The sequence below is a fragment of the Myotis yumanensis genome, unplaced genomic scaffold, assembly GCF_028538775.1.
Source record: "Myotis yumanensis isolate MYYU_CA2020_CCGP unplaced genomic scaffold, mMyoYum1.0.hap1 SCAF_1, whole genome shotgun sequence".
NCBI lineage: Eukaryota > Metazoa > Chordata > Mammalia > Chiroptera > Vespertilionidae > Myotis > Myotis yumanensis.
The window spans coordinates 110,362,336-110,434,424 of NW_027223752.1; the positions used below are offsets into that span (position 1 = coordinate 110,362,336).

At 43.1% G+C, this 72,089-nt stretch overlaps 1 protein-coding gene and 2 pseudogenes across 1 annotated transcript; all 3 read left to right on the forward strand.

Moving 5' to 3' along the window:
* The first annotated feature begins 5,442 nt into the window (after positions 1–5,442).
* Positions 5,443–7,346, forward strand: LOC139004899 (small ribosomal subunit protein eS8 pseudogene; annotated as a pseudogene).
* A 23,473-nt stretch (positions 7,347–30,819) lies between these two features.
* LOC139004909 (zinc finger MYND domain-containing protein 11 pseudogene) lies at positions 30,820–37,905 on the forward strand (annotated as a pseudogene).
* Positions 37,906–40,701: 2,796 nt separating this feature from the next.
* On the forward strand, positions 40,702–44,015 carry GJD4 (gap junction protein delta 4). The gene is made up of 2 exons (XM_070407417.1): positions 40,702–40,826; positions 42,664–44,015. Exons 1-2 carry the CDS (start codon positions 40,724–40,726, stop codon positions 43,698–43,700), a joined length of 1,140 nt encoding a protein of 379 aa, XP_070263518.1. The 5' UTR covers positions 40,702–40,723; the 3' UTR covers positions 43,701–44,015.
* The last annotated feature ends 28,074 nt before the right edge of the window (positions 44,016–72,089 follow it).

The window sequence follows — 72,089 nt, forward strand, 5'->3', positions numbered from 1 at the left end:
AATTTGAAAAAATCAAACACCTGGAGACTAAATAGCATGCTATTAAACAATGACTAGGTTACCAGAGAGATCAAAGTAGAAATAAAAAGCATCATGGCAACAAACAACAATGAAAATACAACAATCCAAAATCTATGGGACACAATGAAAGCAATCCTGAGAGGGAAGTTCATAGCTCTACAAGCCTACCACAAAAAAACAAGAAACAATGGTAATAAATTACCTAACCCTACAACCCAAAGAATTAGAAAGAGAGCAACAAGAAAAGCCCAGTGTAAGCAGAAGGAAGAAAATAATAAAGATCAGAGCAGAGATAAACGAGATAGAGACCAAAAAAAAAAAAAACCCAATACAAAAGATCGACAAAACTAAGAGCTGGTTCTTTGAAAGGATAAACAAGATTGATGAACCTCTAGCCAGGCTCACCAAGAAGCAAAGAGAGGACCCAAATAAACAAAATCAGAAATAAAAGAGGTGAAATAACAACTGATCCCACAGAAATACAAACTATGAAAAAATACCATGAACAACTCTGTTCCAACAAAAAGGACAACCTAGATGAAATGGACATATTCTTAGAAAAATACAAGCTCCCAAAACTCAACCAAGAAGAATCAAAAAACCTGAATAGGCCGATAACTACTGAAGAAATTGAAACAGCAATCAAAAATCTTCCAGCAAACAAAAGCCCTTGTCCGGATGGCTTTATAGGGGAGTTCTACCGAGCATTCAAAGAAGAACTAAAACCTATCCTACTCAGACTATTCCAAAAAAATTCAAGAGGAAGGCACACTTCCAAGCTCTTTCTATGAAGCCAGCATTACCCTAATTCCAAAACCAGAGAAAGACACCACCCACAAAAAAAGAGCTATAAGCCAATATCCTTGATGAACATAGATGCTAAAATCCTCAACAAAATTCTAGCAAATCAAATTCAGCATTGCATTAGAAAGATCATGCACCATGACCAAGTGGGATTTATTCCAGCAATGCAAGGATGGTACAATATCCACAAATCAATAAATGTGATACATCACATAAACAAACTGAGAGACAAAAATCATATAATCATATCAATTGATGCAGAAAAAGCATTTGACAAAATCCAACACCCTTGCCCTAACCGGTTTGGCTCAGTGGATAGAGCATTGGCCTGCGGACTCAAGGGTCCAGGGTTCGATTCCGGTCAAGGGCATGTACCTTGGTTGCGGACGCATCCCCAGTGGGGAGTGTGCAGGAGGCAGCTGATGGATGTTTCTCTCTCATCGATGTTTCTAACTCTGTGTCCCTCTCCTTTCCTCTCTGTAAAAAATCAATAAAATATATTTTAAAAAATCCAACACACTTTCTTCATAAAAACTCTCAGCAAAGTGGGAATAGAGGGATCATACCTCAACATAATAAAAGCCCTATATGACAAACCTACAGCCAACATCATACTCAATAGGCAAAAACTAAACCCATTTCCCCTAAGAACAGGAACAAGACAAGGATGCCCACTTTCACCACTCCTGTTTGACATAGTATTAGAAGTACTAGCCATAGCTATCAGACAAGAAGAAGAAATAAAAGTCATCCAAATTGGAAATGAAGAAGTAAATCTATCCTTATTTGCAGATGACATAATACTTACTATACATAGAAAACCCCAAGACTCCATCAAAAACTACTGGACCTAATAAATGAATGCAGCAATGTAGCAGGATACAAAATTAACACCCAGAAATCTATGGCCTTTTTATACACCAATAATTAACTCACAGAAAGAGAAATGAAAAAAGAAAACAATCCCATTTACCATTGCACCAAAAAAACTAAGATACCTAGGAATAAACTTAACCAAGGACGTAAAAGACCTGTACTTGGAAAACTACAGGACATTGAAAAAAGAGATAGAGGGAGATATAAACAGATTGAAGAACATCCCATGTTCATGGATTGGTAGAATCAACATCATTAAAATGTCCATACTAGCCCTAACCAGTTTGGCTTAGTGGATAGAGCGTCAGCCTGCAGACTCAAGGGGCCCAGGTTCGATTCCGGTCAAGGGCATGTACCTTGGTTGCGGGCACATCTCCAGTAGGGAGTGTGCAGGAGGCAGCTGATCGATGTTTCTCGTCGATGTTTCTAACTCCCTATCCCTCTCCCTTCCTCTCTGTAAAAAATCAATAAAATATATATTTTTTAAATGTCCATACTACCTAAAGCAATCTATAGATTCAATGCAATACCTATTAAAATACCAATGGCATATTTCAAAGATCTAGAACAAACTCTCCAAAAATTCATCTGGAATAAAAAAAGAACCTGAATAGCCACAGCGATCCTGAGAAAGAAAAAAAAGTTGGAGGGATCACAATACCAGACCTCAAACTTTATTACCAAGCCACGGTTCTCAAAACTGCCTGGTACTGGCACAAGAACAGACATATAGACCAATGGAACAGAATAGAGGATCCAGAAATCGACACAAGCCATTATGCTCAATTAATATTTGACAAAGGAGGCAAAAGCATACAATGGAGTCAAAACATTCTCTTTAATAAATGGTGCTGGGAAATTTGGTCAGATACATGCAAAAAAAAAAAAAAATGAAACTAGATCACCAACTTACACCATACACAAAAACAAACTCAAAATGGCTAAAGGACTTGAATGTAAGATGGGAAACCATAAAAACCCTACAAGACTCCATAGGCAGCAAAATTGCAGACATATGTTGTAGCAATATCTTTACAGACACAGATCCTAGGGCAAGAGAGACTAAGGAGAAAATAAACAAATGGGACTGCATCAAAATAAAACGCTCTGCACAACAAAAGAAACCATCAACAAAACAATAAGAAAGCCCACTGCATGAGGCTTCTCGAAAGAGGTGGAGGTGCGGAGGGTAGGAAGGTGAAGATGGGGTGCCTGCACCTGACAGAGTGAGATGGAAAGACAAATCAGAAACAGGGGTACCCTGCAGGCAATCTCAACTTGGATGGGAGGCTGGAATGCTTTCCAAGATCCTTTTTCTTCCGTGATTCCACATTTTGGAGAGGCAAAAAGGTGAAATGATTTGGTTATTCCTCTTGCTTACTTGGAGATTCCATAGTATCCAGTCAGTTGAAAAAAGGGAGAAAGACAACAGAGCCCAGGGAGTGGGTGAAATGTCTGGAAGAGAATTGGGGGCAAAGCCGTGGGAAGCCCTTTTCCTTCACAACACCTTTAGCCAAACAGGTAGAACTAAGAGAGCCCTGAAACCTGATCTTAGGGTTATGATTCTAGCCCCCAACTCACACTACTTTCCAGGGCAATCACTTGCCTTAGTATTTTTTATCCATACAATGGGCATGGTAATTCCTGCCTTAAGATTGTTAGGATCAAATGAAGTGGCGACCATGGGAGGGGCCCAAATTATAAAGCGTTCTTAAACTACAAGATCTTTTTATGTATTAAGAAGGTTTTGAAAAACTAACTTTTTGATTAAGAAAGCATTATGTAATTACAGAAAATATAGCGAGGTATCAATAAAAAATTAAAATGACACTTAATCCCACCCAGACATAGGTACCTTTGATGATTTGGATTTTGGTATATTTCCTTCCACTCTCTTTTCCTCCATATGGGCAAAAGTTGTACTTGTTTGGCCCACTGGTGTAGTCCCAGAATCTGTCACTGTTTCCAGCACATATTATATCTTTAATAAATATTTGTTGAAATAAAAAAAAAAGAAAGCCCACTGCATGGGAGAACATATTTGCCAATGTTATCACCAATAAGGGTTTAATCTCCAACATTTATAGGGAACTCATACAACTTAACAAAAGGAAGATAAACAACGCAATCAAAAGATGGGCAAAGGACCTAAATAGACACTTTTCCAAAGAGGACATTCAGAAAGGCAAGAGACACATGAAAACATGCTCAAAGTCACTAATCATCCGAGAGATGCAAATCAAAACAACAATGAGGTACCACCTCACACCTGTCAGAATGGCTATCATCAACAAATCAACAAACGACAAGTGCTGGAGAGGATGCGTAGAATAAGGAATCCTCCTTCACTGCTGGTGGGAATGCAGACTGGTGCAGCCACTGTGGAAGACAGTATGGAGTTTCCTCAAAAATTTAAAAATGGAACTGCCATTTGACCCAGTAATACCACTTCTAGGAATATATCCCAAGAAAACAGAAACACCAATAAGAAAGGATACATGCATCCCTATGTTCATAGCAGCACAATTTACCACAGCTAAGATTTGGAAACATCCTAAATGCCCATCAGTAGATAAGTGGATTAGAAAACTATGGTACATCTACACAATGGAATACTACACTGCTAAAAAAAAAAAGAAGGAATTCTTACCATTTGCAGCAGCATTGATGGAACTGGAGAGCATTATGCTAAGTGAAATAAGCCAGGCAGTGAAAGAAAAATACCACATGATTTCACTCATTTATTGATAAGAAAGACCATTATAACCTAATGAACAAAAAGATAGATACAGAAGCATTGAACAGACTGTCAAATTACAGCAGGAAGGCTGGGGAGTGTTGGGGGGCAGGGTAAGTGATCAATTGAAGGATTATATGCATGCATATAAGCATAACCAATGGACACAAGACTCTGGAGGGGGGGGGCAAGGGCATGTGCTGGGGGGTAGGGGAGGCCGGGGGAAGGTCAATGGGGAAAAAAGGGAGACATATGTACTACTATTTGTAATACTTTAAACAAGAAAATAAAATGTTAAAAAAAAATTAAAAAAAGGAAATAAACAAAAGATTGGAGCTGAAGACCTTAAATGTTTGTTTTTTGCCTGTTGACTAGATAACTAGGACTATATGCATTATGTATACAGCATTTTATTATTTTAACCTAAAGATGTCTGTTTTTGGTAATGACATGTTTTTTTTAAGCCTAGTTTTCCTCAATACAAACAATCTAAAAACCATTAAAAGTTTTAAAATTGTTTCATATTTGGTCAAGCTGAGATCATTGAGAACCTCATTTTTAATTGGTAATAAAAATTTACAACTTGATTTTTTTAAAAGTCAACAAAATGCAAGCACCTATTAATGAAGGTCTTTATTGTCTTTGTGTGTAGTGTGTGTGTGTGTGTGTGTGTGTGTGTGTGTGTGTGTGAGAGAGAGAGAGAGAGAGAGAGAGAGAGAGAGAGAGGTATTGCTGGCTAAAGAAAAGACAGTTGTCTGATCCAGTCTCCCAATAAAGAGGAGAGCTAATCTCAGATTGTTGGAGAGCACAGGTTCAGGGATTTTCAAGGAGAGAAACTTTTGATCCCTATATCCTTTAAGCTCTGTGAAATCAAGGATATTCTGTCTTGTCACCACTATATCCCTAGAACTTAGAAAAATGCCCATTCTAGGTACTCAGTAAATATTGTTGAATGAATGAATGGAAAAAAAACAAAAACAGCTCTTTCCAACCGGTGCCGAACCATGGGTATCTCTTAGGACAACTGGCACAAGCACTGCAAGACCGCGGCCAAGAGAAAGCCCTACGACAAGAGCGAAAATATGAGCTGGGATGCCCTGAAGCCAACACTAAGATTGGACCCCGCAGCATACACACAGTCCAAGTGCGGGGCAGCAACAAGAAGTACTGAGCCTTGAGGCTGGACGTGGGCAACTTTTCCTGGGGCTCAGAGTGTTGTATGTGTGAAACAAGGATTATTGACGTTGTCTACAATGCCTCCAACAACGAACTGGTCCACACCAAGACCCTAGTGAAGAACTGCATCGTGCTGGTTGACAGCACACTGTACCGACAGTGGTACGAGTCCCACTACGCACTGCCCCTGGGCTGCAAGAAGGGGGCCAAGCTGACTCCTGAGGAGGAAGAGATTTTTGAACAAAAAACAAAAAAATTCAGAAGAAATATGATGAAAGGAAAAGGAATGCCAAAATCAGCAGTCTTCTCGAGGAGCAGTTCCAGCACGGCAAGCTTCTTCCATGCATGGCTCCAGACCAGGCCAGTGTGGCCGAGCAGATGGCTATGTGCTTGAGGGCAAGGAGCTGGAGTTCTATCTGAGGAAAATCACGGCCCGGAAAGGCAAATAAATCCTCTTCCCTCCTATCTTAGCTCAGGTAATAAAGGTGTTTATTCTAAAAAAAAAAAAAGAAAGAAAGAAAGAAAGAAAGAAAGAAAGAAAGAAAGAAAGAAGAAAGAAAGAAAGAAAGAAAAACAAAAACAAAAACAGAATAATGGAGTCTATGCTGGGAGGAAGGGGCTGTGAGACCCTAAATTTGCAGGATTGACTTAGGGACGAAAGATGAAGCTGATATTCCTCTGTTGGAGGGCAGAATGGGCACCAGTGGTCAGTACAAGTGGTAGAGGCATGGATTTCTGTTCAGTGCAAGAAAGACCCTTTAAGAGAGGAAGCTGTCCAGAGGTGGAAATGGCAGCCTTGTCATGGTGTTGACAGGAGATTGAAGGAGTGAGTAGCTGGGCCAAGAAGAAACTGCAGGGGCCTGTACGACTCCTCACTAACCAAGAAAGAGGCCTGACTTTCTCAGAAGTCCTGGGGGTTAGAGATATGGTCAAAGAGAGTATGTGCCTTCTCTTCCAAAGAGGACACTGTTCCCATACTGCATCACTTTCTACTCTTATTATTAGAGTGGTAGAATCAAGATGTTTGGTACCAGCTCTTATTCATTGTTTGCAAAGATATTGGTCAGAAATGTCTTCCTTTCCTTCCAGCATTAAAAGGTCTAGCAAACAAGTGACCAAATGGATAGACTGAGCAATTTAGAAAGGCAGGGATTTGGAGGGACGCTGCTAAGCAGGTTCCCTGCCCTCCACTTATAAATGACCTATTTTCCCTCCTCCATGGATTCCCCCCTGGAATTTCAGAAAAGATCCCATCCTGAAGGCTTCTGTGGCTTAGTTCTCCCCAGAGCATGAGGCACCCATGTGCACACATGCTCTGTATTAGCGGGAGAAGCAGTGCTCTCCATGGATACAGGGAGAATTAGTGTATGGGCTCAGAGTGCACAGTTGATCTATATAAAGAGGCAAAGGACAAGTATTTAGGGCCAGTTCATGTTGATAGCCTCCCAGAGCTGATGGTGACACTGAATCTGTCACTGTCACTGTCACCCATAAGGTCAGAACTGGCCAAGAGAGGGTCTTGAAAAAGCCAGAGGTTTAAGTGAGTGATGCAGCATGGTCTCTCTCAGTCTTTCAGGCAAAGGCATTCTTGCCACTTTGGAGCACTTACCCGGTGACTGAGCTGGATCTTGGGTAGGCCAGATGGCAAAGATACACTGACACTGGTGGCACAGGGACCCACTGAATTCCTGACTAAGGAGAGAAGCCACATCTGACACTGTCCAGTTCTGAGCTTGACTTGACCTTTTTAAAAAAATTTTTACAATATACAAAATAAATCTATTACCAGATTGTAGATACAAAATACTTGGACATTTACATGCAATAAACATTAATATTTCAAGAAAAATGATTTTAAATATAATAATATTACATGCAATAAATATTAATATTTCAAAGAAGATATTTTAAATATAATAATATTACCAAAACTGTACTAACAGTATACATCATTAAAGTTGTAGGAAATATTAAAAATCTGCAAATAACAGGATTCTATTATATTCTAAAATATTTCCCCCCCACCCCCCGCAGCACTATTTTTGTTCATCAGTTTATGTTGTTCATTATATTCCACAAATGAGTGAGATTATGTGATATTTATCTTTCTCCAACTGGCTTATTTCACTTAGCATAATGCTCTCAACATCCATCCATGCTGTCGCAAATGGTAAAAGTTCCTTCTTTTTCACAGCAGCATAGTATTCCATTGTGTAAATGTACCACAGTTTTCTAATCTGCTGATGGGCACTTAGGCTGTTTCCAAATCTTAGCTATGGTGAATTGTGCTGCTATGAACATAGGGGTGCATATATCCTTCCTGATTGGTGTTTCTGATTTCCTGGGATATATTCCTAGAAGTGGGATTACTGGGTCAAATGGGAGTTCCATTTTTAATTTTTTGAGGAAACTCCATGCTGTTTTCCGCAGTGGCTGTACCAGTCTGCATTCCCACCAGCAGTGCACAAGTGTTCCTTTTTCTCTGCATCCCTGCCAGCACTTGTCATTTGTTGATTTGTTGATGATAGCCATTCTGACAGGTGTGAGATGGTACCTCATTGTTGTTTTGATTTGCATCTCTCGGATGATTAGTGACTTGGAGCATGTTTTCATATGTCTCTTGGCTTTCTGAATGTCCTCTTTGGAAAAGTGTCTATTTAGGTCCTTTGCCCATCTTTTGATTGCGTTGTTTATCTTCCTTTTGTTAAGTTGTATGAGTTCCCTATAAATTTTGGAGATTAAATCCTTATTGGAGATAACAATGGCAAATATTTTCTCTCATGCTGTGGGCTTTCTTGTTGTTTTGTTGATGGCTTCTTTTGCTGTGCAGAGCTTTTTTATTTTGATGTGGTCCCATTTGTTTATTTTCTTCTTAGTTTCCATAGGCCTAGGAGCTGTATCGGTAAAGATATTGCTATGGCATATGTCTGCTATTTCGCTGCCTGTGGATTCTTCTAAGATTTTTATGGTTTCCCGTCTTACATTTAAATCCTTTATCCATTTTGGAAGGCAGCTATGCTCACCACTATACCACCAACGCCAACCTTTATCCATTTTGAGTTTACTTTTGTGTATGGTGTAAGTTGGTTGTCTAGTTTCATTTTTTTTTTTTTTTGCACATATCTGTCTAATTTTCCCAATACCATTTATTGAAGAGACTGTCTTGACTCCATTGTATGCTCTTCCCTCCTTTGTCAAATATTAATTGAGCATAATGGCTTGGGTCAATTTCTGGGTTCTTTGTTCTGTTCTATTGGTCTATATGTCTGTTCATCTGCCAGTACGAGACAGTTTTTTTGTTTTTGTTTTTTTTTTTTTGGTGGTGCTGCTTGTTTCAGACACCGCGTGTAGTCACTTCAGTTGCCGTTTTCATATTCTTTTTTTTTCTTTTTTTTTTTTATTAAATCTTTATTGTTCAGATTACATTTGTTCCTCTTTTTTACCCCCCCCATAACTCCCCTCCTCCCAGTTCCCACCCCACCCTCCGCCCTCACTCCCCACCCACTGTCCTCATCCATAGGTGCACGATTTTTGTCCAGTCTCTTCCCACATCTCCCATTCCCCTTTCCCCCCCAAGAATAGTCAGTCCATTCCCTTTCTATGTCCCTGATTCATTATAATCACCAGTTCATTCTGTACATCAGATTATTTATTCACTTGATTCTTAGATTCACTTGTTAATAGATGCATGTTTGTTGTTCACAATTTGTATCTTTACCTTTTTCTTCTTCCTCTTCTTAAAGGATACCTTTCAGCATTTCGTATAATACTGGTTTAGTGGTGATGAACTCCTTTAGCTTTTCCTTATCTGTGAAGCTCTTTATCTGACCTTCAATTCTGAATGATAGCTTTTCTGGGTAAAGTAATCTTGGTTGTAGGTTCTTGGTACTCATCACTTTGAATATTTCTTGCCACTCCCTTCTGGCTGCATAGTTTCTGTTGAGAAATCAGCTGACAGTCGCATGGGTACTCCCTTGTAAGTAACTGACTTTCTTTCTCTTGCTGCTTTTAAGAGTCTCTCTTTGTCTTTTGCTCTTGGCATTTTAATGATGATGTGTCTTGGTGTGGTCCTCTTTGGATTCCTTTTGTTTGGGGTTCTCTGCGCTTCTTGGACCTGTAAGTCCATTTCTTTCACCAGGTGGGGGAAGTTTTCTGCCATTATTTCTTCCAATAGGTTTTCAATATCTTGTTCTCTCTCATCTTCTGGCACCCCTATAATTCTGATATTAGTGTGCTTGAAGCTGTCCCAGAGGCTCCTTACACTATCTTCGTATTTTCGTATTCTTTTTTCATTTTGCTTTTCCGGTTGGGTGTTTTTTGCTTCTTCGCATTTCAAATCTTTGGCTTGATTCTTGTGCTCCTCTGGTCCGCTATTGGGTATAATATCCTTTATTTCAGTCCGTGTATGCTTAATTTCTAGTTGTTTCTTTATCAAAGCATCAAGGGTCTCATTAGTTTTCGTGAGGCTCTCCTCAAGTTTATTGCAAGCCCTCAAAATTGCGTTTTTTAGCTCTATATCCTCCATTTCTGTCATGTTTTTTTGTCTCCGCATTTTTTATGCTTTCTTGGTGCACCCCCTTGTGGTCTTTGTGTGCAGTCTTGTTCTAGTTAAGCCTTGATTGTTGTAGTTAATACTAGAGGGATTTGACCACCAGGCTGACTGGCTGTGAGAATCAGCTGTGGGAAAACTTCTGTCCTCTGGGGAGGTGCTAATCTAGCCTTTGCCTGAGGCGATCTGGTAAATGGCTCTGCACAGGGCTTGGGCGGGGCGGGATCAACAGGGCGGGCGAAGGGAGCAGTTATGGCTTCTCTCAGTCCCATTCCCAGAGGCTCTGCTTCTCAGAACCCCTGCAACCGCTGCAAACCTGAGAGAGAGAGCTGCCCTCACGTTCCAACTGATGCCAGACAATCCCGCTTCTCCCGTTTGAGTCTGAGTCCCTAGAGACTCGCCCGGATCTGGAACTCAGCGTCTGAGACTCCCTCCTGATTGAAAATGACAACCGCACCCTCAGCCACCAGCCCGCTTTGCGCGCGCACCTCCGCACCTTTAAATTTTCCACACTCCGCCTCCTCTGAGCCTCGAAATGCTGTTCTCTTTCCTTCTAGTTGAAGAGTCTCTCCTCAGCCAGCCTTCCTGTGGTTCTGGGTGATGTCTGTTCCGTCTTTTAGTTGTATTTTTGAAGTGGTTGTTTGTGGCAGCAGTCTCCGGTGTTTACCTATGCCGCCATCTTGATGGTCTCCCCCAGTACCAGGCAGTTTTGAGAACAGTGGCTTTGTAATATAGCTTGATGTCTGGTATTGTGATACCTCCAACTTTGTTCTTCTTTCTTAGGACAGCTGTGGCTATTCGGGGTCTTTTTAAAATTTCATATGAATTTTTGGAGAGTTTGTGAAATATGCCATTGGTATCTTAATGGGAATTGCATTGAATCTATAGATTGCTTTGGATAGTATGGACATTTTACTGATATTGATTCTACCAATCCATGAACATGGTATATTCTTCCACTTGTTTATGTCTTCTTCTACCTCTTTAATATCTTGTAGTTTTCCGAGTACTGATCTTTTACCTCCTTACTTACTTTTATCCCTAGGTATCTTATTTTTTTTGGTGCAATGGTAAATGGTTTTTTGTTTGTTTGTTTTTAGTTTTTCTTTCTGTGAGTTCATTATTGGTGTATAAAAAAGCCATAGATTTCTGGGTGCTAATTTTGTATCCTGATATACTACCAAATTCATTTATGCAGTCTAGTAGTTTTTTGATGGAGTCTTTGGGGTTTTCTATGTACAATATTATGTCATCTACGAATAATGACAGTTTTACTTCTTCTTTTCCAATTTGGATTCCTTTTATTTCTTCTTCTTGTCTGATTGCTATGGCTAGCACTTCCAGTACTATGTCAAACAGGAGTGGTGAGAGTGGGCATCTGTCATGTTCCTGTTCTTAGTGGAAATGGTTTTAGTTTTTGCCTATTGAGTATGATATTCGCTGTAGGTTTGTAATATATGTGCTTCATCATTTTGAGATATGCTCCCTCTATTCACTTTACTGATAGTTTTTTATCAAAAATGGGTGTTGGATTTTGTCAAATGCTTTCTCTGTGTCTATTGATAGGATCATGTGATTTTTGTCTGTCAATTTGTTTATGTGATGTATCACGATTATTGGTTTGTGAATATTGTACCAGCTTTGCATCCTTGAAATAAATCCAACTTCATCATGGTGTATGACATTTTTAATATATTGCTGGATGTGACTTGTTACTCTTTTGTTGAAAATTTTAGCATCTATGTTCATCAGGGATATTGGCTTGTAATTCTCTTTCTTTGTAGTGTCTTATCTGATTTTGGAATAAGGATAATATTGGCCTCATAAAAAGAGTATGGAAGTGTTCTTGCCTCTTGGATTTTCTGAAATAATTAGAGGAGTGTTGGTGTTAGTTCTTCTTTGAATGTTTAGTAAAACTCCCCTGTGAAGTCACCCGAACATGGGTTTTTGTTTGGTGGGAGTTTATTACTGCTTCAATTTCATCAGTTGTTATTGGCCTATTCAGGTTTCCTGATTCGGTTTTGGGAGATTATATTTTTCTAGGAATTTTTCTATTTCATCCACATTGTCCAGCTTGTTGGCATATAGTTGTTCATAGTATTTTCTTACAATGCTTTGTATTTCTGTGTTGTCAGTGATTACTTCTTCACTTTCATTTCTGATTTTATTTATTTGGGTCCTCTCTCTTTGTTTCTTGATGAGTCTGGCTAACAGTTTATCAATTTTGTTTGTTCTTTCAAAGAACAAGTTCTTGGTATCATTGATTTTTTTTTTCTTTTAGTGTCTGTGTTATTTCTTTCTACTCTATTCTTTTATTTCCTTCCTTCTAGTTACTCTAGGCTTTTCTTGTTGTTCTCTTTTTAGTTCTTTAAGTTGTAGGGTTAGTTTATTGCTGATTTTTCTTGTTTTTTGAGGTATGCCTTTAGTGCTATGAATTTTCCTCTCAGGACTGCTTTTGCTGTGTCCCAGAGGTTTTGAGTTGTTGTGCGTTCATTTTTATTTGTTTCAAGAAAGTTTTTGATTTATTTCTTGATCTTGATGGTAACCCATTCATTGTTTAATAACATGCTATTTAGCCTCCACGTGTTTGAATATTTTGGGGTGTTTTTACTGTAGTTGATTTCTAATTTCATTCCACTGTGATCTGAGAAGATGCTTGATATGATTTCAATATTTTTGAACTTGTAAAGACTTGTTTTGTGTCCTAACATGTGGTCTATTTTTGTGAATGATCCATGTGCACTTGAGAAGAATGTATATTCTGCTGTACTGGGGTGTTATGTTCTATAAATGTCAATTAAATCTATCTGATCCAGTGTGTCCTTTAGTGTCTCTGTTTCCTTGTTAAGTTTTTGTCTGGAACATCTATCCAGTGAAGTCAGAGGGGTTTCAAATTCCCCTACTATGACTGTACTGTTGTTGATCTCTCTGTTAAAGTCCTCCAGAAGTTTTTTTTACATATTTAGGTGCTCCTATATTGGGTGCATATATGTTTACCAGGGTTATATCCTCTTGTTGGATTGATCCCTTTAGTATTATGTAGTGATCTTTGTTGTCTCTTGTGATGGCCTTCATTTTATTTTATTATTTTATTTTTAAAAAAATATATATTTTATTGATTTTTTTACAGAGAGGAAGGGAGAGGGACAGAGAGTTAGAAACATCAATGAGAGAGAAACATCCATCAGCTGCCTCCTGCACACCCCCTATTAGGGATGTGCCTACAACCAAGGTACATGCCCTTGACTGGAATCGAACCTGGGACCCTTCAGTCCGCAGGCCGATGCTCTATCCACTGAGCCAAACCAGTCAGGACAATGGCCTTCATTTTAAAGTCTATTTTGTCTGATATGAGTATTGCTACTGCAGCTTTTTTTTTTTTCCCTTTCCCTTTGCATGTAAAATTTTTTTCCATCCCTTCACTCTCATCCTGTGTGTGTCTTTTGTTTTGAGGTAGGTCTCTTGTAGACACCATATAGTTGGGTCATGTTTTTGTATCCATTCAGCTACCCTACACCTTTTGATTGGAGCATTTAGTCCATTTACATTTAGAGTTATTATTGATAGGTACTTATTTATTGCCATTTTAATTCTCTATGGCTAGGTTTCTCTCTCTGTTTCTTCTCATTACAGCAGTCCTTTTAGCATGTCTTATAATGCTGGCTTGGTAGTGATGTACTCCTTTTGCCTTTTTTTTTTTTTTTTTGTCTGGGAAGCTCTTTATTTGACTGTCTATTTTGAATGATAGCCAAGCTGGATATACTAATTTTGGTGTCAGATCCTTGCGTTCCATTACCTTGAGTGCTTCATGGCATTCTCTTCTGGTCTATAGAGTTTCTGATGAGAAATCAGGTGTCAGCCTTATGGGAACTCCTTTGTAGGTAACAGTTTTCTTTTCTCTTGTTGCTTTTAAGATTCTCTCTTTGTCTTTATTTTTTGGCATTTTAATTATGATGTGTCTGGGCATGGGTCTGTTTGGATTCTTCTTGTTTGGGGTTCTATGTGCCTCCTGAACTTGTGTGACTTTTTCCTTAACCAGGTTAGGGAAGTTTTCTGCCATTATTTCTTCAAACACTTTCTCTATCCCTTTCTCCCTTTCTGCCTCTTCTCTCACACCTGCTATTCTAATATTGTTATGTTTCACGTTGTCCTACAGCTCCCTTAAGTGGTCCTCCTGTTTTTTAATTGTTTTTTTCTTTTTGGTTCTCTGATTAAATGATATTTTCAACTCTCTCTTCTAATTCACTGACTCAATCCTTAGCTTCCTCTAATCTGCTGTGTATTCCTTCCAATGTGTTCTTTATTTCTGTTATGTCATTCTTTATCTCAGACTGATCTTTTTTCATTGTTACTGTATCTTTTTGCATGCTGTTGCACATTTTTACCATCATTACTCTGAACTCTGTTTACAATAAGTTTTTTTTTTTTTTAATCTCTGCTTCATTTATCTCTTCTTCTGGGGAATTCTCTAGTTCTTTCATTTGGGGGTTGTTTCTTTGTCTCCTCATTTTGGCTGTCTGTGGGTTTGTGACTATATAGTAAGTAGATCCTCTATACCTCTCAATCTCTAGTGTAGGAGAGTGTTAAAGGCTGGTTTCTGAATAATTAGATCAGGCAAAGACTCAAAGCCTCCCGAGACCACCTCTGCCTACAGACTGATAGGATTCTGACTTGAATTGGCCCCCATAAATTGTTCTCAAGTGTGGCAAGAGTTTTTTTCAACAGGGTGAGGCAGTTGCTTCTGCCTGGAGGCTAATTGTTATTTTTAATCTCTTAAGTGGCCTCAGGGCAAGGTGTTTTCTAATAGGGTGTGTCAACTTTCTTCCCCCCAGGCAAGGCAAATTGGGAAAGATGTCCTCTGCTGAGTGAGGGAATGACTCAGCCCAGGAAACTTGGGGTGTCTGCCTCTGAGCTCTATTCCCCGAGTCCCCTGTCCTGGCTTCTGCTCTCACAGCTCCAGTTCACTTGACACTCCCTCTGCCAGAGCACAAGGTGGGTGGCTCCACAGGGAATTTTGTGCATTGGCCCTTTAAGAGGGTGCCTGAATTTTCAACTGTCATTCCCTGGCAAACAGCATCCCACTGCTTTTCACAGCCATATGTTATGTGGGTACCCTTCTCAGTTTTGGTGCTGCCTGCAGGGGGGCCCTGTTTGGGTATTAGATCCCAGAATTCTCAGTGGCAACCACCCACAGCTGAGATATCTCTCTGGGACTTCAGTTGCTGTCTGTGGATGTCTAGCCAGCTCTTTTGCGCCTCCATCTCTTCTACGAGTCTCTATGTAGTCTCCACTTTCAGTCCTTGGATATCAGGGTTCTCTCTGATGAGTTTTCCATCGATTATTCAAGAAGTTTTTCTTTATTTTAGTAGTAATCCCATTTTGTTCCTAGTAGCATGTCCGTGCAGCATCCACTTACTCTGCCACCATTTTTAATCTCCAACCATTTTCTTCATTAGCTTTTTTCGATGTTTGTGATTATAAAATAGAAATCTTAGAAAGGACCGCAGAGATCACTTAGTTCAACCTACTCACCTGATAGATGAGAAAACCGATGTCACTCAACTATCTGGAAGATGAGGATTTGAATGGTTTTTGATGTCACTCCCACCCCACTATACCATAATCATTTGAATGGTTTTTGATGTCACTCCCACCCCACTATACCATAATCATATATATATATATATATATATATATATATATATATATATAGTTGATTTCAGAGGGAGAAAAAGAGAGATAGAAACATCAATGATGAGAGGAACTCATCAATTGGCTGCCTCCTGCATGCCCCCCCCCCCCGGGGGGTCGAACCCATAACCCATGCATGTGTCCTGACTGGGAATCAAGCCATGACCTGTGGTTCATAGGTTGACACTCAACCACTGAGCCGAATCTGCCAGCCATAATCATCTTTAATTTGTACACATGTTTGTAAGAAAGAAGAGGTGTGTACCTGGGATGTGAATAGTGCTGACAGCTCTAATGCCTGATGCCATGGAAAACTGGGTGAGGACCACCAGTATAATCCATATTTAAATAATAGAAGATACCATCTCACTGCATGCTTTACTGGATATGCACACATTAGAGGTTATTATCATTGCCTGCACCCAGTTCATGCAGTGAACTTCTCTTAGAGACACATGGACCTGTTTCAGTGGAAGAACTCATGGGGGCACCACTTTTAATTAACCTAACAATCCCTGAAAAACCATACACAGATTTGAAGATTCTAAGAAACAAGTTTGAGAATCATTTCTTGCATTTAAAAAAAATTCCCCAATTGTCCTATGGTGTGGTATTTCCCCCACTTGCCAGTTGATAAAACTTAAGTAAAGATAAATTAATTAACTTAAGGGTGGAAGAATAAGGATTCAAACGCACACCAGTTTGATTCCTAAATTCATGCTCACAATCTTTCTACCATACCACCTTCTAGTGGAGTGAAACGAACCAGTCCATTGTTAAAAAGCCCTCCAGGAAGAACAGCACCATGCAATTCTTGAATTTACAGATTCTATTTGTTAATTTTGCTTCCCTGGAAATACTAGTGACATAATTTATTAACGACAGGGAGGAATCAAGAAGATAATGCTTTCTATTTGTTCAATTCCTTTCAAGCAGTGAAAGGAATTGAACAAATAGAGAAGGATTTTTCCACCGAATGATCTATTTATTAAAGAGCCTAGTACTGATACCAATGAAAATATTTCCCATCTCTTGCCCTATTAGGTGTCCAGCTCATTAATCCACAACTTTGTTTCCCGTCACCACCTTCATGTTCTACTTAAATGGGCATGTTGAATGGCCCACTAGTTGGTACTAAAGTTATTTTGAACTTGAAATTATACATTTGTGGGTGCTTGAGGTTTTTAGCTCCAATTACATTTTATCTTTTCACTCACTGGTTAATAACAGAAATTACTCACAGCAAAGCATACTCAAATCCTATATTTTGTTGCCTCCACTAAAGGACCTTTCCTTTTGCAAATTGCTTGACTTTTCCCTTTCCTATGCTTTTTAAAAGTTATAATTGTTACAAACATAAGCTCTGGGGACACTACTACAATAGAAGAATTCAATACTAACAGGGAAAATAGTTTCTAAATCTTCCTCTGTGATGATTTCAAACCTGTTCTTTGGAGTTTACTGAGAATGCAGATTTGCCCTGCAGCAAATCTATTCCCATGCTGCCTGATTAGTCTAATTTGCTGCAACATCAAACTCATTCTACTACTTTCCTTGATCACAGACCATGGCCTTTTTGCAACTTTCTCTGAATCCCAGTTATCAAATCTCTTGGAACCAAATACTGGGGGAAACCTGAATGTTCCTAGCTGTTGAAATAGGTTTGATTTTGTGAGTAAATATTTTCATGTCCTTTGGCAGTCTGTTGTATATGTAACCTATTATGAAGGAGAATTTTGGTATTAAATTACATTAAGACATTTTCCCCATCCAGATTCTGCCTGCATATGATACTTGTTAGAGTAAACAAATTCTATTCTTAAGCCCTCAGATCGAACAGTTTGTCAGCTTTGAATGAACTGGGTTGACAACTTAATGCTCCCATGGAAATTTTGTGCCAAACAGAGACAACCTGTTAGCAGAAAAATATCCTGAAATAACTGTGCATAACAGGATTTGCCGGCATTGCAATTCACTTAGTTAGAGCTCCAGCTCAAGGCTGATGCTCAGGGCCTTGCGGGTAGCGGGAGATTCTAGAATGGCACATACCAGCGCTAGATTTAGAGGTGCAGCTTTATGAGAGCTGACATTTATTCAAATCAAGTCTCTATTGATTCAAGAGGTCTTAATGATCGCTTCCCTCCGGCTTCTCTTGGAAGAAGCCCTCCAAGGCAAGCCAGTTGCCAGCCACTAAGCATATTCCTCACCAACTGGCCTAACCAGCTGGCATCTGAAGAGAAAACAGCTCAGCTTCCCATGAATGATTCTAGCAGAAAAGAGTTTGTGAAAGTGCTGATGTGAGACATGTGACCTCATTCGCATTAGCAAAAGAGGCTTGAACAAGTAGTCTGGGTACAAAGGGGTAGCTACATTTGGAGGGGCAAGGATGAAAGAGGAATAAGGAGCAGGTGGCAGCAAAAAGTTAAAGTTAGAGAAAGGACATTTTCCAGTGGGTTGAATATCTTTGCTTCAGCAAGTCCTTCCACAGACAGGCTGATACCATATATATTAAAATAGAGGTCTCACTCTACATGTACAAAAAAGAAAGTTATGTTTGGTGGGGATCTCTGGTACAGGTGATAGGAATGGAACCTTTCGAGGAATTAAGGACATGCCTCCAAAGAGCAGGCCAAGCACCAATAGGTCTTCTACTCGAGAATTTCCAAATCTTTGACTCCAGCCCAGAACACTCTCATATCCAACTGTCAAAGACATCTCTGCTTGACTGAGGCTGCTTTTCCTCTCGCCCCAGCTCCACCCTGTCCTTCTCTGATGGCCCATCTCAATGAAAGGCAGCCCCACCTGCCCAGTCTCTGGACCAGGGAAACTTCCCCTCCTCAGGCACTCACTCTTCCACCCTAACACACACACATACACACACCCCTATCACTTGGGAGAGAAAAACACCTTGCAGATAGCAGAGTACCATGTTGCTATAAAGTACTGTGAATGATATTATAAAGTCAGAGAGTCATTTTATGAAGAATAGTTTCAGAGTGAAAACACACTAGGTAACCCAAGGCACAGAGAGAGGGAGAGGGAGGGGAGGAGAGAGAGAGAAAGCCCATAGACGGTCTACATTAGAAGAGCATCTAGGGAGCTGACCTTGAAGCAGCTTGCAGTTCAGTAGGAGTTATTTATTCATTCTTTGTGTGAAATTGTTCAAAAATAGTATTGATCCAAACTTTTAGGCAACATGGGAATGCATAGGTATTTCCCCTTCAGGTTGGCATGTTTGGTGGTGGCAGCCAAGGCACCTGCCACCTAGAGCAGGCTGGAGCCAGATGGAAGGGGAACAGAGAGCCTGCAGCTTAACTTAGCCCCCCAATGTCATGGGCTTCCCCTTTGCTGATACTCACACATCACCCTTTAGGTAGTGTCTGAGTCCCAAGATACCAGATTTAGTGTTCACTACTCATTCTGCTTCTAATTTGAGTCTCCAGAGCTAGGCTTCTTATGACCACCTTAAGTAGTGTTTAAATTGTACATATTTTCCCATTATAGGCTTCTTTGCCTTCATAGGTCTCTACAGAAAAGATCCTCTTAAAGTGTAAGTGAGTCCCCTATTACATATATACATGTGTACATGTGTGTAAGACAGCTCTGTGGTTAAATGAGAAGATCTCAGTCCTTAAAGATTGACCCCAAATTCTTAAGTCAATTTGGGCAAATTCCTTTACTTTTTGTATTAGTTTGACTACCATAACAAAATACCATAGACTAGGTGGTTTACACAACAGCAATGTATTTTCTCATTTGGAGGCTAGAAGGCCAAGATCAAGATGTAGGTTGAGTTGGTTTTGTCTGCAGCCTCTCTCCTTGGCTTGCAGATGACTGCTTTCTTGCTATGTCCTCATGCTGTCTTTCTACTGTGTGCACATATCTCCAAGGTGTTTCTGTGTGTCCTAACCTTCTTTCCTAAATGGACACCAATTCTGAGGTATCGAGGGTTGTGACTTCAACACATGAATTTGGGAGGAACAAAATTCAACACATAACACTTTTCTTAACTTCATTTTTGCTTTTTGATGTCTGAAGTAGTTGGGTCAATGACTTTTGAGGTCCTTTCTCAGTCTACCAGTGCTGCCTGAGAGTGTGTGCTTCTCTCTCTCTCATGAGGTTATATATACTTAAATGCACTAGCCATGTTGTTTTTTTCTTCATATGTTTCCCCATCTAAAGGTAACACCTCTTCCCTTCTATCCATTGTTAGTTGTTGGTGCTGTCATTGCCAAGGTTATCTGAGTTGGTTCCCTATCTCGCTTGGAATTCAGAATGGCTGTGGATAAACAGAGGAGCCTCTTGGGAGAACTGAGCCCAACTACAGTGGCTGCTGTGTGCTCTGTCTTCCCTAGGTCACTGACACCCTTCCTTGTTAGAGCCCCACTTGTTGAGAGGCATAGGCATACCCCTGTGATCCTTGTTTTGAGAATGTAGATCAATGCACTCCCACCCCACAGGTCCTGACTGGCTCCCACATCTGCTCATAGTTCCATCCTTAGTTTAGAATCAATGAGAGTACCCTCACTCACAGGAAGGAGAATGGTGCACTGAGCAGGAAAACCCAGCAAACACTCATGTTGGTGGCTAAAAGAAATTCTTGCTTGAAATGAACCTTTAGGGGAAGGCTTTTCTCTTCTCGGCTCCAATTAGAGGAAGAATCCACATAGCTACTTTCAGAAGTTCATGCACATCTAGTTCATCCTAGATCACTGACATTGCTCCCTATGGCCATGTTGCAAAAGCTGTACTTTCAGACATCTTTTCACATCTTCAGCTCCTAGTCTGCTTCAATGTTCCAATTTAACAAAAAAGAAGAAACAGGAAACAACCAGTTTTAGATTTTGGTTTATCCTGAGAAATAGTAGAAAAACGTACCCAGGAAATGTCCTGCGTTCCCAGCGTGTTTAGTCTATTGCTGAGGCTTTTTACTGAATGAGGACATTATTTCCCCACTGAGCCAAAAAACAAAACAACAAGAGCACATTATATTTCCAGCTATCTGTCTTGTCAGAAAAAAAAGGCCCTCAGTTTTGATAACCCTAGCAATGGTATGGATTTTGTTTCTAAAGAGCTAAGTTTGGAACAAAAGGAAGAAATGAGAAATACAAATAAAAAGTAAGAACTTCACACCTGTTGCCCTTTAGGATGGATTATTTACTGAGGTCATAACGTGCTGGTAGTAAGCCTTGTGCTCCAGAAAATGAAAGGCATTACAGTGCATGAGCTGTATTATTCAGCACAACTAGAATGCTTAGAAACAGTAACTCACTGAAGTCTCTAGCAGTCAACGTCTACCTTCACTCCGGTGCCAAAATCCATTGTCTTCATTTTTTAATTTTTAAGTTAAAATATTTTTACTATTATTATCACTTTTCACTGCCTTATTCTAAGAATTTCTTATCAGAAACATAGCTTTCCTTGCAAAAGGGAATAAATGCAATGAGTAGAAATAAATAATTTGGCCTCTTTTTCTAATCGTGCCTCAATGCTCCCAGCACTCCAGGTGAGTCACAAGGATTAAGGCAAAAATGTTCTTATTCTTTTGAAAACTTAATTCATGAATTTGTAAAATTCTTGTTCTTTTCCTTATCTGCTCTTTTGGTGTGTGTGATTTTCCCCCTCCTCCCCTTCTCTTTCCTTTGTTCTTTTTCCTCTTCTATTCTCTTGCTTTTCACTTCTCTTTCTTTCCTAAGGGTACACAGTCTGTTCCACAGGTGATTATATCCACGTTTACCTATCATTTTCATGGTTCGGTTAGATACTTCAGATCAAATTGCTTGCAGAGTCTTGGCATCAAATACATACCTTCATATAGCAAGGATAGATTAAGGATTAATGAAAGGAAAATTCTTGTTCTTTCCCTATGTCTCCAGGGTAAAGGGGAATTGGAGTCAAGGTTGACACAGATCATGAAGGAGGGTTTCTACCCATCATCATGACAGAATAAATGATACTGAACTAGACCTCCCACTGTAAGTAACCAACAAAGCACACCAAAAAACCTGATAAAATATGTGAAGTAAAACTTTTCAAATATTAAAAACAGGCAGCAAAGGAGTGTGATCCCTGACATAAGGGAAACATGGGCAGTGAACTTTATGATTATTTTAGCTTTTCATCTGGAGACAGTTTGGGACTGCACCCAGGGGAAACCCAAACAGAGCATGGAGGCCTACTGAGTTGAGAAGACAGAGATTAGAGTCTGGGGAGACTGATACAGCTAGAGAGTGTAGGGGAGATACCAGAGAAGAGGGAGCTATATAGAACCCCAGAAATGTATACAAAAGTTCCCTTGAGTCTTTAGCTAAATGCTAAGCTATATGTTCAAAGAGTAAAACTAGATAAGGTCAGGAAACCAACAACTTCAAAGAAGTTTTAAGCTGAACAATTCCTAGGTCTCACAGCTCACTTTTAAAATTTGGCCAGCCAGAATGAAGATACTGCACCTTGTTAAACACCTGGGAAATTCAGTGAAGACTAGAAATGCAATATGGCCAAATTAGATCCATTCTAACAAAGCTTAAAATAAGCCTCAGGAAGATCAAGCTAATCAAACAACTTAACTGCCTGTCAAATAAAAATTTAACACTTATTGGAGGGAGATAAAATCCAGATATTCAACAACATAACACACACAAGGTTCAGCATTCAATAAAAATAATGAGACCTATGAAGAAGCACATAGTAAGAAATATCAGCCAAGATCAGGAGACTAAGAAATAAATCCAGATGATGGAATTAGCAGGCAAAGACTTTAAATCTACTCAAGAACTTAAAAGGAAACAAACAAAATGAGAAGAATGGCTTTATTAACATTAGAAAATACACTTCAGGATGAGGAATTTTACCATACACGAAGAGGGATATTTTATAATGATAAAAGGGCCAATTCATCAAGAAGACACAATTTCAATACATATGCACCTGCTAACAAAACTGTAAATTACATGAAACCAGGTAATCAGGAAATAACAACATATATGGCTACTGTTTTAAATTAAAAAGGAAAATACTACACAGCTATTTGCAAGGTCATGTTAATCATCATAGATGTATTGAGTAAGTAAAACTTCCTAGGGCATTATTGGGGTGACAGGAAAACAGTTTAACAGATTTGTCTTTAACTTCAAGGAGCTCACAAGAGTTGAAATACAGAACACACATGCACACACACACAGGCAGACTAAAAAATTAAAATAATGTCTTGAGCATTTTTCCTTTAATGTCTGCCTTTCAATTTTTGAATCTAAGAAATCATTAAGCTCCTGTTGGCTGTTTCCATCCTGAACTATTAGTGCTTGGCCTTACAAATATCATAGTAGCTGCTTAGTCATCCTGTTCTGCCAAGTAGCTAACTGACTACCCTCCTAGGTTCAGCTAGAACCTACAGAACTGGGACCCTGATGGATGATCATTGTTAACATTGCATAAGACCAGAGATCTACTTTGGGGTTCTAATAAGGCTTGCGATGAGCTGCTTTAGGCGCCTGTTTTCTACTCATTCTCAAAGCAAGCATTGAGCCATTAGGGCACTTACATTAAGAGAATACTTTAAAAAATATATTAGTTCTCAGGGTGATTCATATTCATTATGTTTAGTTAAACCAGTAAAGCCCCACTGAAAATGAGAAAGGAGCTACTCTTTCGGAAAAATCATTTTCAAATATCTACTTTATACACACAATTTAATCTTTTAGAATTCAGTCATATCTCCCAAAGAAACTGTCTGGAGGTAGTGTTGGGAATAAAATAGATTAACCCTTAAAGAGCCTTTTCATAAATCCAAGCTCAGCTAACAGGAAGGGCTTTTTGTTGCCTTTTAATAAATGATTAAATATTTTTAGGCCACTTCTTTCCAAGAAAGATTAAAGTAGCTTACCAACAAACCTTCTATGGATCTTAGCAGGTTCCAGAAAGGAAGAGCAGAGGCTGAAAGATATGTTTCTTCTAGTCTTGCCTGAGAGTGAGAGCTTGTTTCTAAAGCTTGCTCCCATCTCTGTGGAACATGGAAAGACTATGAGCCTTCGAGTCAAATAAATTGGAATAGAATCCCAACCATTTCACCTACAACCTCTGTCTTAGGCAGTCATGAAACACCATGGAGCTGTATTTTCTTCATTTATAACATACTTCAACCCCCCCCACCCCCGCCATACACACATTTGCAAATATTAGTTTTCTTCTTCATGCTCTCTTCACACCTCTATTAGAAGCCTTGAGGTTCAATACTGTTACATGACCATGTGTCTTAGATCTTTAGGGATCTGGAAAGTCAGTCACTGTTCTTACTGTTAGAAATGTACTTGTCTGCCTCCCTCTCTTTGTCTTACTCACCTACATCCTTTTTTCCCTCACAGTGTCTGCCATGGAGGAGATATCAATATATCTTATCTAATAAAAGAGAAACATGGTAATTAGTGTACGACCGCTACCCTTCCCATTGACTAATCAGGGCGATATGCAAATTAACTGCCAGCCAAGATGGCGGTTAACCGCCAACAAAGATGGTGGCTAATTTGCATATGTAGGCACAATGCTGGGAGGCGAAAGGGAAAGGACGGAAGAAGCCCCCTGCCACTGATGGTGATCAGAAACCCAGGGGGGAGCTAAGAGCCGGGGGCAGGGCAAAGGCAGCCCTGGGTGTGATCAGAGAACCAGGCGTCTTTGCCGCCCAGGCCAGTGATAGCTGGAAGCAGGGGTGGAGCCAGCAATGGGAGCTGGAAGCAGGGGTGGAGCTGGCAGTCCGGGGAGCTAGGGATCCCTTGCCCAGGCCTAAAGCCTTGGCCAAACACGTTAGGCCTGGGCAGGGGTGGAGCCTGCAATCGTGGGGAGCTGGGGGTCCCCTACACAGACCTAATGCCTTGGCCAGAGGCATTAGGCCTGGGCAGGGGCAGAACCAGCCATTGCAGGGAACAGGGGCCGAATCAGCAATCCTGGGCAGCTGGGGGTCCCCTGCCCAGGCCTAACACCTTGGCCAGAGGCGTTAGGTCTAGGCAGGGGCAGAGCGGGAGATCGCGGGGAGCTGGGGGTCTCCTGCCCAGGACTAATGCCTCCACCAGAGGCCTTAGGTCTTGGCAGAGGTGGTGCCAGAGATCGTGGGTAGCAGGGGCGGAGCTGGGAATGGTGGGAGCTGGGGGTCCCCTGCCCAGGCCTGACACCTCTGCTGGAGGCCTCAGGCCTGGGCAAGGGGCCGATCCGGTGATTGGTGATCAGAGGGTGATGAGGATCAACTCCTCTGGCCGAGGCATCAGGCCTGGGTGGGGGGCGGAGTCAGCAATTGGAGGGGGCTGGGGGTCCCCTGCCCAGGCCTGATGCCTGGGCCAGAGGTATCAGGCCTGGGTGGGGGGTGGAGTCGGTGATTGGGGGGATATGAGGGTCCCCTTGCCCAGGCCTGAAGCCTGGGTCAGAGGCGTCAGGCTTGGGCGGGGGGTGGAGCAAGCAATCAGAGGGAGATGGGGTCCCCTGCCCAGGCATGATTCCTGGGCCAGAAGCATCAGGCCTGGGCGGGGGTCAGAGCCAGTGATGGGGGGAAATGAGGGTCCCCTGCCCAGGCCTGATGCCTCTGGCAGAGGCATCAGGCCTGGGCAAGGGGCCGATCCTGCGATTGGAGGGTGATGGGGGTCAACGCCTGAGGGCTCCCAGTATGTGAGAGGGGGCAGGCTGGGCTGAGGGACACTCCCCCCCCCCCCCCCCCACCCAGTGCACGAATTTCGTGCACCGGGCCCCTAGTTGTTAAATAAAGCTCTCTTTTTCAGGAGAATTCAACAAGCTTTTCGTTTCCTTCTTTAGAGAGGAAAAACAACACAAAAGAACTTCCAGTTGCTCTTGCAGCTCCCTTACACAGCACTCTGATATAGTAGAGTGTGAAGAGCTTTGAAGTCACACCCTGTGTTTCAGTTCCAGCTCCCCCACCTACTAGCTGTGTGACCTTGAGCCATCAAATGAGGAGATGTGTGTACATTGGCCAAGGTAGGGTTGGCTGATGGGAAAGACACAGGACATTTTGTCCCTGTCCTGTCCCCTGCTCCTACCCAGATTACACTCTTAGATCTAAGTGACCCCTTTACAAATGCTGCCTGATCCACTCTGCTCCATCAGGTGCTCTGCGCTGCAGTCTGTCCATCCCCTCACATTCCATTCCCTGCCTTGTTGTCTTCACTTTCACATGGAAATAGAGCCTGGTAATTGTAGGGCTGGTTTCTGGGGAGGTCCTGGCTGTTCCCACAGCACTGCAGCAGTGAAAGGGGATACTCCTTAACTTCCTTTCATTCTTGTTCCTTAAGAGAAAACGAATTAAAAAGACTGTCTGAGGAGATCCCCATCTCTCAAACTGCTGAGGTACAGAGTACGACATTGGCTCAGAGACAAATTAACTATCGTCTGCTCTTTGAGACACCACTGTCTGGAACTTCTGAATATATCTTTCATTTGTAACAAACTGGCTGATCATTTGTCTCAAATCAAAGTGGTTGTGAATGTTTTTAGGATTAGTGTTCAACAGCTGTGCGTTTTAACATAGATCAAATTTCTTCATTCCCCCTTCTAGTATTTCCTGGTAGAAAACAGGCAGAGAGAAAGGCACAGAAAGGGAACATGAACTGGTCTGTTGAGGCTCCACTAACTTGCCATTCAGAGGGGCTTCCAGTGTTGTCATATTTGCAGCCACTCAGTGTCTCCCTCATTTCCTTCCTCTTTCCCCCTTTTCTCTGCTACTGCCTAAAACATAAAAATGAATAAGAGGAAAACACAGGACTTATAAATCTGAATGTGGCATTTGGACTATGTAAGAAGGTTGGAGCTTAGGAAAATGGGACAGTGTTTATTTATTTATTTTTTTTAAGATTTAATTTTTTAAAAAAATTCTTTATTAGTTAAGGTATTACAAATGTGTCCTCATCCCCTCCATTAAACCCCCATCTTCCCCCCACCCCCCAATCATGCTCTCATCCCCCTGTTGTCCATGTCCATTGGTTTGGCTTATATGTATGCATACATGTCCTTTGGTTGATTTCTTCCTCTTACCCTCTCCCTCCCCTACTTTCCCTCTGGGGATTGATAGTCTGATCGCTGTTTCTCTGTCTTTGGAGTGTTTATGATACCCCACTGGCTCCTTTTCCCTAACCAAGGTCCTTACTTTTATATAAAAGCCTGCTTCCAGAAATGATGTTTCTAAACTCACACTATTGTGAAAATGACTGATAGGAATTAGTGTGCTGCCTCTCTCAGAGGTATTTTCATTGTCATCACTTTTGAAAGCCAAAGGACTTTAAGCATTTAACATTGACTATTAGATAAAAGGTAGAGGTATGTTTAGGCAAGAGGTCCTACCTAGAGCCCCTGAAACTGCCTCTCAATTATTCAGAGAGGGAAATAATTAAAGCAATCATCACTCTTTTTTTCCTCATCTACCTGTATTGAAAAAAAACAAATATAAAAATAAAGCTTAATTAAAATTTTGTAACTTAAAAATTTCCAAAAACAAAGCATACACACTGGTTACAAATAGAGAGGACCTCTTCTCCACAATATCATTTGTGAAATAAATTTAGTAGAATCAAGCCCTAGCCAGTTTGGTTCAGTGGATAGAGCAGCGCTATGACATGCGCTGACCACCAGGGGGCGCGCGCAGACATTGGCGGGCTTTGGCAGCAGGCAGCAGAGCGTGGAATATGGTGGACATTGGCTGCAGGTGAGTGGGGGCCCCAGACCAAAGCAGGGTGCCAGTCGCTGTCATCAGGGTGAGCCTCTGGTGGTTACTGAAAATTCTTTGTTCCCACGTGCCATGGTCCTGCCCAGCACTCGCACCTGCTGCCGGCGCCGATCACTTGGTGCCATCAGTGGGTGCGAGCACAGCTGCTGCCCCAATCTTCCCTCACGGCTTCTCCACCTCCCCCCGCTTCTAAGGGGCAATTGGAGCAGCAGCTGCCTCTCACACCTGCTGCCGGCAACGGCACTGCTCACACCCACTGCTGTTGCCGGCCCCGCTCACACCTGCAGCTGGCACCCGAGCCACTGCTTGCACCCGCTGCCAGTGCCCGGCACCGGTCCTGATCGCTCAGCGCCATCAGTGGGTGCAAGCAGCAGCTGTCAGCCTGATCACCCCTGAGGGCTTCTCTACCTCCCCCTGCTCCTAAGAAGCAATCAGGGCAGCAGCCACCACTCACACCTGCTGATGGCACTGGCCCTGTCATACCCGCTGCCAGCACCAGCCCCAATCGCTCTGCACCGTCAGCGGGTGCAAGTGGGGCTGGCTCCCTGGCTCTGTCAGCGCATGGTAGTGGTGGTGGTGGGAGTGGGGCTTCTGGCAGACAGGGAACTGGGGCCACGGTGGGAGGGGCCGGGTGGGGGTGCAGAGGATGGGCCAAGACCTGCCCCTGTGCCCACCACAGCCTCTCGGCCCATGGCCCACAGTTCCTTTCAAGGTGCATGAATTTGTGCACTGGGCCCCTAGTATATATATAGTCAAGTCAAAAATACTCAGACTATGGTTAGCAAAACACTATAGGTGGGTTGCCTGTACAGAGCTCCAGAGTTCCTCATGGGACAAGTCCTCACCATTCAGAGGGGCTTCCAGTGTTGTCTAGGGAACACCATGGGCTCATGGATTCTGTTTTCTCAGGGGAAAAAATGTAACATACAATGATTCTGGGTAATCAAGATTTGGATAAAATGTTAGGCTTCAGGAGCCCTAAGCTTCTGGGCTGAACACAGAAAAGTTGGAACAAAATAATTGACACCAAACAACCAGTCCCAAGGAAAATTGAGTCAGGAAGGGTTCAAATATAAGAAATAGTCTCCGATGTGCTGTGACTGCTCTCTTTATTGAGCAAAGGGAAAGAACCACTCTAGCGGGTTGACCAGGCCAAAAAGGCCAGCCCTGTATGCAGAAGTAGGAGACACACAAAAAATAAACTTAACTATACCTGCCATTGATTGAATGTTTCCATTGTACCTGGGAGCTTATATGTTTTACCTCATTTAATTATCTTACTCCTGTTTTATAGTTGAGGAAATAAGACCCAGAGTAAGTGATAGGAGTAAGATGCAAATCCATTTTCCTATTGTGTTCTCTCTATTTCTTTGACTGTTAAGTTGAACTGATGCCCAGCTGAGAGTCAGTGAATATAAAGGAAGATGGCTGGACAGTGAGGCGAACTGGAGTCTGACTGTAGTCTTGTGGGGAAGGGGGTGGCAGGGTGATGAGGCTGGGCAGGGGCAGACCCTAAACAATTTATAATGCCTAGTGTTGCACATTACGCAGGATCACAGGAGCTATAAGAAGTTCAGTTCTGCTGGAAGGCAGAAAGCAGGGTGGGGAGAGGGGAGCCTAGGTCCTCTGGGGCTTGCTGAACTCTGTTTGACATTGTCCCAGAGGCAATGGGAAGCAACTGAAGAGCGTTTAGCAGTGAGATTTTTTTTTTAAGTGTTTAAAGCAAGTTAAGTGCTAGGATTTTGGCTTAGATGAGATGGATCTTGGTGTCAATCACTTGGAGAGAGAACACAGGTATAGTCTGTTTGTTAATTTGAGGTGTAAGCTCTCTTGGTGACATCCAGAATGGAACTGATTTTACAGTCTCCTATTTTCCCACACAAGACCTTTCTGAAAATTCTCATTAAATTAGATATGTGAGGGACTGATTTATATGACTGTTTGATTTGATATCAACTGATACCACAGTGTCCCAGTCCATTTGGTCTGCTCTAATAAAATATCACAGGGTGGGTGGTTTAAAACAACAGAAATTTATTTTTCACAGTTTTCGAGGCTGGAAGTCCAACGTCAAGACACTGCAGTTATGATGTCTGGTTAAGGAAAGCTTCTGGTTCATAGATGGTCATATTTTCCCTGTAAACTCATATGGCAGAAGGAGCAAGGGATATTTCTCAGGCCTCTTTTAAAAAAGATCACTAATTCCATAGATCACCTTCCAAAGGTCTCGCCTCCTAATCCTATTACCTTAGGGGTTAGGATTTCAAGATATGAATTTTGGGGGAGACATTCAAATCATAGCACCCAGGAAGGATGTTCTGACATACTGCCCAAACCTGTGGACAAATGGCAAGCTAAGAGAGAAGACCTTTGCTTTTTTCACAAAGAAAACCCAATTCTGAGTGGCTGCTGGGTACCTGTGCACCACTCCTGTCTGAAAAGTCATTTAAACCCCTAGAACAAGCAAAACATTAATTTTTAGAATTAGATAATTAAGATATTCCATAATCACACACACATACAAAACAAAACAAAACAAAATAAACACCATTATTTCCAAGCCTTCCAGAAGCTGAGTTCAGCTTCCTGAGGTGCCCTGGTCATTTGGGCCTGGGATGAAACATGTCCTTCTATTGCCAGGTTTCTGGACTGGACAGTTAGGAGCCTGGAGCACCCATCTTCTGGAAAAGCCACTCCAAGCTCCACACTCTTCACTGCTACTTATTCTTGGTAGGTGATAAGAATGAAGATTGACAGTTATTGTGTACACATCATTGGCTGGGCACTGTTTTACATATTTTCTTATTTATTCTTCACAATTATTCTAGGGTAAGGAAGGGTTAGACACTGATTTTACAATGAGGAAACTTAGTACAGTAACTCTCCCAGGGTCAAGAAGCTAGAATTTTAATCCCAGGCTGTCAGACTCCAGAGCATGGGTACTTTACCTTCATGTACTAGGCTGCCTTCCATAATTATGTTCATGTAGGCAGATGTTTTCTAACATCTTTTTTGGATACAGACTCCTTTATTCAAGTTGTGTCTCAGCCAAAGCATAAAAAATAATGCAGATAATAGTGGAGGTGTGTGGCTGAAGTAGTAGGAGTGGGTCAGATCTGGAGCTTCGATTCTTTCCTCCACTTTATTTTTTATTTTATTTTTTTAAAAATATATTTTATTGATTTTTTTACAGAGAGGAAGGGAGAGAGATAGAGAGTTAGAAACATCGATGAGAGAGAAACACCGATCAGCTGCCTCCTGCACATCTCCTACTGGGGAAGTGCCCGCAACCCAGGTACATGCCCTTGACCGGAATCAAACCTGGGACCTTTCAGTCCACAGGCCGATGCTCTATCCACTGAGCCAAACTGGTTTCGGCCTTTCCTCCACTTTAAATACCTCTCTAGACCCCAGGGCTCTTAGGGATACATTCCTCTTGCTAATTGATTAATATAGGCCTCAATTTTTCTTCCCTCTAGTACAATAATTTTCAAAACATGCAATACCTGACTATTTAGTCAGGGGCACTGACCTCTTTTCTCTTAGATTATCAAATAAATATGACAACAGCCAACAATATGTCAAAAAAGAAATGACAATATCTGTGGTGTGAATGCCCTGTCTTGAATCATAAATATATGATATGATATGATATGATGTTATATGACATGTAATAGAGTTGCATCTTATTGGTCATGTTACATAATTAGGTTGCATCTGATTGGTTAATTCTTGGTACCAAAAATCCTTATATACAAGTGCTAGAGGCCTGGTGCATGAATTCGTGCACCAGTGGGGTCCTTTGCCCTGGCCTGCGGGATTAGGCCAAAACCAGCTCTCTGACATCCCCTGAGGGGTCCCGAATTGCAAGAGGTGCAGGCCAGGCAGAGGGACCACACTGGTGCACGATCGGGCCAGGGAGGGATGTGGGAGGTTAGCTAGCTGGAGAGGGACTGCAGGAGGGCTCCAGAGCATGTCCAGCCCATCTTGCTCAGTCCCTATCAGCCAGACCCCAGCAGCAAGCTAACTTACTGGTCAGAGCGTCTACTCCTGGTGGTCAGTGCACGTCATAGCAAGCAGTTGAGTGGCCTTAGCATAACATTAACATATTACACTTTAATTGGTTGAATGAACGACCAGACACTTAGCATATTAAGCTTTTATTATATAGGATAGGCACTTGATTTTCTAAAAAGTCACTTTGGAGAAAAACGGGTAAGAAATTACTATTATTTTTTTATAAATCAATACAAAATTATACCTATTTTTTGTCAGATTGGCAAAAAATGTATTTTTTGGTGTGCCATAGAATTTTAGTAAATTAGTTTATGTGTGCCATGAGATGAAAAAAGTTGTAAATCACTGGTCTAGTGAATCAGCATTATTAAATTGTCAATTCTGACTCTTCATGGATTCTGTATTTATAAATTCATCGACTTGCTAAAATTTATTTGTAACCCCCAAATCAATATTCATGGGCTTTCATGGACATTTTTGGTCACACAAAACACTAAATGTTCGAGTCACCAGCTAAGGTGGCACGAGGTGGTGCTCTGCCTCCTTATTTCAGTTTTCATATTATAAACAAAATTTTTAAAAAACAGTCTAAAGCAGTGGTTCTCAACCTTGGCTGCACATTAGAATCACCTGGGAATCTTTTTAAAATCCTGATTTCTGGGCCTCATCCTCCAGAAATTCTGTTTCTTTGTTATGGGGTGAGGCCACAACGTTAGTAACAAAGAAACAGAATTTCCGGAGGATGAGGCCCAGAAATCAGGATTTTAAAAAGATTCCCAGGTGATTCTAATGTGCAGCCAAGGTTGAGAACCACTTGACTAAAGAGCCAAGTTTTTCAAAAACTTTGTGCTTTTTGTTGGTGATTTCACTGTTTAAAATACCCCCAACACATGGTGCTGAAGTGCTGTCTAATGTCAGAAATACAAAAAGGTTGTGATGTGCCTCACAGAAATGTAGTGCTGTAGGCTGTGAATTCAATGTTAATAAGACAACGATATCAAATCTACTATATATATATATATATATATATATATATATATATATATATATATATACTAGAGGCCCGGTGCACAAAAATTTGTGCACTCGGGGGGGAAGAGGGGGTCCCTCAGCCCGGCCTGTGCCCTCTCGCAGTCTGGGACCCCTCGGGAGATAATGACCTGCTGGCTTAGGCCTGCTCCTGAGTGGCAGAGGGCAAGCCCAATCCCTAGGTGCAGCCCCTGGTCGGGCTCAGAGCAGGGCTGATTGGGGAGTTGGGGCGCCACCCCCTGTCATGCACAGAGCAGGGCGGATTGGGAGGTTGCGATGCCACCCTCAGTCACGCTCAGGGTAGGGCTGATTGGGGGGTTGGGGCACCGCCCCTGTCACACTCAAGGCAGGTTCAATGGGGAGGTTGCAGTGCCACCCCCTGTGATGCACAGAGCAGGGCCAATCAGGGGGTTGGGGCACTGCCCCCTGTCACTCACAGAGCAGGGCCCATCAGGGGGTTGGGGAGCTCCCCCCTGTCACGCACAGAGTAGGGCCGATAGGGGAGTTAGGGCACCGCCCCCTGTCACCCACAGAGCAGGGCCAATCAGGGGGTTGGGGCGCCCCCACTGTCACACTCAGGGCAGGGCCGATGGGGAGGTTATGGCTCTACCCCGTCACACACAGAGCAGGGCCCGTGGGGGGGGGGGGGGGGTTGGGGCACCACCCCCTGTCACACACAGAGCAGGGCCGATCAGGGGGTTGGGACGCCACACCCTGTCACACACAGAGCAGGGCTGATCAGGGGGTTGGGATGCCGCACCCTGTCACAGACAGAGCCGCAGGGCGATCAGGGGGTTTGGGCGCTGCCCCCTGTCATGCTGATCTGGTGCCAGGAGACCTCGTGGCTCCGCTGATCCCGGTGCTGGGAGGCATATTACCCTTTTACTATATAGGATAGAGGCCTGGGGGCTGGCTGGTTTGCCCTGAAGGGTATCCTGGATCAGGGTGGGGGTCCCCACTGGGGTGCCTGGCCAGCCTGGATGAGGGGATGATGGCTGTTTGCAGCTGGTCACACACCCTTCAGGGTGGGGGTCCCCACTGGGGTGCCTGGCCAGTCTGGGTGAGGGGCTGAGGACTGCTTTCAGGCTAGGGGTTTTGACTGAAGCTCCCAACCACTCCTTTTTTTCTTTTTTTTTTCTTCTGGGCCAGCTTTAGCTCTGGCTCTAGCTCTGAGGCTTCCGCTGCTGGTTTGTTTGCCGTTCTGTAATCGAAACAATGTATAACTTCAGCTCTGAGATCCCAGCCGGCTATATTTGTTAGAATGTTTCAAACTGCCAGCTCAGAGGCAAGTGAGGCGGGGAACGTTGGAATCTGCAGTCACTGGAGCAAGCAAGCCTCGTGTTCGCTTCCAGCTGCCTGGCTGCCAGCCGCCATCTTGGCTGACAGTTAATTTGCATAAGGATACACTGATTAGCCAATCGGAAGGGTAGCGGTCGTACGCCAATTACCATTTTTCTCTTTTATTAGTGTAGATTGACAATATATTATATATGTATGATAATATGTATATTATGTAATATGTATAATATGACAACATACAATATATACATAATATGATTATATATACACTAGAAGCCCATTGCAGGAAGATTCCTGCAAGAATAGGGCTTCGCTCCTGTCTCTGCCACTGCTACCCTGCCCAACTCTGCTGCTGCTACCCCACCCATCTCTGCCGCTTCTCTCCCGCCCATCTCCGCTACCTCAGCTCCATTGCTTGGCTTCCTTCTACGGTGTCTTCAGTCTTCGCTCCCAGCCAGTATATGCAAATTAGCCGCCATCTTTATTGGTGGTTAATTTGCATATCGTGCTGATTAGCCAATGGGAGGCGTAGCAAAGGTATGGTCAATTACCATGTTTGTCTATTATTAGATAGGATGTGTGTGTGTCTGTGTGTTACATAAGATGTTTTTAAATAGAAACACACATAAAGCACAGTTATGTATTGATTGGTTGACAAAGATGTTGTGACTAGAGGCTCCTAGAAACCTAACTCTGTCTTTCCCCTATGAATTTTTAGTATTCACTAATTTTGTGTTTGTGGTAAATTTATAGAATGTAACTACCACAAATAATGAGAATTGACTGCATTGAGAGAGTCTTAAAGTCCCAATAGTGAGGCAGAACTTCATTTAAATTAATCCTAATTTTCAGTAACCCTATAAATGAAATATAATTATCTCCAATTTATAGATAGTAAAACTAAGGCCTAAATAATTTGCCAATGTCACTAAGATAGAGTGGATGAAGTCCAAGCTTAATAGCAGATGACTCTGTTGTTCTCTTTCCTTTTTGCTAAGTTCATTTTGTGAACTAATCCTAGTTGGTCATCTTGCACAATTCTGCCATATCCATGTCCCTGACACCCACTAGGTTTCTTTTTTATTGGTTTGAGCACAATACTCCCCCAAATCTTTCATACATGCTGTAGACACACACATGACATTTTCTATTGATTTAGGATTCTGTTATATAGACAGTGCCGCATGTTTGATGCTCTAGCCACATCCATCTCTTCCTTCTCTTTCATACCCATCAGGCTTCTGGCAGCCACTGAGGTTAGGATATCAGGCAAAGCAAAAATGTCTCTTAGTATGAGAGAGGGGGCAAAAAGGAGAAAGAGGACAAAAGACAAAGATTGGGGACAGTGTGGACTTAGAGAAGAGAGAAGAAAAGTGGTAAAGTTGGGAAGGGAATAGGCAGCCTTGTCTGTTCAAAAGATGTGCAGAAGCAAAGAGAAAGACCAAGGGTGGGAATAGAGAGGAGTGGATCCTGAGCTGCACCAGTCACTGACAATTGTGTAATTCATTATATTTGAAAACAATTTTCATTTATATAATCTCATTTGCATATCACAACTACTCCGTATAGGTGAAGGACACATCTGTTTTCTACTTTACTGGTGAGAAAACCACGGCATGAAGAGCTCTAGTGATTTACTCAAGGTCACAAAATTCTAATTTATTTCATATCCAAAAATAGGCTATTCATATCACACAGCAAAACTCAGTAATTGCTTTCCTAGTGTTTTGATTTTTAAGCCAATTCCATGAATAGTCTATCAGGCTGCAAAGATATTTTCTTGTATTTTATGCTTGAACCATATGACTGTTTTAATAGTTTTACTTAGCTACAACTTCTGTAAGTTTTATTGCTCGTGTTGAAACATTTGACTTAAATAAATTAGAACTGCTATTCTTTTTAAGAGGGTCAAAATGTTTTCAATGGATGGAAACGTCATGTGAATAAAGATGAAAGCAACTTTGTTGTACTCCTCTACTGGGAATCTTTCTAGGGATATTACTAAAGTCAAGAATATATCAGAAATGAAGAAAAGATAGGAATATAAAGAATAGCTTTCATGGAAAATTGAAATCATTCCTTTTAAAGTTTACAATTTCTACCCTCAGCCTTGAAGGATGGGTTCTTTCCAGATAGAAAGGTGACAGCCACAATACGATTTTGATTCAACTATAGTTAATGTCAGGAGGTCTAGACAGTGATATTTTATTACAAACTTAACAGACATTTATGCAGCTAATTCAATGGGAGAAGCCCTGGGCTAGACGGGGCTGAGAGATACAAAAGAAAATGAGAATAAAGTCCGGGGGCGGGCGGAGGTGCAGGTGGCGGCCCTGAGCGGCCACCAGCTCACACACTGGCCTGTGAACAGCATCGTCTCCGCAAGGAGACCCAAGCAGTTAACAGGTCATGGCACATTAAAAAAAAAAGATTACAGGCAGATACAAAAGCTCTGTATTGAGAGTATACAGAACCAGAAGCAAATTGCCAACATTGGTGGACTTAGGGAAGAAAGAGCAAAAGTGATAAAGATGGGAAGGGAACAGGCAGACTTGTCTGTTCAGACGATGTGTGGAAGCAAAGAGAAAGACCAAGGGTGGGAATGCAGAGTTGCAGACTTTGAGATGCACCAGTCACTGACACTAGAGTAATTTTTTATATTTGAAAATAATTTTTATTTCTATAATCTCATTTGCATGTCATAACCACTCTGTAAAGGTGAAGTCCATCATATGCATCCAAAAGAGACCACCTGTCAGCTGAGCTTGGCTGTGAAAGATGGTCTTATTGTTGAAAGTCTCACTGTGGGATGCAAAGGTTCAAAAGCTGGTATTGAACAAGAAGGATATTGGTTGCCAGGAGATGAAATTAGGAAACAGAAAACCATGACTGGTATTGTTTTGAATGCCATCTGCCTGGAGAGGTGTTGATATGTGATCTGTGTTTTCATGTGTATCATTCCAAGTTTTTGTCTGATGACTACAGGCTTAGACACAGCAGTAGTCACTGGCAGTGCCTTGTTTGCAGGACCATCAAGAAGAGAAGTACAAACAAACAAGAGATGAGCACATACCTGAGGTTTATTGTCTCCTCATGAAGGAGAAGGCTATAGACCTCAATAAAAAGGGGAAGGACAGCAAACACCCGATGTACCGGAGGCTGGTGCACTCAGCAGTGGATGTCCCCCATACAAGAGAAAGTGAATGAAGGGAAATATCGAAGTTATGAAGAGTTCAAAGGTGATGGTCAGCTACTTCTCCACAACACAGTGATTTTCTATGGAGCAGACAGTGAGCAAGCTGACATAGCAAGGATTCTGTTTTAAGCCACCTGTCATGAGATGGATGAGCTACAGCTTTGTAAGAACTGCTTCTATTTATCAAATACTGGTCCTGACTATTGGTTCTGCTATCCTTGTATACCTAATCATGAACTGGTTTGGGCTAAGATAAAAGGTTTTGAATTCTGGCCAGCCAAGGTAATGCAGAAGGAGGACAATCAGGTTGACGTCTGCTTCTTTGGTCACCACCATTAAAGAGCTTGGATTCCTTCTGAAAACACACAGGACATTGCAGTCAGTGTCCATCGGCTTTGTGTATAGCACATTCTGGGTTGGGGAAAGGCCTGTGATAAGCAGGAACTGAATCAGCATTTCCTCTGTGAAGGAAGATTTTGGAAGTCTAAGAATGAAGACCTTAGGGAGGAGGAGACAGAAACCAGTATCTCCTCTCCCAGCAATGAGCAGCTCACGGTCACTCAGGAACCAAGAGCAAAGAAAGGGCATTGTAATCAAAGTGTGGAACCAAAAAACAAAGAACCAGAACATGAAACTGAAGCAATCAGTTCCAGCCAGGAAATCCCCATAATGCCTCAGCCAACTGAAAAAGTTTCAGTGCCAACTCAGACTAAGAAGTGAAATGCCTCTTCACCAAGAATGCTGCATTGAAGCACCAGACCATTAGTGATGGAGTGTGTCAAAGCATGTGCCATTAGGATATTTATAACATCATTCTCGGATCATACAAAATTATCAACTTAAAAATTAGCCTGAGAGAACCAAGATGGCGGCATAAGGTATAAACCTGTGCGTGCTGCCTCCCACAACAACACTGAAATTACAACTATAAGACAAAACAGCTATCATCCAGAACCACGGGAAAGCTGGCTGAGTGGAAGTTCTACAACTAGAAGGAAAGAAAGAAGTGCATTGAGACCTGGTAGGAGGTGCAGATGCGCCAAGAACAGAGGTACGCAGGCGTGCGCGAGGCGGATGCACCTTGGTGCACAGTTTTTTTCAATCGGAAGGGGATACAAGCTCTCGAACGCACTGAGCTCGTTTAAGGCAAGATTCTGAGGTCCCAGACTCCTACGGGGAGAAACTGGACTGTCTTGCAGCAGTTTGGAAAGTGAGGGGGGCTTTCTCACAGAGCTGCTTGCAGGGATCATTGTTGCTGTGGGGGCACGGGACTACAGAGATGGGACTGCAGAGACTGGAGTCACGGAGACTCGGAGTCTCGAGGAGTTGCAGAAACACTGAGGACAGTCGCTCCGCCCTGGTGATTCTCTGAGACCCCGCCCCACTCAATTTACATCCCCTCCCAAGCTGTGCTCAGTGGTGCAAAGGAATCACCTTGGCTTTTGCAGCCAAATCTAACTGCAGCTGGGTTAGAGAGCTCCAAACCTTCCAAATTCCAAACAAAGAGGAGAAATCTGCTGCTATCGCTGTAGCTCCTGCTGGGTGCACTCACACAGTGGTTGACTTGGAGATAGAGGAGCCAGGGTACCCCTGGTCAGATACCAGATTTCAACTCCTCACATCCATAAGGGACACACTCAAGAGGCAGACTCAGTGAGCACCAAAGCCCCACTGAAGCAAGTCCTGCCCCATAAGGGTGTCTCCAGCACAGCAGTTCTTCTTATAGACACAGTGGGTCCTCGCAGTCAGCCAAAAATGCGAAGACAAAGAAACATGTCACAAATGAAAGAAATGGAGGAAAGCAAACTAATGGAGGACATAGAGTTCAGAACCACAGTTATAAGGTTACTCAAAAATCTTCTACGAACCTCCGAGGAACTTAGTGAGACCTTCAAGGATCTTAATGAGAATGCCAAAAAAATGGAAAAGGACCAGTCAGAAATTAAACATACACTGACTGAAATAAAGAATAATATACAGAGATCCAACAGCAGATGAGAGGACCCCAAGAATCAAGTCAAAGATTTGAAATATGAAGAAGCAAAAAACACCCAACCGGAAAAGCAAAACAAAAAAAGAATCCAAAAATATGAAGATAGTGTAAGGAACCTCTGGGACAACTTCAGGTGTACCAACATCCAAATTATGGGGGTGCCAGAAGAAGAGAGAGAGCGCAAGATATTGAAAACCTATTTGAAGAAATCATGACAGAAAACTTCCCCTACCTGGTGAAAGAAATAGACTTGCAAGTACAGGAAGCACAGAGAACCCCAAACAAGAGGAATCCAAAGAGGACCACACCAAGACACATCATAATTAAAATGCCAAGGACTAAAGACAAAGAGAGAATCTTAAAAGCAGCAAGAGAAAAACAGTTAATTACCTACAAGGGAGTACCCATATGACTGTCAGCTGATTTCTCAACAGAAACTATGCAGGCCAGAAGGGAGTGGCAAGAAATATTCAAAGTGATGAATACCAAGAACCTACAACCAAGATTACTCTACCCAGCAAAGCTATCATGTAGAATTGAAGGTCAGATAAAGAGCTTCACAGACAAGAAAAAGCTAAAGGAGTTCATCACCACCAAACCAGGATTATATGAAATGCTGAAGGATATTCTTTAAGAAGAGGAAGAAGAAGAAAAAGGTAAAGATAAAATCTATGAACAATAAAGTGACAACAAATAAATACTTATCAACAAGTGAACCTAAAAATTAAGTCAGAATAAACTGGTGAATATAATAGAAGCAGGGGCATAGAAAGGGAGTGAACTGACAATTCTTGGGGGGAAGGGAGTGTGGGGGGTGCAGGAAGAGATCGGACAAAAATCTTACACCTATGGATGAGGACAGTGGCAGGGGGGTAAGGGCATAGGGTGGGGTGGGAACCAGGTGGAAAGGAGCTATGGGGGAAAAAAAGAGGAACATCTGTAATAATCTGAACAATAAAGATTTATTAAATAAATAAATAAATAAATAAATAAAAATTAGCCTGCTATATTTGGTCAAACATTTAATTAATACCCCTAATGCCTTGGCAGGGCCACATCAAATGATTTCTTGGGCTGGATGTTCCCCAACCCTGCCAGGAATTGAGAATGAGGACAAGAGCCTTTCGGGTTATGATGGGTTATGCGTCTCTTAGAGAAGACAAATCATGAACATTTTAGTGTTTCTTTAACAAGTGAGATGGTGTGGAAATGTTTTCAAGGAGAAAACACCTTTTTTCATAGAGAATTTACTTGGCTAGTTAACAGAACTTTTCTTTCTTGGATTAAAGTGTAGTCACTTCTATTATATATCCTAAAGCCTCTGTCTCTCCTGGTGGGGACATGTGAGCACTACTAAGGGCCTGGAATGTCCCAAGAGGGTAAGAATAGCCCACATGAGAGATGACTCCTGCTGTCTTCTGGTCCCTGCAGTTGTCAGGAACACTTTGCCTTAGAGGCAAACAGCTCTGGGGCGTCTCAACAGAGACAGAAAAACTGACCTCTTGTTCCTGGGCTCAAATTTTTCCTTTCATATTTACAGCTTTCATTTTTAACTCTTTTGTGGCTAACATACATTTGTTTCTCCAAAGATTTCCCACCTCCTTGGAGACAACAAGCTTCTGATGTCCCCAGCAGCCTTGAGTCTTCAACATTCTGGAAGCATGGACCGTTTGGACTTGCTTGGGTTCCTCATCATCACGTTAAACTGCAATGTGACTATTGTGGGTGAGTACAGGAAACACCCCCAAAGCTCTTATTCTGTTTTTTTGTTTTTATTGGTTTTCCACACCCACACCAACACAAAGTGCAAAGGTCTGTGTACTGCTAGAGTAAAAAAGGGCTGTGGTTCAAGCTTCTGATTTCACCATGGTTCCTCTATCATTTAAGGAAGTCTGGGTGTGAGTGTTTTTCTCTCCTGGGGCCTCTTCTTGCTGATACTCTGGTGGTGAGTCTAAAGCCTGAGCAGGTGAAAGGGGTAACACTTCTCTGGCTGCATTACCAGGAAAAGATAAATTAATGCCTCAGTTATGCTTTCTTCTTGTTCTAGAGTTTAATCTTGAAGCTTAATTTGTAAAGATTAGCAATTTCTTTTGTGCTTTAAACCAAATCCCAATTTTAGTTATATTTTAAACAAAAAAAGTAATAAGGACTTCTGAATTTAGTGCAGATAAGACAAATTTTTAGAGAAGTATGGGTGTCCTAGAAAAAGGGACTGAGAAAAGGATTAGTCGTTGATATTTTTCTTACTCTTTATTTTGTATAATTGAAACAAAATCAAGTTAGTCTTTAAAAGTTTGAGTCAATAACTTTATCACATAATAATATTATTTAACTGACTTCATTTATAATAGAGTTTTGTTTTTCTATCAGGTGATGTTTTCTGTATCTCATCACAAAACAAAGTATTTACAAATTATTTTCACTGAGTCTTAAATATATTTCAAAATAGTTGACTATGACACGAAAAGAGGACTTTTGAAGTTATTTTGATTCCCCAGGTTGGCCATATTTATTCATGATAAGTTGAAAAAAGACAAACCTCATTAATTCATAATAACTGAAATAGGGGAAAAGGAATTCTAAATTACTGAAAATTCTGAAAAATTGAATATTCTTAAATAATTTTTTTGTCAATCCTCACGGGAGGACATGTTTATTGATTTTTAGAGAAAGGGAAAGAGAGAGAGAAACATAGATTGGTTGCTACCATAAATGTGTGCTGAGTCAGGATGGAACCTGCAACCTTGGTATGTGCCCTGATGAGGAATTGAACCTACCACTTTTTGGTGTACGGGACACACTCCAACCAACGGAGTCACCCGGACAGGGTTTAAAGAAATTTGATTCTAAGGGCCATACAGCAATATTAAGTACAATCCCTATTGCCTGGCCGGTATTGCTCAGTGGATTGAGCCTTGTCTCATGAGCCAAAAGGTCGCTGGTTCAATTCCTGGTGAGGGCACATGCCCACATTGCAGCTCCATGCCCAGTAGGGGGCATGCAGGAGGCAGCTGACTGAAGTTTCTTTCTCCCACTCCCTTCCTCTCTCATATCAATAAAATATGTATTTAAAAAAATAAAAACAAGTCCTGTTATTAAATGAAGGAGGCCTTGTGGACCATTATCATAAATGAAGACTTATTGTATTTGCTCTACACAGTTACAGGAATGCACTAACAGCCTTTAAAAAGTTTAATCTCCTAAAAAAGTAAGATCTTATTTGCATCATTCATTTTATCAGCTCAACTTTCTTTCTAGAACTTTCAGTCCAGGAGACATTACCAAAAGTCTGAATTAGCAGAGCCAAATTAAACATTTTCTGTAATTACGCTTCTTTAACATCTGCTAATTTCAAAACATTTTACAAACAAGTAGTTCACACAGTGTCTGACACATTGTAAGTGCTAGATAAATATTTGTCACATGCAAACTAGGTGATACTGTTGCTGTGACTAAAATGCATGCTTTTGGACCTTACACTTCACTCTCAGCCCCAGGATATATGTAAACATCATTGTTAGGACGAAGTCTGTTTCCATGGTGGTGCCCTTCTCTTTTCCAGGGAAGATCTGGCTTATCTTCATGATCCTGCTAAGGATGGTGGTGATCATTGTGGCTGGGTCCCCCGTTTACCAGGATGAGCAGGAGAGGTTTGTGTGCAACACTCTGCAGCCCGGGTGCGCCAATGTCTGCTATGATGTTTTCTCCCCAGTGTCCCACCTGCGCTTCTGGCTGGTCCAAAGCGTGTCTGTTCTCCTACCTTCAGTGGTTTTCAGTGCCTATGTGCTGCACAAAGGAGCTGAGCTCGCTGCCCGGGGACCCTGTGGGCCAGATGGTGGTTCAGGAAGCCAGGACCTCGCAGACCTGAGCCCCAGGGATAGGCTCTGCCCTCTGCCCTGCAGGGAGGGGCGCAGCCTAGTGGTTCCAGACTTCTCCTACGGCTACATTGTGCACCTCTGTCTCCGGACCCTGGCAGAGACAGCTTTAGGGGCCTTGCATTACCTCCTCTTCGGATTCTCGGTCCCCAACAGGTTTTCCTGTGCCCACTCTCCCTGCTCTGGCTCAGTGGATTGCTACGTCTCTCGGCCCACAGAGAAGTCCATGCTGATGCTCTTTCTCTGGGCACTCAGCGCGCTCTCTTTGCTGCTCAGCGTGGCCGACCTGCTCTGCAGCTTGTGCAGGAGGACTCTCGGGGAGCCAGGACCCGCCGAGTGTCCCCGGGAAAGGAGGCCAGATCCGGTGGTGATGGATAGGCCCGGGGAGGAAAGGGTGTTGCTAGCACACCGGGGCCTGTGGACCAGAGGGCATGGAGCCCACAGCCCCAGTGGTCAGTGGGTTGTGTCGGGGCGGATGGAGCTTCCAGAGGAGGATGAGAGTGAGGGGCTGTCCTTTACCAGCGACAAGGTCTCCAGGGCTTGCACAGAGCCTGGGGGCAGACCTCATGCAGAGGTCCCTCCGGACTCCCGAAATGAGCATCCCTTAAAACCCCACCATCTGCAGGCCCAGCACTGCCCGTCCAGTCTGTGGCAACCCTCAACCCGCCAGGCTGGCGCTGGGAGCGCCCCTCTCCTGGGGACCAGAAGGTCCGAGTGGGTGTGAAAAGGGCGGCCAGGCAGTGCAGTGACTGAAAGACTCGTACCCTAACATCACCTTGGCACGTGGAAAATCTTTATGTTCCTGGAGAATATCAATGGGCAGGAAGGCCAGCTGGCCTGTGACAAGGACTTCGTGGGACACACACAGACTTGTACTATTGATTTAATTTAGATCACCCTGTCTGCTGAAAGAAACCCTGGCATTCAAATTTGGACTGGAAGCTAAAATGATTGATTGCAAAGTGTCAGGTTGCTTAGGGATTATGCTATACTCTGACTGGCTTGTTATCTTATTCTTTATCATAGTATGTGCTTTATGTAAAGCATGTTCTTTTACATTAACAGAGTTCATTACTGTTTTAATATTTTCCAGTGAATTATTATGAGTCTTTTTCTTTTTATTTGTTTTTCATTTTTTCCTTTTTGTTTATTTTTCTGCTTGTATAAAAAAAAAGGCACCTTAAGCATGTCATCAGTAGAGACACATTAGTTTAACTTCTCCAAACCCCTTTAATAAAATTAATGGTGATTGCTTATGATATCCCACTTCATACTTAATTGTTATAGGAGACAAATGACAAATGCAGAAAATATGACTAGTTGGGGTTTTTAGAGGCAATGTTGATGGTTATAGCATGCAGATGAAAGGTGCACAGAATGTGGGTTGGCCCTGACTTACTTGTTTGTTCTGTGTCTCTGAGTGGTTGTCCTCACTGATTAGAGGGCCCACTTGCACTGTTGATGAGTGGCCCTTGCGCTGTCCCACGCTTGTAGGTTGGGTTTCATCTGTGTCCTTTAGAGGAAAATTGTACCTTCAGGTTGCGCTGAGTCTTCATGCTCCAGTGTAGCAGATGAGAAGCATGGGGAATGCTGTGGTTTCACAGTTCTTGCCCCTCTGCTCATGGAATGGGCACAAGCTCGTTGCTGCACTTCTCTGCGTTGCTTTGGTTTGTGTGACTCTGTTAGATCTTTAATGCTGCCTTTAATTGCCTGATGGGAGGATGAAGTGCAGCAGAAAGAGCTACTATGGGACAGGACAAACCTGTTCACTTTCATCAACAGAGGAGAAGCCATCTGTTATACTTTCAGAATTTACAAATATCCTCTGGTCCCCAAACACAAAATGGTCGAGGAAGACATATTACTCTCACCATTAAAATAATAAAAAAGGTGAACAAATGTACCTATGAAATCAATGGACATTTAACTGTTCTAAAGAAGACTTTGACAATGAAATATCTGCCAAGATGGAAAATAATATCCTACTCACTATATCTACAGGCTATTAAAGCAATTGGTAACAACTGAAAAAAAAATCATCCAAAATTGGTTTTGGCATAAAACCAATGAATGTGCCTATATTTAATATATGCAGGAAATCAATTTCTTTCTCTCTTTCTCCTCAATTTATTGAAAACTGAGCCATGACTCAGACCCTTTTCTTCAATACTTAGATCAATGTCTGCACATACAAATAAATATGTTTTTTGAGTCTGATATTCCTAAATGATTCAGGGGCAAATCTGGTTTTTGTCTCTTGTAGCATGCAATTCTGGTGGACTTCCCAAGGGTAGGTGTAGTCTTAGAGATATAAGGATTCTCTAGGGCTTCATTACTATTCCCCACCCCCCAAATTAATACATGCTCTTACTGCATCTTTAAAATATCACCAGTAAACCTGAGGAATCATTCGGCATCTTGCTGTTTCTATAGCCAGACACTTAGCTCTTATTCATCAGCCTGCTGAGCTGTTCCTTCCTCAGAAACATAAATACCATCTAACATTTTTCTTATATCCTTATTGTTTTTTTTAATCCTCACCCAAGGATATTTTTTCCATTGATTTTTTTAAGAAAGAATGGAAGAGAGGGAGAGAGACATCAATGTGAGAGAGACACATTGATTGATTGCCTCCCCACCTGCCCCGACTGGGTGGGGATCAAGCCTGCAACCCAGGTATGTGCCCTTGACCAGAATCAGACCTGTGGCCCTACAGTCTGCAGGCCTAGGCTCTAAGCACTGAGTAAAACTGGCCAGGGCTGATATCCTTGTTTTTAACTGTTGTTACTTACTGAATTTAATACAAGTTCACTGTCATTTTTTTCAGGAATGAACTCATCTTTCTGGGTTTGAGATAATGAACTAGCAATACCTGACATCATCTGAAATCTAGGGCTGTATTTTTCACTTAAGAAATTTCTGATTTCAACAAGAGAACCATTCTCCTGAATAAAAATGTTGATGGATGCATACAAGTCCTTCGGTTGATCTCTTACTCCCCTCCCTCCTGTCCTCCAACCCTCCCTGGCCTTCCCACTGCAGTTTGACAATCAGTTTGAGGCAGCTCTGCCTCTGTATCTATTATTGTTCAAAAGTTTGTAATGGTCTTTATTATCCATTAATGAGTGAGATCATGTGGTATTTTTCCTTCATTGACTGGCTTGTTTCACTTAGCATAATGCTCTCCAGCTCCATCCATGCTGTTGCAAATGGTAAGAGGTCCTTCTTTTTTACAGCAGCATAGTATTCCATCGTGTAGATGTACCACCGTTTTCTAATCCATTCATCTACTGATGGGCACTTAGGCTGTTTCCAGATCTTAGCTATGGTGAATTGTGCTGCTATGAACATAGGGGTGCATATATCCTTTCTGATTAGTGTTTCTGGTTTCTTGGGATATATTCCTAGAAGTGGGATCACAGGGTCAAATGGGAGTTCCATTTCCAATTTTTATAAGCATAACTAATGGACATAAGACACTGGGGGGTAAGGGAGGGCAGGGGTTTGTCAAGGGTGGGGGGGAGGGAAAGGACACTTATGTAATACCCTTTGTAATACTTTAAGCAAAAAAAAAAGAAAAATGTTGATGGATAATTGAGCATATACAGTCCTCATCTTGTAAAGAAAGCCCAGTGTAACACCTTGATCATGTCTGTACATGACTGCAGATGGTGGGAACAGTGGCCAGTTCCTTTCTATTTTCCCACTGTTTGTCAACCTGGAGCCTCTTCTCTTTCTTTCCAAGGAGGTTGAGTTCTATATTGATGTGATTGAAGTCCCTGAGGTGCTTCAAAACTGTATGTCCCTTCAGAGTGATGTCCACATTTTCTGGAATGTCAACAGTCTGTTTGTTGAAAATGGTCTTCATCCTCACAGTAGCTGTGAAAAATAACTTTATTACTATTTTAAAAGTAAGCTCCACAGGCCCCTCGTACCCCCAGTGTTAGCATTGATAATGTTGACTGATGGAATCAACTCAACTTTGGTGGTGCACACCCAGTCAAGGTACCTGGATAATAGCTGTGAAAGGAAGGTGGCAAATGCTGAGCTGGGGTTCTTTCTTGCCCAGTGCCCGAGTGAAAACTGGGCAGAGCATCTCTGTGTCCTTCTCCTATTGGAGTCTATGCTCAAGTTTGGATTTACAAACAAGTGTGATTTTATTTGAGTGGCCTGGGCAGGGGTTGCTTTGTCTACTCTGCTGATGCCCACAATCCTTCTATCAAACAGAGACCTGAGTTTGTTCCATGGAAAGATATAGCAATGGGTGTAAGAGGAAAGGAGAGAGGCAAGGAGTCAAGAGTAAGACTCTGAATTCTTATCCCATGTCCATCATTACTTAGCAGGTCACTTTATTCTTCTGAGTCTGTTTCCTTCTCTGAGTGAAAGGGACCCAAATTGGATGGTTCCTTAGTACTCTACAAGTTTAGAAATCCATCAATGAGATATGCAGCTGTCATTCATTTTAACCTGATAGGGGTTAATTATCTAGGTCAGTGATGGCGAACCTATGATACATTTTTTGGTTGATTTTTCTTTGTTGAATGGCATTTAAATATATAAAATAAATATCAAAAATATAAGTCTTGGGATTTTTAGGAAAACCAAGATGGCAGCATAGGTAAACATTGGAGATTGCTGCTTAGCACAACCACTTCAAGAATACAACTAAAAGACGGAACAGACATCATCCAGAACCACAGGAAGGCTGGCTGAGTGGAAATTCTACAACTAGAAGGAAAGAGAAAAGCATACAGAGACTCAGAGGAGCTGCGGTGCAGAAGTAAAGTACAGAGGTACGGAGGCGCATGCGGAGAGGGCTGGCGGCTGAGGACACGGTTGTCTTTTTCAATCAGTAGGGAGTCTCAAGCTCTGAGCTCCAGTTCCAGGCGAGTCTCTGGGGACCCAGACTCATACAAGAGAAACTGGACTGTCTGTCATTGGTTGGAACTCGAGGGCAGCTTTCTCTCCGAGGTGCTTGCAGCGATTGCCGGGACACTAAGAAGTGGGGCCTCTGAGGGCAGCCATAGCTGCTTGTTCCGCCCTGTTGATCCCCTGGGACCCCCGCCCCATCCAAGCTGTGCGCCGGCTTTTGCATATGAAAGGCCTGGCCCTTTGCAATCTGAAAATTGCCTAACAAACTTGCAGCTGGCCCAAGGCCCCATGGCTACTTGCATTGCTTCACAGCTGAGCTACTGCTGGGTAGCCTCAGGCAGAGGCTAGATTAGCACCTCCTTAGAGATCCAGGAGCCAGTGTGCCCGGTGGTCAGAGTGGGACCATCCAGATTGCAGCTCCTCGGATCCATAAAGGACACACTCAGGGGGCAGACTCAGTGAGCACCAAAGCCTCACTGAAGCAAGTCTTGCCCCGAAGGGGTGTTTCCAGCACAGAAGTTCTCCCACTGCAGACACAGCTGGTTCTCACAGCCAATTGGCCTGGAGGTCAATTCCTCCCAGTGGTACCTACAACAATCAAGGCTTAACTACAACAAGACGGTGCACAAAGCCCACAAAGGGGTGCACCAAGAGTGTCCACCTCAGGTAATTGGGGAGGCTGAGCCACTGGGCCCTATAGGACACCTAGCACACAAAGCCACTCTACCAACACAGGGAAGCATAAAAAATGCGGAGACAAAGAAACAGGTCACAAATGACAGAAATGGAGGAAAACAAACAACTGGATATAGGGTTCAAAACCACCCTTTCAAGGTTTTTCAAGAACTTTCTAGAAACCGCCGATAAATTTAGTAAGACCCTCAAAAAGACTGGTGGGACCGCCGATAAATGTAGTGAGACCCTCAAGAAATCTAGTGAGACCCTCGAGGTTATGAAAAAGGACCAACTAGAAATTAAGCATACACTGACTGAAATAAAGGATATTATGCAGAGTTCCAACATCAGACTAGAGGATCGCAAGAATCAAGTCAAAGATTTGAAATACGAAGAAGCAAAAAACACCCAACCAGAAAAGCAAAATGAAAAAAGAATCCAAAAATATGAAGATAGTGTAAGGAACCTCTGGGACAGCTTCAAGCATACCAACATCTGAATTATAGGGGTGCCAGAAGAAGAGAGAGAGCAAGATATTGAAAACCTATTTGAAGAAATCATGACACAAAACTTCCCCTACCTGGTGAAAGAAATAGACTTACAAGTCCAGGAAGTGCAGAGAACCCCAAACAAAAGGAATCCAAAGAGGACCACACCAAGACACATCATCATTAAAATGCCAAGAGCAAAAGACAAAGAGAGAATCTTAAAAGCAGCAAGAGAAAGACAGTTAGTTACCTACAAGGGAGTACCCATACAACTGTCAGCTGATTTCTCATCAGAAACTTTACAGGCCAGAAGGGAGTGGCAAGAAATATTCAAAGTGATGAATGCCAAGAACCTACAACCAAGATTACTTTATCCAGCAAAGCTATCATTCAGAATTGAAGGTCAGATAAAAGCTTCACAGATAAGGAAAAGATAAAGGAGTTCATCACCACCAAACCAGTATTATATGAAATGCTGAAAGGTATCCCTTAAGAAGAGAAAGAAGAAAAGGTAAAGATACAAATTATGAACAACAAATACACATCTATCAACAAATGAATCTAAAAATCAAGTGAATAAATAATCTGATGAACAGAATAAACTGGTGATTATAATAGAATCAGGGGCATAGAAAGGGAGTGGACTGACTATTCTTGGGGTGGGGGAAGGGATGTGGGGGATTCAGGAAGAGACTGGACAAAAATCGTGCACTTATGGATGAGGACAGTGGCAGGGGATGAGGGCGGGGGGTGAAGGTGGAGGGTGGGGTGGGAACCGGGTGGTGGGGAGCTATGGGGGGAAAAAAGAGGAACAACTGTAATAATCTGAACAATAAAGATTTAATTAAGAAATATATAAGTCTTTGTTTTACTATGGTTGCAAATATCAAAAAATTTCTGTATGTGACACGGCACCAGAGTTAAGTTAGGGTTTTTCAAAATGCTGACACGCTGAGCTCAAAAGGTTCGCCATCACTGAGCTAGGTCCTTCCATCCTGCTAATTGCCTAAGCACAGGTTTTGATAAGATGGAGATGGACAGAACAAGAGAGGCCTGGGAAGTGTGTCCTGGGAAGAGCTGCCATGGAAGAGAGATGGGGATCCCATGGAAAGTTGGAGGGGGCTGAAGACAATTCACTGACTTCATGCCTTATTGAGTGATGGCAGAGGGTTTAGTGGACAGACACTAGGGTCATCTGATGTGACCCCCATCCTGTGAGGAGCAAGCTTGCTGACACGGCTTTGAGTGTTCTGGAACCTAAATGGCTGTGTTAGTATGACTGTGAATTGACTGTACGAAAATACAGATGGAAGAAACCCTCTTCTTCTCTTTGCTGTCACATAGGACACCTAGTTTTGTAACTTAGGTTTTGAAGCCTTTAGAGATCTTTTCTAGATATGTAAGGAGAGGGAAAAATCTTAGACTGTATGTAAAAGGTAAAAAAGAGTAGAAAAATCATGTGACTATCAATTTTCCTTTTCAAGATTTTAACGTGCTTTCTCTGCATCTTTGGCATACTGATAAATGAAAGATGGTTCATGGGTTTGTGTCCCTACACCAGAGAGTTACTGAATCATCAGTTACGCAAGGCAGGGCTGTGGCAAGTTAAGGTAATTGTAGCTGCTGTAATACAGAAGTTTCATAAAGTACAAAGTGAGTGTTCCTGATTGATGAGCGGCTTTCCTCTGGGTGGTGTCTCAGGGATCCTTTCATCCAGTGGCTCCATCATCTTCTACCCACGAGCCAAGTTGCTGTGGCAGGGACAAGTCCAGTGCCATAGGTCAGGCCTGGAGAGTGCACCAGCTCTTCTGGCACATTCTCCAGGGAGAACTCCGTTCTGACTGCTCTGGAGGCCCAGAAAGAAGGAGAAAAAGTCTGACCAACAGCTAGCCAGTGTTTGTCTCAAACAGCAACCACTTTCTGGGCACCTGTTCCATAAGAGGCATTTAATAAATCCTTAATGAGCAACACACTGGTCTCAGGGAAGGGGAAGCTAAAGAAAAGATCTTAGCTCAGGTTCTTGGATGCATTGGGGCTGAATATAAGAGAGAGGATGATGTGACAAGCTTGAAGATAACTGACTGAATTAAGCCTAGAATCCACATCTTTTGCACTTAGAGATTGTCTCCTATATATGATTCAGAAAATAAAGGATTTGACTTTGGGTTGTGGGCACACGGTGCAATATACAAATTTTGTAACATAGAAACCCACACCTAAAACCTATATGATCATGTTTACCAATGTCACCCCAATAAGTTTAATTTAAAAAAAGAAAAGAAAGAATCTTGGTTTAAGTGTGTGTGTGGGTATGTGTCGTAGTTTCACTCTTTAGTCTTTGCACAGTATGACAGGCTCATTAGGTATTATTTAAGTCTATCTTTCCAGGAACTTTATTTTAAAAACATTTTTAAAGTTATTACTTTTTTTCATTTTATTTTTTAATATTTATTAAATTGATTGGGGTGACATTGGTCAAACCAGGAACTTTAATTCAGAAATTTTCCCAGGTTAGTGTTCAGGTGGACCCTCAGGTGGTCCAGCAATGGCGGGAACCCACTGGTGGGATCCATGCTGAGTTCATGCTACTGCAGCTGGCTGCCTGCTGAGACAAACACAAAAGAAAGATTATGAGGATCAATGAGATTATGCTAATGCTTTGCCAAGAAAAATATTATGTAGAGAATTAATAAATATGAGTCTTTTTTTTGTAGTATGTTGCAATCTCCTGTGAGAACCTATTTCAAATTTTCTGAGTATAGATTTGGTTTCAGGCAAGAAATGGTGATGAGAATGGTGCTTTGTAGATGAGGAAAGGGAGCATCTGGGCTTCTCAAGCACATACTTGCCCTGGATTTCCTACAGTGGAAATGCTTCCCATCCATAACCTCAGCATCCCCTGTCCAGGGGCTGGCTTAGTAGCAGCATCTGTAAATCCTGCTGGTTGTATTTTGGTTGTGCTGTGGGATAAATATTTCCTAGAAATGGAACATATGTCTCTTCCCCACTTGAAATATATGTACACATGTATGTATTTTTTTCCTTCCTCCTGCCAGTCATAGAGCAAGTCTCTTCCTCTGTAGTGTGACAGAAAATAGAGCCGAAAGAAGTAACCAAATTTTCTCATAAGCTGAACTCTGATGGAGAAGTAGATGACATGTTTAAAATAGGAAGTGATTGTAAAGAGTGTGCTCACCTGGCCATGACATCAATTGGCCATTTACTTCCTTGGCCATCTTAGACTCCCAGGTTTATCACTCATGCATTACTGGGCAGTTCTCTCCCTTCAACCCTGCTTGCCCCCTCTTCTGGAGGTCCTTCTGGGTTTCCACACAGCCCCGTATGTGTTTTATCAATAGGCTGAGAAATACAATATCAGATCAATAGAGCCACATTGACAACCAGTATTCATTGTTTTATCTGCACCTAGCATTTCATCTCTTGCTTCTGTTTCTTTCTATGAAGCTAAAAAAAGTTAAAAATCAATTTATTGCATGAGAAGCCAGCCAAATAGTCAGAAGAGTTCTAACACACGGTTATTGTTCCAGTTCCACTGTTCAAACAACTCCAATTCCTATGAACTGTACTGTTCTCACTGCGGGATGGGCATAGAAGGACTGCCTTACTGGGTGGGCTTGCTGAGAAGTTCAGATGAGATAATGGATGTGGAAGAAGCCTGAGAGGGACATAGTAATTTGTCATGGTAAAATGTTTCCTGGGGTGTGAAATTATCCAGGCATGACAGATCACTCTAAACAGCTTTCTTTCCAGGAATTTGTGATGATAGGACTTTTGCACGAAGAAAGAGATGTCCACAGACTTAGGAATGCTCCCAACCTTCTTCCTCCATCCTTTCTGACCAGCAGAGGCCTTTCTTGGGCTTATATTTAGGATGCAATATTTATAAGCACCCAAAAGTTTATCCAGTTCTGCTGGTACTTCTAGACCATTTCCACTCTCCTCCTTTTTTGTTTATCTCTGCACAGGATTTCAGAACTCTTAACAGCAGATCTAGGAATTGTATTAGGTTACTTTGGATGACTGAGGAGGTGATAGAGGTGGGATAATGAAGAAATCATAGGCAATCTGGCCTCATGTCCAGGAGGTAATTTAACATTCTCTTGGGTTGAGATGCAGCCCCTTATTTCTAATTTTTATTTTTGCACACAAGTGTCTGGTCTTGTCCTGTTTCTTAGCTTTTCACGTGATCAGGCCGCAAACTGCAAAGGTTTGGCTTGAGATGCCGATTTGTAATAGAAGATGACAGTTGAGTGGAATTGGATTGTTATCACAAACCCTATGTGAGACTGCTCAGGAAGCCATCTAGTGGTGCCAAGCAAAAGCACAACTCTCTCCCTTCATTTAAGATTCCTTCTTTCAGCTGTTTACTAAACAGCTACAAACCCCCACCCCCACTTTGTCTGTAACTTGTCAAATAAGATATCTGCAAAGGTGTGTGAGATTTTTCACCTTGGTTTAAGAAATTATGTTATTTTATGTTTATGTGCTTTAGAAAGTTAAAGTGCTTTTGATCTCACAAACAGTATTTGAGAGGCAATTAAATGTCTATAAATTGGTCTTCCTCTCCTGGGATACTTGATCCAAAAAAGCCTTAGGCATTATTCAAGTTTACACCAAGTGTTTCTGGTGCCATTTCTTTCAGAAATGAAAATCCAGTACTTTTATAGAGGTGGCTTGTGGGATTGGCCATTAAAAGGAAGTAACGCCTTATGTTAAATCAAGTTCATTAAGTTTTGTCCTGTGTGCAAAGTGGTTCTTCAGACTGAGAGAATGATTAAGACTTGTACTCCAGAGACAATGAAATATTTCCATTTGCTCATTAGCTGAGAACATTAGCTTTTCTTTGTGTGTCTTCATTTTCTCATTTATACAAAAAAAAAAAAAAAAAAAAAAAAAAGCTGAGAAGGAGTTGTCTACAGGAAACGGATGTTCAAGGAAATGGAATCTAAATTACTGCTACCAGTTGAGGGTGGGAGAATAAGAAAGAGGGATGAGATCTTGGCTTGGTTTACTTGGTTGCATTCACCCAAAGAGAAAACCCTGGTGGAGAAGACGGGTGCTGATGATCCCTAGCTTAGAAGTGTCCACGTGGAGTTGTTTGTGGAGCATTTAGGAGGAGATGCATAGTAAGGAAGTTGGCTCAGAGAAGGGTTTGTCAGGAGATAGATTTGGGAATCTATCAATATAGAGCTGCTGTCTAATTCTTGGGCATTCTTGCCCACACCTTGGTGACCCTAGGGACTGGAAAAGCCAATGGTGTCAGCCAGTCTATCAGGATCCCTACAGTGACTTCTAAGGGAGTAAATCCCTTGTTTTCCAGTTTAAGAACCTGATCTTCACCCTGGCTGGTGTTCTCAGTGGTTAGAGCGCTGGTCCATACTCCAAAGGGTCTCGGGTTTGATTCTTGGTCAAGGGCACATACCTGGGTTGAGGATTTGCTCTGGTTGGGGAGTATGCAGGAGGCAACCAGTAGATCTCTCTCTCTCTCTCTCTCTCTCTCTCTCCCTCCCTCCTTCCCTCCCTCCCTCCTTCTCTCCCTTCTCTCTTTGAAGAACAATGGAAAAAATACCCTCTGATGAGAATTAACAACAACAACAACAACAACAGAAAACAAACAAAAAGAACCAGACCTTCTAACAAAGTAACCCTGTTTATTTACCCTGAGCAGCATTCCAGTTCTCAAATATTCATGCTTGAGTTTACATATATCTTTGAAACTCTAAACTCCTTCTGTGTTCCCTTTTTTGACACTACCCAGGTTTCTATCCCAAAATTTTGAAGGGATGGATGGTTTGTACCCCAGGTGGGCTCAATGCCCTTACCCCTGCCCTCTTGTATTTTCATGTCAATACAATAGGGGAATGCTCAGGTGTCATACAAATTTTATTTGGTGGAGGGAGCAGAGTTACTTATTACTTAACATTAATTTTATAGGCATGAGTTGGTGTTAAATCTGATCTCTTTTGTTTTTGTTGTTTAACTGCCCTCATACTGTTATTTTTATGTTCTTATTACTATATCATCTTTTTCTAAAATTAAATTTACCTCTTTTTGGGGAAATAATCTAAATTTCAACATGCCAATATATCACTTTTTTAATATATAATTTTATTGATTTCAGAGAGGAAGGGAGAGGGTGAGATAGAAACATCAATGATGAGACAGAATCATCTATTGGCTGCCTCCTGCATGCCTCCTACTGGGGATCCAGCCCACAACCAGGCATGTGCCCAGACCAGGAATCAAACTGTGATCTGGTTCATAGGCTAATGCTCAGCCACTGAACCACACTGGCCTGGCCACCAATATATTTTATTTCCAATTTTATTTTCCAGACACAAATGGACAAAATGACCCAGGGGCAGTGCACAGAACACTGGGAAGAGATGACCAGGGCCCTGGCCTAAGAGGGTTGCCTAGCACTGGCTTTTCTGGATAAAATGGTCCATGCATCCAAACAGGTGCCATTATAAATTCATGGTCTGTATTAGAGCCCTTAACACTGTTCCTCCAAATTCCCTCGTTAGCATACTTTTGTTTTTACTCTCCTCATACCTTAGCAATGATAAAAAGGTCAATGGGCTTGTGTTTTGTGCCTTGTCTGGATTGTCTAATTTAATCTGTCTCAATGCCCCTATGAAATAGGTGGAATGCAGTCATGGTTCTCAGGATACAGATGAAGAACTGTGGTTAAAGAAGGTTCTCTAAGCTTCAAGTTCCCCTCCATAGCCCTAATGTTGGGATAGCATCTGGGACTGGGTAGGTGTTCGATAATAAATTTTTAAAATTAATCTTAATATAGGAGAAACATAAAGCCTTTGGGGCAAAGACAGCACACAGGAAAGGTTTGAAGACATGTGATAGAGAGGAAATCAATAATGGAATAGTCAATCAAGTCTATAGCAGACAAAGAACACAGATGAGGGGATTAATCCTGAGAAGGGGATGGAGGGAAAGGGGCAGGTGTGGAACAAAGAAAGCTCTTTGTGTTAGGGTGAGGGAGTTTCTACAGTCTAGTGTGTTTGGAGAGAGATGAGGAGAAGATGAGTCAAGTTTGGAATAGCTGCTGTAAGGAGTCAGGAAGTAAGGTGACCAAGGACACACAGAAGATATGATCTGGTATCCCTGTGGCGGGAGGAGGAGGGCATTTATCAAATGCCTTCTATATGCCAAGAGCACAAGTACCATCATTTGATCCTCCCAGTAGCCCTATGACTGTTATTTTACATATATGGAAACTGAGGTTCACTGCTAACTGTCTTAAGGTCACATAAACTGGGGTAGGAATTTATAACTGATTCCAAAAACCTGTTCTTTCCCACTGCCTCTAGCAAGCTTTTGGCTTATTATGAAGAAAAACACTTCCCACTGTTATATTGTAAATCAGTGAGCAGAACATAGGACACCTTAACAAGCCAATTAATTAGGAGTCTTCATTAATGCCAGCGGGCCTAGAGAGAGATGTCTCCCAAATTTCTGAGCAAAACATGGAGGAAGCCCTAACTGGTTTGGCTCAGTGGATAGAGCATCAGCCTGCGGACTCAAGGGTCCCAGGTTCGATTCCGGTCAAGGGCATGTACCTTGGTTGCAGGCACATACCCAGTGGGGAGTGTGCAGGAGGCAGCTGATCGATGTTTCTCTCTCATTGATGTTTCTAACTCTCTATCCCTCTCCCTTCCTATCTGTAAAAAATCAATAAAATAGATTTAAAAAAACATGGAGGAAGCTTTCCCTATTTATATCTTTCTAGCTCTTTGCAGACTTTACAAAGAGCTCTGTGTAAGTTATTTTTGCAGATAGCTTGTAACCTTGAGTACATAATTAACAAACACCTGGTATGAGTATATGGGGGTATTATCAGTACCAGTATTAGCCCGTTACATTAGATTGCTCATTTGCAAAGTCAGACAGTTAAGTTTTTATCTTCTCTATTATTCAAACTAAAACAGTTATTTTATAGAATGAAGGGCCATCTAAAAATAACAGGGTTGACCTAAAGAATAAGGAACTATCTAAAAATAACAGAGAATTTCAAATAGCAGTTTTAAACAGCAGTTTTCCAAAGGAGGGATTATTATGCTTCACCACACTGTAATCAACTCTTGGCTGGCTCAAGGCTTTTTAATCACTCATTTTCTGGGTCAGGAACAGAGGGAGGATGCTTATGGTCACAGAGGTCCTACCTTTGCCAACTACTGATTTTTTTAATCAGAAGAGGATTTTTCAGTTGCCTGATTAATTCATTCTATGTGTCTCTCTGGTTGACTATGTAGAAGTCTGTTTGTACCTGCCTCTTTATCAGATGCCCACCATGCACTAGTCCAGTGATGGCAAACCTTTTGAGCTTGGCGTGTCAGCATTTTGAAAAATCCTAACTTAACTCTGGTGCCGTGTCACACATAGAAATTTTTTGACATTTGCAACCATAGTAAAACAAAGATTTATATTTTTGATATTTATTTTATATATTTAAGTGCCATTTAACAAAGAAAAATCAACCAAAAAAAATGAGTTCTCGTGTCACCTCTGACACGCGTGTCATAGGTTCACCATCACTGCGACTAGTCTGTGTGTAGGTCACTTCAACTGTGTGTTTTTCACACAACTGAAATTTCAAAAATGATGTAAAACAAAATGCAACAACAAGTCTTTAAGACAGAGGTGTGAAATAGTATTTCTATAATTCTTGGTATTTTTTTCTAGTTGGGTAGGTCCCACTTATAGCTGATTTTTGAAATTACCCATCAAAGATTTAGCTCTTGAATTAAGTATTCAAACATGGATACTTTAAAAAATCTAAATGCCTGGGGAAGAACTGCTCCCTGTATCAGTCAATTATACTTTAGTGAGCATGACTAACTGATATGTTGGTAACAATATCTCTAAATGGGGACCTCATAGGTCTAACAAAGACCCCTTTGAATCAGTCCAGGGTAAAAGAATGTATGTAACTTCTTTTGTGATAAGATGGATGGGCTGTTGGGAGATTCAGCCCAGGGCCTTATCAATAACCCTGGGTGTATTTCTAACACCAATGTTCCCTAATAAATTGTTGCTCATTAGGTACTGTTGGGTCAGAAAGCATACTTTCTATGTTATATATTTCTTATATCTGACAGAAATTCTGATATGAATAGGGTGTGTTCTGTTCTATATTATTTTCCTTGGAGCCTTGATGTATTTGGTTAGCAAAGAGACAAATAATGAATTTCATTATGAATGAAAGAATGAAGGACAGAATTTTGTACCTGAGAAGGAAATATGGAAGTTATCAAAGAGGAGGAGAGAGAAAGAGGGTTGGAGGATTCCAAAGTCACATTTCACCTGTTCTCAAATTGGTCCTTGCCCCAACCATAGCACGGTGCTTCTAAATAGGCACTGGCCCAATAGGGGATGTTATTAGAGATTTAGCAGCAAAATATAGGTCTGGAGAATTATTCCTTGGAGAATTTTGAAGTGTAAATATACAAATCATAATGCAGTGTTAGCTTCTGTTAATCTAAGAGTATGTGAGTCATTTTAACCCTGGAGTATTTTAGACTTAGTCATTTCCTTCATATGAAATCCATTCTCCAGCATAAAAATGACTAAGTGTGAAGTTTTCAAGCATACAGAATTTCAAGTCTAAAATATGGAGACTGTATCTGAATGTAACATTGCTAATGTGACTGCAGCATTTTGTTGCAACTCTGACTTAAAAAAATTTTTTTTTCCTAATCTGTGCTATTCTTTCTTGCTTCTTTATTCTTTTCACTGATTTAGCGTATCTCTAAGTTCATTTCCTCCATAGGCAATTGAGTTTCCTATAAAGCAAATATTTATTTACAACTAAATGTGGTGTTCTGAATGCCCTCCCATATCATGGTAGTTAATGGAGACACTGAATGGAATTCCTAGGTCTCTGTGCACAGGAGTTGCTTAACAAATATGTGTTGAATAAATGGAATTTTAGAATGACATAATTTTTAGTATTTAAAAAATAATAGAAATTCTCTCTTTGAATGGTTTAAAGCAGTGATACTTAACCATCATAAGTACTTTGGAAGTCACAAATATCTCAGTGAGGAGTACAATATCTTTAATTTTCTTCTTTTTTTGTAAATAAAGATTTAAAACATACTATTATTTCTCTATTATGTCAGTTGTTTCTCAGAAGAATTGAGAGAGAAAGGCAGAGCAATAATTATCATCCTCATTTCATGGATGAGGAAAATCAAGTCCAGAAAAATTATTGATATTACAGGCTAATTAAAGGAGGGCAAGAACACAGAAATTCTGCTCTCAGTCTACATGTTTTTGAATTTTGCTTCACTGCTTTCAGTAGAAGGCAGGCTGAATGATGGCACAGAGAGAAAAGACATGTGAGTATATTATTCGGGAACTGTGGTCATCATTAAAGCCATTCAATACATAATTCTAGCTCTTTTTCTGGGCACATGGTAGGATTATTTCCCTGCACCCTTTAAGGTGCCATAGGACCATAATACTTGCTTTGGCTAATGACACATGTGAATTTAAAACATATTATTTCCAGCAGTAGGACTTATTTGACACATTCCTTCCCAACCAGTGCAAGGATCATGGAAGCACAGGCCAAAATAAACCTTTTGCCAATCTGGATCTCTGAGTACCGAAGGTGAATAGAATGCCTTTGCTAACCCATGGTGGACATGTGTAAGTGATAAATTATTTTTTGTTGTGTTAAACCACAGAGTTTGGAGTTGTTTGTTATTGTAATAAAACCTAACTTATTTTGATTGATTCAGAAACTAAGGAGCATAAGTGGGTAAAGAATGCATGTATCAATGGGTGAATAGGTGGGTGGATGGTTAGATGAATAAATGAATGGGCCAAAATAATCATTGGTGACTAAATGATGTCCAAGAGATAAACCTCTTCTCTTTGTACCAATGACTTAAATGCATAGATTCAGATAAAGTACAAATCATTGGGCTCTGGAAGGGTATTTTTTTACTAAGAATGCACTTATATGAAACAAAGTGTTTACAGCTACATATTATACTTCTAACCCCAGCATGGTAGGCAGAATAATGCCACTCCATCCCAGTATCCACGTCCTAATCCCTGGAATTTGTGACTATGTTACCTTTCATGGTAAAAGGGACTTTGCATATATATTAAGTTAAGAATGTCCCAATGGGATTACATCTTTTCTTGGATTGTCTGGGATGGCCCAATGTAATCACAAGGGTAAAGTAAAGAGGAAGGCAAATGAGTCAGAGAAGATGTGACAGCAGATGCAGAGGTTGAACATGTGGGAGCCTCTAGGACAGCGGTTCTCAACTTGTGGGTCATGACCCCTTTGGGGGTCGAACGACCTTTTCACAGGGGTTACCTAAGACCATCGGAAAACACATATATAATTATATTGTTTTTGTGATTAATCACTATGCTTTAATTATGTTCAATTTGTAACAATGAAATTGGGGGTCACCACAACATGAGGCACTGTATTAAAGGGTTGTGGCATTAGGAAGGTTGAGAACCACAGCTCTAGAACAAGCATGTCAAACTCGCGGCCCACAGGCCACATGCAGCCCACAACGAATATTTTTGCGGCCCAGCCAATATAATGGTATGTAAGAAACGTTTTAATAAAAATTTTGTAACTTAATTTTTACAATGTCCTGTTATACATAATTATTAATGAACTACAATGTTCGCTAATGACTGATTACTGTAATCGTGTTGTATTCATTTCCCTTACGCGCAGGTGCACCATTTCTCTCCACTAATACTAGCAGTGAATATTTCAGCAGCTGATTGCCATGCCATTAGTCTTGGGCTAATTGTTTGGTGTGTGCAATAGGAAATATTTCGCTTTCGAAGAACAAGAAAAATAGGTTTATTTGTGTTACAGTTATTAATTTGTGCAGTTATTCAGTGTCTGATAAGTTAATGTTCAAGAAAAATATTAATTTTTATTAAAATGTTCTATTATTTTATGTTAATGTTTACTCATTTCAGACTTTTGTCTCTATCGAAATAAACCTATGTTCCTATGAAAATTGAAGCTTTTGTTTTTTTGCAGCCCACATAAACTTAAACTTTGTTTATATGGCCCGTGTTAGCCTTTCAGTTTGACATGCTTGCTCTAGAAAGTAGAAAAGGCAAGGAAACAGATTCTTCCCAGAGTCTCCAGAAGGAATGGAGCTCTGCTGGAATTTTGATTTTAGCACAGTAAGACCCATTTTTGGACTTCTGGCCTCCAGAACTACAAGTTAATACATTTGTGTTGTTTTAAGTCACTAAGTTTGTGGTAATTCGTTATAGTAGTAATGGGAAACTAATACATCCAGTTACCTTTTATTGCAAGCAAAGCCCAGGTTGGGTGGGAATGTTTCATGTGGTACTGAAAGTTCTTAAAGTAATTATTGTTGTAACATTTTCATGGCATTTGCCTTTTCTGCCTTATAGTTCTCAAAGAAGTTGGCTAACCAGACTTTTGTTAGTTACTAGAATAAACCAGTTGCCATTGTACCACTTGAAAACCGTCACTTAGCACCATCACAGAGTTGAGAGAAAATTCTGGATCCATGAATCCTGTTTGATGCTTAACCCAGAGCACAGGATTTTCATTTGCAGATACTCACCTGAGATTTCAATGAAGGGAGGGTGGTTCAGGCTGGAGGTGCCTGATGAGAGGCTGGGGTGGGAAGAACTGGGAGATGTGGAAAAACGGTGCCCGGGAGACCTGCATTTGGTCGTACCACCCTCAAACCCAAAGAGCCATTTTTCCTAAGAGGCACTGTCCCCTCCCAGAAGCCACAGCTCAGGAAAAGGAAAATACTAGAGGAAAATACCTTACCTTAGGTGATATAGCCCTGCCCAGCACACCCTGCATCTCAACCTTAGCAGAGGAGATAGCAGCAGAGGACAAGCCTAGGGTTTGAACAGTTTCAGGGAGTGTCACTGACTAGCTTGGGGGTGGGGCCATCCATTCCACTGTCCTGGGAACCTGACTAGTGCTCTCCCCCTCATGGGAGAGCTGATAGAAACTCCTGGTTTCCAGTGGATCCCATTGGACTGCATATAAGGATCTCTGCTCAGCCAAGGGCAAGGAAATATTCTGGGACACTCTCAGAGGAGTAGCTCTGGGATGGGGAAACACACACATCACTTTCCCTGAAATATAAATGGCACTTTCCCCTCACTGGAGACTCAGAATATAGTCCTCAGAGGACTATATCCCCAATTCCCCCCAAAGTTCTTTCAGAAACAGACTTTTGAGTGATTAAGATTGACAGCGGGGGATAACATTGGCAAATATGTTCTCCTATGGAGTGGGCTTTCTTGTTGTTTTGTTGATTGTTTCTTTTGCTGTGCAGAAGCTTTTTATTTTGATGTAGTCCCATTTGTTTATTATCTCTTTAGTTTCCATTGCCCTAGGAGCTGTATCGCTAAAGATATTGCTTTGGCATATGTCTGAGATTTTGCTGCCTGTGGATTCCTCTAAGATTTTTATTGTTTCCCATCTTACGTTTAAGTTCTTTATCCATTTTGAGTTTATTTTTGTGTATGGTATAAGTTGGTTGTCTAGTTTCAGTTTTTTGCATTTATCTGTTCAATTTTCCCAACACCATTTTATTGAAGAGACTGTCTTGACTCCATTGTATGCTCTTGCCTCCTTTGGGTTTAATCTCCAACATTTACAGGGGACTCATACAACTTAACAAAAGGAAGATAAACAACCCAATCAAAAAATGGGCAACAGACCTAAAAAGATACTCTTCGAAAGAGGACACACAGAAGGCCAAGAGACATATGAAAACATGCTCAAAGTCACTAATCATCTGAGAGATGCAAATCAAAACAACAATGAGGTACCATCTCACACCTATCAGAATGGCTATCATCAACAAATCAACAAATGACAAGTGCTGGCGAGGATGTGGAGAAAAAGGAACCCTCTTGCACTGCTGGTGGGAATGCAGACTGGTGCAGCCACTGTGGAGAACAGTATGGAGTTTCCTCAGAAAACTAAAAATGGAGTTCCCATTGACCTAGTGATCCCACTTTTAGGAATATATCCCAAGAAACTAGAAACACCAATCAGAAAGGATATATACACCCCTATGTTCATAGTAGCACAATCTACTATAGTTAAGATTTGTAAATAGCCTAAGTGCCCATCAGCAGATGAGTGGATTAAAAAAACTGTGGTACATCTACACAATGGAGTACTATGCTGCTGTAAAAAGGAAGGAACTCTTACCATTTGCAACAGCATGGGTGGACCTGGAGAGCATTATGCTAAGTGAAATAAGTCAGTTGGAGAAAGATAAATATCACATGATCTCACTCATTTGTGGAATATAATGAAAAACATTAACTTATGAAGAAAAACAGATCCAGAGACAGTGAAGCATCGATCAGACTGTCAAACCTCAGAAGGAAGGCAGGGGAGGGTGGGGGTAAGGGGGAGAGATCAACCAAAGGACGTGTATGCATGCACATAAGCATAACCAATGTACACAGCCACCAGGGTGGTAAAGGCATGTTGGGGGGCAATGGGGGGATAAAGACACATATGTAATACCTTAATTCTCACCAAGTTCCTTGAGCTTGTAATGGTTATAGGGAAGTAATGGTTATAGGGAAGCTCAAGGAACTTGGTGAGAATCTCAAGGAACTCAGTGGGAACTAAAACAGTATGAAACAAGAAATAGAAACCATAAATAAGAACCAATTGGAAATGAAGAATAACATCTGACATCAAGAATACACTAGAAAGAATCAAAAGTAGATTGAATGAGGCAGATCAAATCAGTGATCTGGAAGACAAGATAGAAAAAAACACCTATTAGAGCAGCAAAAAGAAAAAAATATTAAAAATAGTTTAAGGGGGGAGGAACCAAGATGGCGGCGTAGGGAGCGGACCTGTGTGTGCTGCTCTCTCACAGCATCATTGAAACTATCAACTATGAAGTAAACAACCGCCACTCAGAACCATGGGGAAGTTGGCCCAGTGGGAGATCTACAACTGGAGGAAAAGAAAGAAGCGCAGTGAGACTGAGTGGGAGCTACGGAGGCACCAAAACCAGAGGTACGCAGTCACACGCCACGCGGGCTGCAAATGGATTCTCGGTTTTTTACGAACCCTCGAATCCTCTGGGCTTGCTCGGGGCGGGTCTCTGAGGCCCCAGATCCCACAGGGAGAGGCGGCCACGGCCTTGCAGTGGTCGGAGAGCGAGGGAAGCTCTGATACGCGGCTGCTCGCCGGCACCGAGGGACAAGAAGTCCTGGTGTCCCGGGGAGGCGAGGGGCGCGGAGACGCCGCCATCGCTATTTCATCCATGCTGGTGACTCCCTGTGACCCCGCCCTACCCTCAGGGCTGTGCCAGAGGCACAGGAGGGAATGACTGTGCTTTTACAAACTCTCAAATCCACTGAGCTGGTTCGGGCGGGTCTCTGAGGCCCCAGGCCCCAAGGCGAGAGACGGCACGGCCTTCCAGCGGTCAGGAAGCGAGGGAGGCTCTGGCGCTCGGCTGCTTGCCGGCACTGGGGGACACAAAGTCCTGGAGTCCTGGATAGGCAAGGGGCCGCTGAGTCTCCGCCCCGGCGACTCCCTGTGACCCCGCCCTACGCAATTTACATTCCCATCTGGGCTGTGCCAGACCCACAAGTAGAAGCGCCTTTTCTTCTGCAAACTTTCAAATCCACTGAGCTGGTTCAGGCGGGATCATGAGGCACCAGACCCTACGGGGAGAGGCAGCACGGCCTTGCAGCCATCAGAAAGCGAGGGAGACTCTGTTGCACAGCTGCTCGCCGGCACTGGGGGACACAAAGCCCTGGCAGGGAGTCAAGGGGCCGCGGAGACTCAGCCAGTGCTATTTGCTCCGCCATGGCGACTCCCTGAGTCTCAGCCTTAATCAATTTACATCCCCATCCAAGCTGTGCCAGGTGCACAAAAAGACCCACCTGCGCTTTTGCAGCCTATCCCAACAAATTGCAGACTTCAACTGCTCGCAGCCATGAGAGACACACTCAAGAAGCAGACCCAGGAGAACCAGGATGGCGGCATAAGGAAGAGACCTGTGCGTGCTACCTCGCACAACAACATCGAAACTACCAAATATCAGACAAACACCTATCATACAGAACCATGGGAAACTTGGCCCAGTGGAAGCTCTACAACTGGAAGGAGAGAAAGAACATTGAGACTGAGTAGGATGTGACACCAAGTACAGAGCCCAACCCAACAAACTGCAGATTTCAACTCCTCGCATAGAAAGAAGCGCATTGAGACTGAGTAGGATGTGCTGAGGCACCAAGTACAGAGCCCATCCCAGCAGGCTGCAGATTTCAGCTCCTTGCATCTGGGAGGGATGCAATCGGGGGGGCAGAGTCGGGTCCGGGGCCGGCCAGGGCTGGGCCTGACTCGGCCGGCACTGTGGAACTGCTGTACCAGCAAGCGCGCAAACATGCCCACTGGTCCCAGTCTCTGGTGGGGCGCTGCGGGACAGCAGACAGGCAGTCTGTGCACTTGGTGGAGGGCAGGAGTGCTGGATGTTCAACCACCAGGAACGCCTGGAGATTTTGTCTGGTGGGGAGCCGCCGGCAGGGGACAGAGGGCCAAACATCCTGTTTCCCCGGTAAGGCTGGGATGGCCCCGGTGAGGTTGAAACGGTCCCGGTGTGGTAGGGACGACCCCGGCGAGGTTGAAACAGCCCCCGTGAGGTAGGGACGACCCCAGTCAGGTCGAAACAGCCCTGGTGTGGTAGGGACAACCCCGGTGAGGTTGAAACGGCCCCCGTGAGGTAGGGACGACCCCAGTCAGGTCGAAACGGCCCCGGTGTGGTAGGGACGACCCCGGTGAGGTTGAAACAGCCCCCGTGAGGTAGGGACGACCCCAGTCAGGTCGAAACGGCCCCGGCGTGGTAGGGACAACCCCGGTCAGGTTGAAACGGCCCCGGTGTGGTAGGGACAACCCCGGTCAGGTTGAAACAGCCCCGGTGTGGTAGGGACAACCCCGGTGAGGTTGAAACGGCCCCCGTGAGGTAGGGACGACCCCAGTCAGGTCGAAACGGCCCCGGTGTGGTAGGGACGACCCCGGTGAGGTTGAAACAGCCCCCGTGAGGTAGGGATGACCCCAGTCAGGTCGAAACGGCCCCGGCGTGGTAGGGACAACCCCGGTCAGGTTGAAACGGCCCCCGTGAGGTAGGGACGACCCCGGTGAGGTTGAAACAGCCCCCGTGAGGTAGGGACGACCCCAGTCAGGTCGAAACGGCCCCGGTGTGGTAGGGACGACCCCGGTGAGGTTGAAACAGCCCCCGTGAGGTAGGGATGACCCCAGTCAGGTCGAAACGGCCCCGGCGTGGTAGGGACAACCCCGGTCAGGTTGAAACGGCCCCCGTGAGGTAGGGACGACCCCGGTGAGGTTGAAACAGCCCCCGTGAGGTAGGGACGACCCCAGTCAGGTCGAAACGGCCCCGGCGTGGTAGGGACAACCCCGGTCAGGTTGAAACGGCCCCGGTGTGGTAGGGACAACCCCGGTGAGGTTGAAACGGCCCCCGTGAGGTAGGGACGACCCCAGTCAGGTCGAAACGGCCCCGGTGTGGTAGGGACGACCCCGGTGAGGTTGAAACAGCCCCCGTGTGGTAGGGACGACCCCAGTCAGGTCGAAACGGCCCCGGTGTGGTAGGGACGACCCCGGTGAGGTTGAAACGGCCCCCGTGAGGTAGGGACGACCCCAGTCAGGTCGAAACGGCCCCGGTGTGGTAGGGACGACCCCGGTGAGGTTGAAACGGCCCCCGTGAGGTAGGGACGACCCCAGTCAGGTCGAAACGGCCCCGGCGTGGTAGGGACAACCCCGGTCAGGTTGAAACGGCCCCCGTGAGGTAGGGACGACCCCAGTCAGGTCGAAACGGCCCCGGCGTGGTAGGGACAACCCCGGTCAGGTTGAAACGGCCCCCGTGAGGTAGGGACGACCCCGGTGAGGTTGAAACAGCCCCTGTGAGGTAGGGACGACCCCAGTCAGGTCAAAACGGCCCCGGCGTGGTAGGGACAACCCCGGTCAGGTTGAAACGGCCCCGGTGTGGTAGGGACAACCCCGGTGAGGTTGGAACGGCCCCCGTGAGGTAGGGACGACCCCAGTCAGGTCGAAACGGCCCCGGTGTGGTAGGGATGACCCCGGTGAGGTTGAAACAGCCCCCGTGAGGTAGGGACGACCCCAGTCAGGTCGAAACGGCCCCGGTGTGGTAGGGACGACCCCAGTGAGGTTGAAACGGCCCCCGTGAGGTAGGGACGACCCCAGTCAGGTCCAAACGGCCCCGGTGTGGTAGGGACGACCCCGGTGAGGTTGAAACAGCCCCCGTGAGGTAGGGACGACCCCAGTCAGGTCGAAACGGCCCCGGCGTGGTAGGGACAACCCCGGTCAGGTTGAAACGGCCCCCGTGAGGTAGGGACGACCCCGGTGAGGTTGAAACAGCCCCCGTGAGGTAGGGACGACCCCAGTCAGGTCGAAACGGCCCCGGCGTGGTAGGGACAACCCCGGTCAGGTTGAAACGGCCCCCGTGAGGTAGGGACGACCCCAGTCAGGTCGAAACGGCCCCGGTGTGGTAGGGACAACTCCGGTCAGGTTGAAACAGCCCCGGTGTGGTAGGGACAACCCCGGTGAGGTTGAATCGGCCCCCGTGAGGTAGGGACGACCCCAGTCAGGTCGAAACGGCCCCGGCGTGGTAGGGACAACCCCGGTCAGGTTGAAACGGCCCCCGTGAGGTAGGGACGACCCCGGTGAGGTTGAAACAGCCCCCGTGAGGTAGGGACGACCCCAGTCAGGTCGAAACGGCCCCGGCGTGGTAGGGACAACCCCGGTCAGGTTGAAACAGCCCCGGTGTGGTAGAGACAACCCCAGTCAGGTTGAAACGGCCCTGGTGTGGTAGGGACGACCCCGGTGAGGTTGAAACGGCCCCCGAGAGGTAGGGACGACCCCGGTGAGGTTGAAATGGCCCTGGTGAGGCTCAGACGGCCCTGGTGAGGTTGAGACTACTCCAGTGAGGTTGGGACAAATAAAGGGGACCAGTATGGACTGATGAACAGGTGTAGATACAGAAGCAGAGCAACATTGAACAGAATGTTAAACTACAATGGGGAGCCTGGGGAGGGTTGGGGGGGGGGATTAAGAGACCAACTGAAGGACTTATATGCATGCATATAAGATTAACCAATGGACACAAGACACGGGGCGGGGGGGGGGGGCGGGGGGGTAGGGGCCGGGGGAATGTCATGGGGGGGAAAAAGGAGACATATGTAATACTCTTTGTAATACTTTAAGAAATAAAAATTATTTAAAAAAAAAAAATAAAAAAAAAAAATAGTTTAAGGGAACTTTGGGACAACATGAAACAACAACATTCACATCCTAGGAGTCCTAGAAAGAGAAGAAAGTGAGCCAGGAGTAGCGAGCCTACTTAAAGAAATGACAGAAAACTTCCTCAACCTGCTGAAGGAAAAAAAGTCACACAAGTTCAAGAAGCACAGAGAGTTTCAATCAAGATGAACCCAAGGAGATCCATTCCAAGATACATCATAATAAAAATGACAAACATGAAAGACAAATAAAGAATCTTAAAGGCAGCAAGAGAGAAACAGAAAATTACCTACAAGGGAGTTCCCATAAGATTGTCAGCTGATTACTCAACAGAAACATTTCAGGCCAGAGGGGAATGGCATGAAATATTCAAAGCAATGAAAAGCAAGGATTTGAACCCAAAACTACCCTATCCAGCAAGGCTATCATTTAAAATTGAAGTGGAAATAAAGAGCTTCTCAGAAAAAAAAAATGGCTAACGGAGTACATTATTACCAAAACATCATTGCAGGAAATATTAAAGGGAGTGCTTTAAGAAGAAGAAATTGAGAGAGAGAGGAACATAGTTTTAAAGAAAAAAGTTGGGGAGACCAAGATGGCGGCGTAGGTAAACACCGGAGACCGCTGCCGCAAACAACCATTTCAAAAATACAACTAAAAGACGGAACGGACATCACCCAGAACCACAGGAAGGCTGGCTGAAGAGAGACTCTACAACTAGAAGGAAAGAGAACAGCAAATCGAGGCTCAGAGGCGGCACAGTGTGGAAAATACAAAGGTACCGAGGTGCGCGCGCAAAGCGGGCTGGTGGCTGAGGGCGCGGTTGTCGTTTTCTGTCGGGAGTGAGTCTCAGACTCTGGGCTCCGGATCCGGGCGAGTCTCTAGGGACTCAGAATCAAACGGGAGAAGCGGGATTATCCGGCATCAGTTGGAACCTGAGGGCAGCTTTCTCTCTGAGGTTTGCAGCGGCTGCCGGGGTTCTGAGAAGCAGAGCCTCTGGGAACGGGACTGAGCGCGGCCATAACTGCTCCCTCCGCCCGCCCTGTTGATCCCGCCCCCGCCCAGGCCCTGCGCACAGCCATTTGCCGATCGCCTCAGGCAAAGGCTGGATTAGCGCCTCCCCAGAAGGCAGACGTTTTCCATACAGCTGATTCCTATAGCCAGTCGGCCTGGAGGTCAAATCCCTCTAGTGTTAACTACAACAATTAAGGCTTGGCTAGAACAAGACTGTGCACCGAGACCACAAAGGGGTGCACCAAGAAAGCATAAAAGATGCGGAGACAAAAAAACATGACAGAAATGGAGGATATGGAGCTAAGAATCGCAATTTTGAGGGCTTGCCATAAATTTGTGCAGAGCCTCACGAAAACTAATGAGACCCTCGATGCTACGATAAAGAAATTAGAAAGTAAGCATACACAGACTGAAATAAAGAATATTATACCCAATAGCAGACCAGAGGAGCACAATAATCAAACCAAAGATTCCACAAAAAACACCCAATTGGAAAAGCAAAATGAAAAAAGAATCCGAAAGTGTGAAGCTAGTGTAAGGAGCCTCTGGGACAGCTTTAAGCGGACTAATATCAGAGTCATTGGAGTGCCAGAAGATGAGAGACAGCAAGATATTGAAAACCTATTTCAAGAAATAATGGCAGAAAACTTCCCCCATCTGGAGAAAGAAATGGACTTACAGGTCCAAGAAGCACAGAGAACCCCAAACAAAAGGAATCCAAAGAGGACCACACCAAGACACATCATCATTAAAATGCCAAGAGCAAAAGACAAAGAGAAAATCTTAAAAGCAGCAAGAGAAAGAGGCTCAATTACCTACAAGGGAATACCCATACGACTGTCAGCTGATTTCTCAACAGAAACTTTGCAGGCCAGAAGGGAATGGCAAGAAATATTCAAAGTGCTGAATACCAAGAACCTACAACCAAGATTACTTTATCCAGCAAAGCTATCATTCAGAATTGAAGGTCAGATAAAGAGCTTCACAGATAAGGAAAAGCTAAAGGAGTTCATCACCGCCAAACCAGTATTATATGAAATGCTGAAAGGTATCCTTTAAGAAGAGGAAGAAGAAGAAAAAGGTAAAGATACAAATTATGAAACAACAAACATGCATCTATCAACAAATGAATCTAAGAATCAAGTGAATAAATAACCTGATGTACAGAATGAACTGGTGATTATAATAGAATCAGGGACATAGAAAGGGAATAGAATGACTATTCTTGGGGGGAAAAGGGGTGTGGGAGATGCGGGAAGTGACTGGACAAAAATCATGCACCTATGGATGAACACAGTGGGTGGGGAGTGAGGGTGGAGGGTGGGATGGGAGCTGGAAGAAGGGGAGTTATTGGGGGAAAAAAGAGGAACAAATGTAATAATCTGAACAATAAAGATTTAATAAAAAAAAAAATAAAGAAAAAAGTTGGCAGTAAATAAGTATCTGTTAATAATAATCTTAAGTGTAAACGGATTAAATGCTCCAATCAAAAGACATAGGGTGGCTGAGTCAAGAGACGCATCTCAGAACAAAAGATACACACAGACTGGGAATGAAGGGATGGAAAAAAAATTCTATGCAAATGGAAATGAAAAAAAAAAAAAAAGCTGGGGTAACAATACTCATATCTGACAAAATAGACTTCAAAACAAAGGCTATAACCAGAAACAAGGAAGGACACTACATAATATTAAAGGGATCATTTCAACAAGAGGATATAACACTGGTAAACATATATGCATTTGTTTATATAAAAAATAAACAAATTTGACATTGTATAAAATGCATCTGCTGTTGGCTGCATGGGCCTGCTGGGCCACCAGCCTGCTGACCTGGAGAAAGAAATAAGACCCCGAGGGACAAAATGGAATAGACAAATGTGTCCCGAGCCTTGTCCCAGAGCAAATAGAATGAGCAGCTGAAACAAATAACACCCAACCCGAATTGGCAAAGGAGACTCAGCTGGGAGACAGTTTGCAGCTGGGAAGGGCAGAGGATCCCTGGAGAAAGCCCAGAGCATTGCCACCACATGAGCAGCAGACATGTGAGCAGCCTGCTCCTGTCCAAGGAGCAGCAGCCCTGCGAGCAGCCTGCCCCATCTGAGAAGCAGCAGCGGCATGAGCAGCCTGTCCAGAATTGAGGAGCAGCAGCCCTGCACAGCCTGCCCCCGTCCAAAGAGCAGCAGCTGTGCACAGCCCGCACCCTGCACCTTCCGAGGAGCAGCAGCTGAGCGAGCAACCTGCTCCATCCAAGGAGCAGCAGCTGTGTGAGCAGCCTGCCCCTGTATTAGGAACAGCAGTGCTGCAAGCAGCCCTCCCCCATTCGAGGAGCAGCAGCTGCCCAAGCAGCCTGCCCCGGACAGAGGAGCAGCAGCCACACAAGCAGACTGCCCATGTCTGAGGAGTGGCAGCCCTGTGCAGCCTGCACTGGTCTGAGTAGCAGCAGCTACACGCAGCCTGCACCTGTCTGACAAGCAGCAGCTGGGTGAGCAGCCTGCCTCAGTCCAAGGAGCAGCAGTCGCATGTGCAGCTCACTCCCGCCCAAGGAGCAGTAGCCACGCTAGCAGCCAGTACCCTGTCCAAGGAGCAGCAGTTGTGTGAGCAGCCTGCCCCATCCAAGGAGAAGCAGCTGCGCGAGCAACCTGCTCCATCTAAGGAGCAGCAGCTGTGTGAGCAGCCCACCCCTGTACGAGGAGCAGCAGTGCCGTGAG

Coding starts and splice junctions, on each gene's coding strand:
- GJD4 (XM_070407417.1), top strand. CDS start 40,724: ATGTCCCCAGCAGCCTTGAGTCTTCAACATTCTGGAAGCATGGACCGT. Junction 40,827..42,663: donor CTGCAATGTGACTATTGTGG/GTGAGTACAGGA, acceptor TCTCTTTTCCAG/GGAAGATCTGGCTTATCTTC.